This window comes from Calliphora vicina, chromosome 3 (assembly GCF_958450345.1).
Source record: "Calliphora vicina chromosome 3, idCalVici1.1, whole genome shotgun sequence".
NCBI classification, from domain to species: domain Eukaryota; kingdom Metazoa; phylum Arthropoda; class Insecta; order Diptera; family Calliphoridae; genus Calliphora; species Calliphora vicina.
This window is the reverse complement of record NC_088782.1, coordinates 8,505,903-8,577,991: the sequence shown is the minus strand read 5'-3', so window position 1 is coordinate 8,577,991 and position 72,089 is coordinate 8,505,903. Positions and strand designations below refer to the sequence as shown.

Below are 72,089 nucleotides of genomic sequence, written 5' to 3'. Positions count from 1 at the left end.
TGTTTTGCATCCATATGCTGGTTCAATTTATTTGCATGCAACCCATATGCCACTCGTCAGCACATGTAAATTTCCACCTGAACGCCTCTATACAAAGGATACATTCACAGACACATTCACATTTACATCCACAAATACAAACACATCCGGTTACATATACCTATATATCTACATATACGGAATATATACTCAATACTTGTTTGTAAGACTATAAACAAACAATTGTTAAGGGTTTCATAAGCATGCAGCGAAGCAAAAGAGAGAAAACACAAAATACTGCAAGAAAAAAATACTGTCGGCAAAAAAAAATTAAAAGAACAGAACAGAAACTAAGTAAATTGAAGTATTACAAAACGTAAAGTCTAGTAATAACGACAAATTCTTCTTAAAGCGATCTACTTAGACTTAAGATCATATTTTGCTTATGGATTAATCTTAGGTTAAACCAAGCAAGTTCTGCAATTAAGGCGATTAATAAAGGTTTGTTCTTGGATTAGTTAGAGTTCAATTCTAACAACTAATTGAATAATACTGCATAATGCAGGGTACAAATGTAAGACAAATACAAATAGTAAATGTATATGAACATGCAAATGTCTACACAGTTATGTTCATAGTTATATATAGTGAAATACACTTATATTTTGCAAAAGCCCAGCACACACTATACATTTAAGTCAAATTATACACAGTATATATTCACTAAAATGGATCTTTAAATTCTTAGCGCAAGGAATCAAAAATAGTCGACAAGGCATCGAACCATATCTGTGCCTAATTTGTTCCTCCTCATCCTCATTATGGCAACTTCTACAGAAGTCATTGTATGGAGTGTTCAGTCTCCTAGCATGCGCACCAATTAAGCAGTGCCCAGTAAGCACGGATATAAAAATTCGTAGCCGAGCCGATGATAATTCCGTGATGATGGTCAAAAACTGACCATGTGAGCCTCGATATCGAGCAATTTGTCAAACTAGACCATCTAAACTGTGCAGACTAAAACAAATTATGCTGTTTGAGTGTTTTAAAGCAAGATGTGGTAAACCTACCATAAGATCGATCTCGTTGGCTTGCAGACGTAAGTCTTTCTTGGCCAGTTCATCCGCAATAGCATTGCCGAGTACACCAGAGTGTCCCGGCACCCAGAATAACTCCAAGTTAGAATGTCTCTTCATCTCGTTAAGAGATACCCAGCATTCATGTACCAATCTGGATGTAAAATATACACCAGAGAGGGATTAGATAGCAGGCTTGTTAGTTCAAATTCGGATAGTCACACCAAATAACCTATAGTACTTCATCTAGTGTACCGCCCTTTTGTTGGCTGAAATCAGCTGGAATTACACTACATTGATCCTGTGAAAACGGGGAATAGAAGACAACACCCACCCCAACCGCAGAATTGTAGCCATCTGTATAGATGACAAATGTGTCCTTAAAAGGTAACTCTACCGCCATCGATACAGAGAAGCGTCTGTCAATAAAGGGTAAGGGAGTGGCGTAGTCAATGTTCACAGGGATACAAGATATACATCCCAGAATAGACGCATTGCCGGTGCAACCAGAGCTCCATGCTCCTTCATTGCTTAGCCTAACCGCTGAATTTAGGGCCATGAGATCAGCAGGTAGCCAGTGCAACATAACGAATAAAACACGAGACTGAGTGCTGCGCATGGCGACTTTACCACCAAGTGAAATCACCATTTCGCATTCCTAGGGCTTATTCCCCAGTTCTTTCAAATGGCCCTTCTACATGTATAAAAAACGATAGCCGCCTTGGACGCTCTCGCTTGGATATTCGGGCTCCAGGATAGCTTGGAGTCTAGAACGATATCTATGTACTCCGCACTGTCCGAGAGCTTAAGTTCCACTCTGTTAAGGCCCGGTAATGGAAAGGAGGGAATTTTGTACCTTCTTGAAAAGAGCAGAAGCTCTGTTTTCCCAGGATTCACACCAAGTTTACTATCAGCGCTCCAATTCAGATAATATACTGATCTACATCCAGTCCGCCTAAAGCCGAAAGTCTTTGGCGTCACATTGTTTATTATTTGTTCTCGTGTGACTTTTCTATAAATCCCACAAGTGTGTATAGATCCTCCCTTCATGTAGGTATGCTGAGACAAAGAAAGTCAGGTGCAAATAGATTATCCTTTAAATGGTCTTCAAAAGGAGGCACAATAGACTAATAGTCTATAGTTCTAATGTCCTGAGGTCTAGTATGAGAAGCCTTGACTCTCCATGGGATTAAGGCTATAGTACTTCTGGCCCAGGACTCCGAAATATATGACCAATCTAAGCAAACCGAATATATACGAGTCAACCAGTGTATAATTAGATGTACCATAGTTTCAATAAATTTTCCTAAAAGTCCTTTTATACTTATTATAATAAACGACATATCTGTCATTTATTCTCTTTTAGTTATTGAACATTATAGTGTAAACAACAAAGTTTTTTTTGCTTCGAAAATGTGAAATTTGGCCATGGAAAAAATATATACCATATATTAACAAATTCAGAAGAAACTTTTATGCTTCTAAATTCGTTAATATTTGGTATAAATGTTTTCCATGGCCATTTTTTTTTTTAGAAATTTTTTGATTTGTCCCAGCAAATCTGACATATCATTACGTATTAATATACTTTGTAATAACCACTACATACTGCCTGAATTACCTAGAGATAGTTTAGTAATTTTTATCGAGTCAAGTTTTTGTTAAGTCCCCATGGTTTTGGCACTCTCATTCGAAATTATGTTTGCTGGGTTATAACAACTTGCATAAGAAGATACAAAATGCCCAAGAGAATTTCTTAAGAAAATTGAACTTTAAACATACAATATGTTGTTGATTTTGTTATTCATTCTATACATTCGAGTATAACCAAACGTACATAGTACTTACTTTATTCCCTCATTTGTATGTATTTATTTATACACAATTGTATTAGTATTAGAGAAATTGTGTGTTAGTACGGAGGAATAATTTCTACCAGTACGGGTTAAATATAACTAAAATTTTGCTGTATTTGTAACATAGTTATTTTCTGTAAACATACGATATTGATAACACATTGTGTGTACACAAATTATACATTCGTTGATAATTAACCGTACGCGATTAAAGTTTAGCGTTTTATTTTTATATATTTTTAGTAGATTTACAGAAAGAAGCGAAATTTAAACGTATACGTAGACTGGCTCTACATAAATTAATTTAAAATAAAAAAAAGTTATAAGTTTTCAAATTTTTTAAGAACCATTCATTAACATACATATATGAAACTTTTAGAATTTTCATAAACTATTCATGAAATATCATAATTTTTTCAATACAATCTTATTTATTCATTGATGAATGACTTAAAATGCGGCATTTACAATTGCTGGCGAATCTTTTGAACTTGGTTTTTGTTTTGAATAACTTATATGTCATTTTGAAGGGTATATATCTGTCATTTATTCTAACGTAGTTATACCCTACACAACCATAGTGGTGAGGGTATATTGGGTTAGTGCTGATGTATGTAGCATACCCAAATATTGTCCCTTAAAGTATACCAATCTGGTCAGGATCACTTTCTGACTCGATTTAGACTCGTTCGTCTGTCCGTCCATGTAAAGCTTGTAATCAAACTACAGGTCGCAATTTTAAAGATAATTCAACAAAATTTGGTACAAGCTCTTATATTGTCCCAAGGAATTTGGTTAGAATCGGTCCATTATTTCTCCTAGCCACCATACGATTGCCCTATCTGAAAATAGTTAAGCTGTCCTAAATACCCTAGTTATATAGATATCCAAACTAAATTCTGCATAAATAAGTTTTATATAAGACAAACTCGCCTCACAAAATTTTGTGATGATCGTTCCATAATTAGTAATAACTACCACTTCCAAAATCATTTTAATGAGTGTAGATTTCTTAAAAATGTTGGTATTGAAATAAAATTCAATACAAATAGGTTTCATATATACAGAAGTTATGCCACCTAATTTTATTGCGATTGGTCCATAATTAGATTGGTGTAGGGTATCATATGGTCGGGCTTGAGCGACTATACTTTCTTACTTGTTTTTGAATATTATAGTGTAAACGACAAAGTTTTTTTTTAGCTTCAAAAATGTCGAATTATGTGTCAACCAATCGTCATATGCGGGATGTTTTGATTTACATTTTTAATTTGAAAATGTGTCGCTGAAACACACAGATTGCTCACCGAAGCTTATGGTGAATGTGTCCGATCGGTTTCAAAATCAATAGGAGCTACTCAAGCAGCAATTTCAAAGCATTTTGAAGAATGAAGTCAAATCTTATATATAAAAAGAAGTGTACATTTTGATGTCACCACTAACTGCGAAAACGGGTCGACCGATATCAACCAAAATTTCAGGGTACGTTGGGGATGGTCTATAGATGGTTTATGTGAAGTTTGCACGAAATCGGCATAGTGGCCGGAGATATGGCTGGACCGATTTTTATCAAATTTTCTGTGCGGAGGGGCGTGGTAAAATCAAATTTTTACACTATTATTTTTATTTTTTCATTCGAAAAATAAATGCTTTTTTCATTCCCAACGATCAAACAATGCTAATTTTAATTTCGTTGCTTAACATCATTCTAAAAATTGTTATTCACAGTAGTGTACTCTGAAGCGATTGATTTGGAGTAACATGTCCGGTACATACCAAATTTTCATATCGTTCGATAAAACAAGTAGGCCGCTGTTAACATTGTACTATAAAAGTGCTTTTATATTATCAACCGATGATAAACAAAATTTCCCAAAGTACAACTAATATAGTAAACAACGTCGACAAATCAAATTTCGTTCCAGCCGAACTTCTGCCAAATGCAAATGAATATTCAATCCGTTGTCGACAAGGTATTCACAAGTCTTACAACCAACTACAAAAATTCGGCTTGGCTGTGAGAACGTGCAATTTTGGTACCAAAAAATGATGATGTCAAGAAGCTCAATGAGCGAATTAATTGAAACTGACTGGCGAAACAATGAAATACAAATCGATTGACACAGTAATGAACGAAAAACAAGCCTCAATTATGCTACTGAAACATTGAAGGTTGGATCACAGATGTTTCTCCGCAACATAAACGCGCCAAAATTATGCAACGGAACACAATTGACCATCAAAAGATGTTCACCAAATTTAATTGAGGCAAAAATCATCGGTGGCAGATTAAAATGCGAAAACGTAATGATTTCACGCATACCAAAGATTTCCAACGACAAAGCATAAGGCCAATCGTTGACTATTGCTGGCTTACATTTGGAAAATTCATGTTTTGTATGTGGTTTGCTCCCGAGTAAATAAAAAAAAAAAACGTATATCCCCTGTCCTTAAGATGAATTCATAAATATAATATCCCATTTGCCTTAAATACATCCGTTTCTTTTTTTTAAGGGCATATCATGCCACTGTACTTATAGATATCTGCTACAACTTTGTCAAATGACCACCTCAGTGTTTCGGGTGCGATGTCAGGTCGGGCGAGTCCGTGCTTTTTTTGTCCGACACTGTATATTCAAATCGAGATGTAATATAAAACAGAATTATTGTAAGGGCCAGCAACGCGGACCGGTTTCAGCTAGTCATACTATATTTATGTTGAAACTTTTTTCTGTGTACGTATACTTAATATGTAAGAGTTTATTTATTACACATTACGTATACGTATTTTTAAATTTGAATGACGGAATCAAGAGACTTTTTGTGTTTTTGAAATTTGTAATTAAACAATTTCAGACTAATTTCTTAAAAACGTTACGAAATGGTTTTTATCAGGCTGTCGCACATAATTCCAATTTTTGATAAATTATTAGAATAATATAATTTTATAAAAAAACTGCAGAAAAAAACTGCAGAAAAAAACTGCAGAAAAAAACTATAACATATACATGGTATATTAATACAAAATTTACGTATTTGTACGTCGTTATTTGCACTTGCTCAAAAATAAATTTTATTTAACATTTTAATTTAAAAACAGATTTTGCTGACTTTGCTAAATAATGGCAAATAACACTGTCATGTGAGTGCATTAGACTGCAACAAGCTTAGAGGGAGAAACAAATTATGAGAAATATTTAAATTAAATGTCTCATATGGAAGAAACTATGTTATGTACATTTTGACCCGAAAATACATTAAATGCTTAATTTCAATCAATTCTATTTAAAATTTCTTAAAAAAATAAAAAATGCCAGCATAGAACGATAGAATATTCTGCATATATTAATTTATGATCTGAATAATATTCCAAAAAGGTTTTGTTAATAATGAGACACAGCTAAAAAGTATTGACCTAAAGGTAGTTGACAACCATATCTTAAATATTTGTATCTGACAATAACACTATGTGTAATTTTTTAAGTCATGGAAATATAACCATATGCGTTAAAAGACCAAAACAAAAAATTCCGTGTCTCCCAGTTTTGCCCAAAGTCATGCACTTTTTTATGGGTGATAATTTTCGCAGGCTCATATCTTGCAAACAGTACGGAATGCATGACTTTGGGCAAAACTGGGAGACACGGGTCTTGTTTTTCTTGGAATTTTATCACGTACTAAGACCGTATATGGTTATAAGTCCGTATATGGTTATAAGTCTGTATATGGTTATTTTTTTCGTGTAGCACTGTGTAAATTAACCAAATCCTAAATAGACATAAATTTACTATGGACTTAGTATTTATGGAACTTATAAAATTAAAAGGCCTTAAATTAGAAAACTATTTTATGCTTTGTTATGTAATTGTCCTTAAGCACAAATTATTAATGAACATTTTTAAATGGCTTAAATATCGAAAGAGTTTTTAAATTGTTTTTTTAGTAAGGTAATTTAGTATAGATTATGATTCCCACAATTATAATTCTTTGCAATCATATTAAGTAACAATATACAATACTCTTACTAGTTTATAAATACATATATTTTACCACAAGGTATAACTGCTAGCTTTTACCATTGTTATGGGTTTAAAACAGGAAATTTAAAAATTTTACTACACTCGTGTTTATAAAAGGAAGACTAAACTAAAATTGTAAGTACTTTCATATAAAATAAATTCGATTGTTTTAGGCAACAACTGAAAGAAATATAATTCTGCAGCCAAAGCAGACTATAAACGAAAAAACACATTTGCAAATTTTGCAAAAAAAAAAAAGAAAACGATAGAACAGACATGCATGAACTTGCATACACAAACTACTTTTATAGTATAGTATTTTTTAGTAGATACAAAAGTCAATGTAAGTATATTTTACTTAAAAACAAAAGAATCCACCACTTTAGCCATTTTATAAAATATTATAAATGTGCACAAAGCGACTACAAAACATCGACTCTAGAGCTTAATCTTACCAGACGATACACTTTTAACCATTATGCCCCAAAAAAATACAAGAGAACTACACCAAGTTTTGAAGCTAAAACAAAAGCAGGCAATATTTTACAATAACAGTAATAGTGGAATAAAAAAACCAAGAGAAATTTAAAGTCTTTATACAAAAATTACAACAGTTTTGAGAATATTTACAAATTTGGGACAAAAATAAAAAAAAGTACTTTTTAAATTTTAAATAAAAACAAGTTTGAAAAAGTACCTAAAAAAAGTACTTTCATGATAAGAAAATTTGCACAAAATTTAATAAATTTTATACAAAATTATAGAAATATTATTGAATTTAAAAAATATAGACTTAGTGGCAAAAGTCCCACAAAAGTACTTTTTAAATTTTAAATAAAAACAAAATTAATTGAAAAGGTACCAAAAAAGTACTTTCATGATAAAACAATTTTCAGAAAATTTAATAAATTTTATAAAAATCCCTCGAAACATAATTATATTTAAAACATATAGATGTGGAAAATGTCCCAAAAAAAGTACTTTTTGAAAAAAACATTAAATTTTTAAAAAATTGTAAGAAGCTTAACAAATCTAATAATTTCTTTAATTTAGTCCTAAATCCAATATTACTTTTTTGGTTAATAAAAACAAATTTGAGACAAAATTAAAAAGTATCCTAAAATTAACTGTTTTTCAGAAAAGTACTTTTTTGGGACTATTCCACTAAGGCCGGGTAACTTATCAAAATTTTAAACATAGTTAAGGAATAATCAATGTTTAAATATATTTTTTTCATAAAAAAAAAATATTTAAACATTGATTAAGCTTAACTATGTTTAAAATTTTGATAAGTTACCCGGCCTAAGTCTCTATTTTTAAATTTAATAATTTTTCTATAATTTTGTATAAAATTTATAAAATTTTGTGAAAATTGTTTTATCATGAAAACATATATGGTACTTTTATAATTAAACTAGTTTTTATTTAAATATTAATAAATTTTATAAAGAAAACTCAGAAACATTATTAATTTAAAAAAAAAAATCACAGTTTGTAATTTAAAGGCAAGTTGTAATAATGGCCCTTAGTGGTAAAAGTCCCAGAAAAGTATTTTTTTTAAAAACATTAAATTGATATAAAAATGTGTGAAAAGCTCCAATAATTTATCTAATTTAGGTCTAAATAAAATGGTGGATCTAAATAAAATAGTAAACAAAATTAAATTTTAATAAGAAATTGTCTGATTTTAGGCAAAATTAAAAAAGTACCTACCCTAAAAAGTCCTGTTTGAAATAAAACCATTGTCATGAAATTCAACAAATATTATAATAAAGCAAAGGAAAATTATTGAATTTTGAATAATATTGGCTTAATTGAAAAAGTACCAAAAAAGTGCTTTTTTAAAAAAGGGTAAAATTTTATAAAAATAATGAAAATGTAGAAAATAAACTAAATATTTTAACTAAATTAAAAACGAACCAACAAGTTATTTTTTTTTTACCAAATAGACAAATTTAAAGCAAAAATAAAAAGTACTTTTTAATAAAACATAATTTTTTTAAATTGTTAGTTTTTATTTTGAAACATTTGTACAATAAAAATTTATTCAAAGTATTGGCCATTGTTAGCTACAACCTTCTCCCAGCCTTATACCAATATATAAATTCCGATTCGGAATTTTCGAACCAAAAGAACTGCTCAACTGCTAGGCCAAGAACGAATCAAGCCAATATCGGATACTCAGTTCTAAAGTGAAGCGTATTCCAGAGTGATAGTCAGACATGTCATGGTCTGGTATTGCAACATGTGGTGTTGTCATGATGAAATATTACGGTTTCTTGTGTGGCTGCATATTCTGGGCGTTTTCGGCCAATTCTCGCTTCAAACGAATCAGTTGCGTTCGTTACAAGTTCCCTGTGATGGTCTGGCCAGATTTCAGCAGTTTATAATAGCAAGGATCCTTTTTTCTGGCATCAAATACAGTGCCATGGATATTTGGCTTTGGTGTGGATTCGGCTGTTTGGCCAAACTTCTCATACGATTTCTTACGCTTCAGGTTATTGTTATGTATCTATTTTTCATCTCAAGTAATTATTCGGTGCAACAATTATTTTCTTCTATAGAGTTCAATATATAAAAAAAACAAGGAAAATTATGACATTTTTATAATACTTACGAGCTTAATTGACAAAGTACCAAAGAAGTACTTTTTGTGAAAGCATTTTTATTAAAATCTACAAGAATTGTAACAAACCTAGCAAACATTTTTAAAAAACTTGATAGTTGGGCTAAATAAAGAAAGTATCAAAAAAGTACTTTTTCGACATATGTTTGTAAAAATTTCTAAAAATAATAATTTTTCACCAAATCAGTTCTAAATAAAAAAGTAATTTATGGAAAATATTAACATAAGGAAATATTTAATTTTAAATAAAAAAAAAATTTAATGTGGTCAAGAACGCGACATGCATAAGCCTTTAAAATTAAAAAGAAATCTTAAAAATTGCTGTCTTATTTCTAGTAACACTATGTTAAGTACAAAAGGTAGGTTTTATCGTTTTGTTGGGTATCAAGAACGTGACACAAAATATCACTCTTATTTGAAAACATCTAGAAAAATGCAAAAATATGCGAATTGAAACATGATTTTAATATAGAATAATGGTGTTTTGTCTTAATAGTTGTTGTGTTGAATTATTTTACAATCTTTAGAATGATTTAGCATGCGACTTTTATAACGCTATATATTTTCCCATCACAATCGCTCAACTTCTTTTAACTCCAACTTGAATTAACAACCAAAATCTTTCTATTTATTGTTTATTCGTTTGACATTATTTTTGAAGATAGATTTACCTACGATAGCGAACGTGATGTACTTTGAAAATCAAAATAGAATATTTATATGCAGTAACTTGTTTTTACTTAGAATTATCTCGAAGTACTTATAAATTTTAAGTTTCTTTTATGTCGATGAAGCAATATCGATTTTATAACGAAACATTTCACTTTACTTACATTAAAAGATTAACCCATTAAACCCTTCTTAACAAATTTTTATACCCTTCACCTTCGTGAGAAGGGTATATATAAGTTTGTCATTCCTTTTGTAATTTCCACAATATAATTTTCCGGCCCTATAAAGTATATATATTCTGGATCCTTATAGATAGCGGAGTCGATCAAGCCATGTCCGTCTGTTGAAATCAATTTTCTGAATCAATCTTCATATTTAAAATCAGCAAAATCGGTCCACAAATGGCTGAGATATGAGGAAAAACCAGGACAACCTCGATTTTTGACCTACATATATCTGGATTGTAAAGTCATTAATATAGACAATATGGATATCTAATGACAGATATTTCAAAGACCTTTGCAACGATGTATATAAGTTGGACCTACAATGGGTCAAAATCGGAAATAATAATTTTTTAACCGATTTTTTTTTCACCAAAAAAAAAATTAAAAAACAAAAAAAAAAATTTAAATTTAAAAAAAAAAATTAAGTTTAAAGAAAAAAATTAAATTTAAAAAAAATAACAATTGGAAAAAATGTTTTTCCAAAAAATTAAAAAAATTTGTTTACCTAAAATATTTAAAATTTGTATTTTGAAGTATAATTTGGTGAAGGGTATATAAGATTCGGCACAGCCGAATATAGCTCTCTTATTTGTTTATTTTACTAATGATTTACAAACCAAGTTTTGTATGGAATTTTTATGTTATTAACACCCGATAAAATAAAAATTTGATTATGATTAATATTTTATTTAAAAAAAATCAAATAGCGCTTATTAAATTCGTTACATTCCCATATATAACCAAATAACTCGTGCACATTCTTGTCTTGTTTTTCCTGTTCGCAACCAAATGAATGCATTTTTGTTTCTTTTTTGGAACAAAAATAAGTGTCGAGAATAAAATAAGGATGAACTCAATAAAACCTGGAGAAAATGGCCAACAGTTAAGTTCTTATTAACACTTGAATACCTATAAAATACTGCAAAATCAAATAACTTTTTTCTGATTGATTCCATTAAATAAGTTTTTATTATTTATTTTTAAGTTACGAATTATGTAGTCGTAAATAATTAATTTCTTAAATTCTGCGAAATCAAGTGTTATAAACATTCCCCGGCTAGGCAAGCAACAGTGATACAAAATGTAAATGGATGGTAGTGGAATATATTTTTGGTAAGAAGTAGAAATAATGCAACTACATGTTCTATCACAAATTTATAGACTCTGCTTAAATTATCGAATAGAGTTCAACCATGAAATGTTTTACACTGAGCGAAGAAATCAGCCAAATACTACTGAGTTAAATTTGAATTGTGTTAATATATGTTTGGAAAATAAAACAAACATAAAGGGGTTATTAAGCCCCGGGGGCATATACGCCACTCCCAGTATTTGTGACTTTAAAAAAATAAATATATCATCATTTCCTGTTCATTCTTCAAAATATATCTTTTAAATACCTTAATTTCCTTAAATTTTAAAATATTTTTTTAGGAAACTGAAATACTTTATGAAGGTGTAAAAGGTCAGTTAACACTCTTGCTTACAAACACATACATACATGGGAAGATAACATTTACCTTGCCACATGAAGCTCTCTATGAGCCATGTATAAATGGTGAAACAATTATTTTTCGAATGCCACAAATGCATGCTTTTTGATTTATGACTTAAAAGGTTTCTTTTAAGGTAAAATACTTTATTAGAAAATATTTTGTTAACGTAGTTTTTTTTTAAAAAGAAAAATTTTAAACCATTTATTTCCGTAACCAATAATATATTTGTAAGTATTGTATTTTGTAAACCTTGAGTTATTAATTACTGGTATCAGTTCAATGATTAATTGTTGCATTCTTTTAAGCAATTCTCAAATGAGCTTCCATAAATATTTTATATGAATATGTACATTACATAATGATATTGAAATCGGTATTTCTGAGTTATTTTAAAACCAGCATATTTTTTTTATTTTCTTAATTATTCTTCCATATAATAATGTGGTGGTAAATAAAGCGAAGAGCAAATATTATTGATTTTTTGTGTACTAAAATATTCCTATGAATTGATAGGTAGTATGTATTTACCTTCAACTTTCTGAAAATTTAGATCAGTAATTGTTTACGTTTAAAATCCAGTTTTTAACATTTACAAAATTTTACTTCTTCTGATAGTAATTTTTATTTTATCTAAATTTATAAATCTAGAAACATACCATATGGCTGAGCGAATCCGAAGAGTGAAAGAATATCCATGATAGAATATTTATTAATTTTTGTTCATAAATAACAAATTGTAACTTGTATTTGCGAACTTTAAAAATTCAGTTAAAAAACTTTAACCTTTAGAAAAAATAAGAAAAAAAATTACAAAAACATTAATTTTACACTAACATCCTAATATTAGAAAAAAATTAATTATTGTACGGATATCGCATATTTTGCAAAAAGATTTGTAAACTAAATGAAATGAAAATTTTGGAAAAAAACACTAATTTCACATAAAATCTTAAATTTCTTAAAAATCGTTCATTTGTCAAAAAAGATGCCAATTTAAAAAGAATCTTAAATTTGTAAAAAAAAAAATCACCAATCGATAATATAAAAAAATAATATCAAATTTTAAAAATTTAAAAAAAATCGCCAATAACACAAAAATTGCTTATTTTAAATTGTGCATTACACAAAAATCAACAATTTTACAAAAACATCACCAATTTCACTTATGGATAATATCACAAAATTCCAAAAAAAAATCGCCAATGACAAAAAACGCAAATCGCTTTTCGCACCAACATTTTAAAATTAAAAATCTGAAATCACAAAAAAAAAAATTGAAAAAAGTCACCAATTTCACAATTTTGGATAATATCAAAATTAAATTTTGCAAAAATCTGTAATTTTAAAAAAATTATCGGAAAATGACAAATTTTTCAAAAAGTTACCAATTTCCTTAATCTTTTGACAACCACTGGCAAATATATTTGAGCGGAGAGTTTTAATTGTATGTTTGGGATTTTAGATATATTTGTTCAGCGAAATGGGGGACAAAGCCCCAAACCTTGTCAAGGAGGAACATTTTTTTCTCACAACATCATGAAAATAAAGCACAAACTTAGGTATGGTCCTCAAAAGATTAAAAGAATACGTCAATTTAATATAATAGAGATTTGGCAAAAAAAAACACCAAATTAGAAAAAAAAAGTAAGAAAGTATGGTCGGTCAAGCCCGACCATATAATACCCTACACTAAGTAAAGGAGCAAAAACATTTTTCTTTTAAAATTTCAATAATTTATATTTTTGAGGGATTTTCGGACGTGGGCCTTATATGGGGGCTATGACAAATTATGGACCGATCACCATGAAATTAGGCCGTGTGATTTGTGTCTATATGAAAGTTTACTATGTTGAATTTTGTGAGTACACCAAAATTTTTAAGCGATTTATGCACGTTAAAGTGATTTTCGGAAGCGGGTCTATATGGGAGCTATGACTAATTATGGACCGATTGTAACAAAATTTGGTGACATGAATTTTGTATATATAAAACTTATTCGGAGCGCAATTTGTGAAGATACATTTATAAATTAAACATTTATGACCGATAAAGTCCAATTTCGGAAGGACATTTGTATGGGGGCTAGGTGAAATAATGGACCGATTTCAGCCAGTTTCAATAGGCTTGTTCCTTGAGTGAAAAAATAATATGTACCAAATTTTATCGAAATATCTTCAAAATTGCGACCTGTACTCAGCGCACAAGGTTTACATCTTTATAAAATACATTGTCAATTTTACATATCGCACTTGTTCAACAATACTGTATTAACTCAAATGTTTTAAAAATTTACTTTTTGCAAGAAATCAACTAACAACATCAATATCTATCTACTGTAAAAATTGCAACGTACTCCGATTACTCTTTCATCTCGAAAACCACATTTGAGACCATTTTCGTGATAATTAGTGACTACCTTGTATCAACAAAAAGGTATTATTTTGAGTTAGTACAAAAATTTAAATAGAAATACATCGTATATTTTCATAAAAAAATTTATTATTTTGAATTGAGCCTTTATTCAAGTTAAAAATAATCAAATTGTTTTATTTAAATTTGGTTGTATTTTGAGTTAATACTGTTTTGTTGATAAAATAATACAAAAAAAATATCGAGAAGTTCCAGCAAAATGGTAGTAACTCAAAAAATAGATTTATTTTGCAATAACTGCAAAAATTTTAAAGAAAAACAATGTAAATATATTTTCAAATGGAATTTGCTTACTATGATGTATTCGGATTTTCAAATTCTCTTAAAATGTAATCACTTTTTTTTTCTCACAACTTCTAATAGGCCATACATCATGAAAATAAAGCTCAAATTTAGATCGTTTCCACAAAAAAAAAGGTATAATCCTCAAAAGATTAAAAGAAGACGTCAATTTAATATAATAGAGATTTGGCAAAAAAACACCAAATTAAAAAAAAAAAAAACATTACACAGTGCACTGTGGTTCCGAATCAAAATCTAGGTGGACAAAATTATTTGGCGCTCTTATTATATTGAATTGGTGTCTCCGATACCAAAAAAAATGATTAAAAGATCAATATAAACTATTTTTCAAGTTACAGTAGGGTCTAGATATATAAAAATCATTAAATCATTAATAAAAAAAAATTAAAAAAAATACGTTTCATGTGTTTCTGAAACTAAATTTTTAAAAAGATCTGTATTTGATATATTTCAAGTTACAGTAGGGTCAAGATATATAAAAATCAATAATAAAAAAAAATATTTCTAAAAATTATATTCCATAAAAATTTAAAAAAAGTATTTCGGCGGGTGCAGGCTAAGACATTCCCCAGAAGTTTCTTTAAATGATGTATATGTATGTCATTGGATGGGCTTCGACGGTCTTTTTTTTTTTGGCAAGCTATATAATATTCTTAGAAAAAAAATATATCAGTATATTTGAGACCCAAGTTTAAAGGACTATAACAGGAAAATGGAAGGTCCCATAAATATAAGGTATACACTTAATAAAAGCCTTTGTCAATATTTATCTATGTTTTGAAGTATGAATTTCTATATGGTAAAACAATTGAGATATATGTAATTTAGTTAAGCAGTAAAATATTAAAAAAAAAATTATCGAAAATATGATTCAAAATTTTTTGAACTACTGGCGCTTCTGTCAAGAAAACGAAATGAAAAACCCATTTGTATCAGCTTCCGAAAAAACTTCGTTTTTCCAAATTCTGAAGATACCGATTTTAATAATTTTGTCCACCTAGATTTCGATTTGGAACCACAGTGCAGTGGTTTAGAAACTTTTTTTTAGAAATAATTCGGTAACTCGGGAAATATTGGAGATATTATTGCGAAATTTCACATGGTTGCAGCTGATGAATGGCATTATAATTTTTGACAATTTTAATTTTCGAATACCAAAATTGCTAAAACGGAGAAAATGTGTTCCAAAACTGTGTTTTTATTTAGAAAAGTGCTACTGTAACGTTATTCACCGTGTGATAAAATTTTTTTTTTTACAAAAGAAAAAATATTTTAGGAAGAAACTTTTTTTTTATTTAGAATTTTATCGCCAATATAGGTGGTGTTTGAAAAATTAATTTTGAACCTCCGTAGGCCCGCCATATCTAAAAAACTATAAAAATTAAAAAAAAAACATCAATGTAATAGTATTTTTTGTAGAAATTCTTAAGGACTACATATTTATATTTTAATTTCAGCTGATTCGGATCATAAATGGATTTTTGCCGATTTATTTTTTTTAAATAAGACCAGAGGTGACTAACTTTGAGGGGCAACGCACTAGCACACATTAGCACTGGTTATCTGAAAAAATGCAATTCAACTCGACACCTCAGCTCCAACCATGTGAAATTTCGTAATAATATATCCAATATTTCCAAAAAAAACGTTTCTAAACCACTGTGCATTATTAAAACACAATTTTATAGTATTTCTCACAGGAATAGTAAAGTTAGAAAAATCGCCATTATCAAAAAAATTTTAAAAAAAAATATCTAATTTAATTATCAGTTTTACAATATATAAAATCGCTTTTCTTCTCATATTAACAAAATAAATCGCTAGTTATACGAAAGATTTTCTCACAGATATTTTAAAATTCCAAAAAAAAAACGCCAAAAAGTAAATTTTAAAAACCAAATCACCAATACAGATTTATTTCTTTCGAACCCTTGGTTAAAACCAGGGCAAGTTTTGCCAGCTTTTTTGTTGTCAAATAAGTTTTTGCATATTTTACCAACTTTTAGAAAGAAAATTCATTATGCATTTCCACTATAATTTCTTTAAAGATTTTTTTTTCGATAACACTACACAGGGAATATTGGTTGTAGACCCCATTAATATATTTTGGGTGCTTATGAAAATTAGGCATGTTCTAGCTATATTCGTCAGGTTGTCTGTCTGTGAAAAGAAACATTTTGTAAGTCACAAAAATTTGGTTTACAAAATATACTTATTTAACAAATTGAGAAAACTTAATTTCGAATACTGGAAAATCACTTCACTGTACTTTCTAGCTATATCTATTATTACAATTAAATTAATATAAACTTGTAATTTAGATTTTTCCAAAGTGTATCACTGTGGTTCCAAATCAAAATCTAGGTGGACAAAATTATGAAAATCGGTATCTTTAGAATTTGGAAAAAGTAAGTTTTTTCGGAAGCTGACAATCTGCTCTCCTACAATACAAATGGGTTTTTTAATTGGACATTTCGTTTTCTCGACAGAAGCGCCAGAAGTTAAACAAATTTTGAATCATATTTTCGTTAATTTTATTTAATATATTACTGCTTTACTAAATTCGATATATCTCAATGGTTTTACCATATAGAAATTCATACTTCAAAACATAGATAAACATTGATATAGGCTTTTATTAAATGTATATCTTATATTTATGGGCCTCTCCATTTTCCTGTTATAGTCCTTTAAACTTGGTTCTCAAATATACTGATATTTTTTCTAAGAATGTTATATAGCTTGCCAAAAAAAAGACCGTCGAAGCCCGTCCAATGACTATATACATCAAATTAAAAAAACTTCTGGGGAATGTCTTTGTAAAAAAATTGTAGCCGCCAGCACCCGCCGAAATATTTTTTTTTAATTTTTACGGAATGGAATTTTTAGAAATATTTCTTTATTTATTATTGATTTTTATATATCTAGACCCTACTGTAACTTGAAATATAGTAAATACAAATCTTTTTAAAAATTTAGTTTCAGAAAGACATGAAAACGTATATTTTTTAATTTTTTATTAATGTTTTTTATATGTATATGTAGACCCTACTGTAACTTGAAAAAAAGTTTATATTGATCTTTTAAAATTTTTTTTTGGAATCGGAGATACCAATTCTATATAAAAAGATCGACAAATAATTTTGTCCACCTAGATTTTGATTTGGAACCACAGTGTGTATCCATGATTTTTTCCTGATGTTTTCAACATTTTTTATTTTTTGGGTCCTCATAAGATCAGGCGCGGATCCAGAGGGGGTGAAATAGGAAATTTACCCTCCCCCCCAAAACTGAAAAGTTTTCATATAAAAAAAGGAATAAAAAGAAAAATGTTGAACAAATTTTAATTTGCAATTTTGAGGCACTAGATGCAGTTTTTCCGTGTTGGTTTGGTTTACACTTTTTTCTCCTAGTCTATAGCTACCATTGTGCCGAAGACAAGAAAACGAAATTGCAATTGGTTTTCGAGATATAGCAGTGAGAAAAGTTGCATGTTCTTTAGAAAAATCAAATTTTAGCCAAAATATACATGAAGCCATAAAATCCGAAAAGAAGCTAAACTAGCAAAACCCAAATGGGCGTTTGTTAGTTTCGACAAGTGTATAACAGTTATTCAGAGTGATTTGTTTTTATAGCAACAATTAAGTGGTAATTTGAATATATGGGCGAGTTATATTCGGTTTATTGATAAGACCCATATATTCTGCAGTAACACAATAAATAATTCTTTGAAATAAGCCATAGAAACAGTAAAGCTCTTCAATATAAAATTGAGCAATTATGCATTGATCTTAATAATCATTTAAATATTTCCATAAATTCTTATTAACAAATTCCACAGAAAGTAATTATAAAATTTCTCAATAATCAAATAACTAAATCTAAAATACAACCTATAATTTTAAACCTTCATAACTTACCATCATTATTAATCACAGGAACAAAAAAAAAAAGAAAGCAAAACTACAATATATTCACAATCATATGGATACGAATAATGTAAGTAATTAAAAATGCCAGCGAGCCATGTGCCAATCATAACGATTTCACAGCTCAGAATCTACTTAAAAGTACAATTGTAAATAACTAATCACAAGTTAGATGCGCCGTGTTGTTGAGTTTATTTCCCTGTCGTTATTTTTTCTAACCAACCAATGAGATTTATGCTTATTCTTCTGGCATAATATTTCACTTATTTTGTGTTAAGTCGTGTGTAACATATTCATTGTTGTAGGCCAGCAATTTCCTTCTTGTTTTTTTTTTTCTGTATTCCTTCTTCGTCATTCTTTTTTTCTCCATTCAGCCTGTTTTTTGTGCTTTGCTTTGTTTTGTTATTTTATATTTTCTAACATTTTTCTTGGGACATTAGCGCCCGAATGTCTCCTTAACTTGTTAGAATTACAGTGAGCCCAACAGCTTAACGGTGGTTATTCGGTGAAATAGTAGTTAGTGTGGCAGGCACATGTTGTAACATTTTCCATAAAAGATTCAACATGAAAATAAATAAACAAAAAAATTCATACATTCCTACACATCAGTAATAAATACACACAATTAAAGGACGAAAACTCACTCACTCACATGCGCACAGTTAAAGAAACTTTCAATTGAAATGAGTAAAATTTTACAGTTTAATGGCAACGAAGTTGGCATTTACTGCTTCAATTACATACATTTTCATTGTCGTTTTCATTATTCAAATAATGATTATTTCTATATATAGAAATGCTTGCTGGTTTCTTAATTGCAATCGATTCGTTTGCATATAATGAATGCACTCTAATCATTATAATTATTGCATGGCATTTTATGCAACAATTATTATTTTATTTGTATCCATCCGACTCTCAATTTTCACATTAAGGTAGGTCATTTGCAGCTGTAAATCAAATATGTACTCAGACAGCTGTTTTATGTAAAATGAGAGTAACTAACAACTTAACGAAAGGATATCACGACAAACAGTGCTAGAGAATTAGTGAGAGAGAGAGGGAGTGTTAAGGAACTGTTAATTTAAATGTACAAATACTTGTAGTATTTGCAACAAAATAAATTAATATTTCAGTCTGATAAAAACTATCGCCTGAATAATATCTGCGGATTGTATGCTAAAATTTTATTGAACAATCAAAGATCTACACACGTTTCTAATATTTTGTTTGCAGTATCTGTTGATAAATAATCGTTACTCTGTTGAATGGATAACATTTCATTGTTATTCGTTATTTACCAGATGCATTTCTTTCGTTTTTTTTTCTGATAAAGGATTAAGAGGCGCACAATCAGTTAAGGACTCTCAAAAGTATTTATGTACTTATAATTTCTGCACAGCAAATGTTGCAGAAGCAGCAAACCAGAATAGTTGTTACTTTTAATGCATTAATGAAGATTAATGTTAAGAGATATTATACTTGTAATACTGTATTCAAATTTCTAAGAACGAAATTATAAATATTAATGATTTTTTATTCAAATAAAGATTTAAAATCACAAGTTAGTTCTTAAACGAACCAAAAATATTTTAACATCTTTGAGGAGTTTGTAATCGAAGTCAAAAAAAATAAGTAGAATTTGCATTTTAAATGTATTTAGATTCCTAAACCCATTGCACTCTAGATATTATGACAAAATAATTTTGATGCCGTTAAATAAAAGTAATTATGATTTCCTAGGACTTAAAGCAGCCCAAAACAATTGCAGAAGATTCATACAACAAAAAAGATTTAACACAAATAGATCAATAACAAGTTCATTATTCAAATTATTCCACAACCTCAGAGCTGTCACAGAATTCTATTCCAATCGAATATGAAATTATTAGATTTCACAAAGAGTAAAACAAATATTTTTGAAATAAAAATTGAATTTTGAATTAACATCTTTGCCAATTAAAAAAAACAAGTAAGAGAGCTATATTCGGCTGTGCCGAATCTTATATACCCTTCACTAAATTATATTTTTTTAAAAAAAAGTTTTTTCCAAATTTTTTTTAAAAATTTTTTTTTGGGAAAAAAATGTATGACAAACAAAATTTTTTGATAAAAAAAAAATTCGGGTTAAAAAATATTTTTCCCGATTTTGACCCATTGTATGTCCAACTTACTATAGCCTTATCTACACCCTTGCAATGGACATTGAAATATCTATCATTAGATATCCATATTGTCTATATTAATGACTTAGTAATCCAGATATAGATCAAAAATTGAGGTTGTCCCGGTTTTTTGCTCATATCTCCGTTATTTATGGACCGATTTTGCTGATTTTAAATAGCAAACTTCTCGAAAGCATGTCTGACAGAATTATTGAAGATTTGGATCCCGAAGATATCTGGGGTCTTCAGAAAATTGATTTCAACAGACAGATAGACAGACAGACGGACATGGCTTAATCGACTCCGCTATCTATAAGGATCCAGAATATATATACTTTATAGGGTATAACAAGTAAGAGAGCTATATTCGTGTGTGCCGAATCTTTACCAAATTATACTTCAAAATAAAAATTTTAAATATTTTTAGGTAAACAAAATTTAATTTTTTTTTCCAGTTGTTTTTTTAAATTTTTGGAAAATTTTTTTTTTCGAATTGTTAAAAAATATTTTTACCGATTTTGACCCATTGTAGGTCCAACTTATATACGTCGTTGCAAAGGTCTTTGAAATATCTATCATTATATATCCATATTGTCTATATTAATGCCTTAGTAATCCAGATATTGGTCAAAAATCGAGGTTGTCCTGATTTTTTCCTCATATCTCAGCCATTTGTGACCCATTTTGCTTTATAGGGTCGGAAAATTATATTGTGGAAATTACAAACGGAATGACAAACTTATATATACCCTTCTCACGAAGGTAAAGGGTATAAAAATATTTATTTTTTACGAATTAACAGAATTAATTGGAATCTAACGAAGGTAGAACAAAATCTAATGGAAATTGTAGCCATTCCGATACAAATGACAAATATATTAATGCATTTATTCATTATGACAAATGGTGACAGGTTATTTATAACCAAAATTAGAAATCGAGTCAGTTTGTCTCTTTATATTAAATTTTTATTGGATTTTTGTATTTGTATTCAATTACATTTTAAAACCAGACATTTTTTTTTAATTTTTAACAAAGTCTACATTCTTAAGGCCGTATTCATAAACAATTTTTAAATTTAAACAAAGTTTTAAAATAAAATTTTGTAAAACATTGCTTAAATTTATAATTTGTTTATGAATATGGTGAGGTTAAAATCGAATAATTTATTCTAGGTGAGAATTCCCGGAATGAAATGAAAAAGTGCTGGAAAAGAAAAACTCTAGGTGTATGACTTAAAAATGCTGATTTTTTCAAATTTTTATCTTTTATTTTGAAACATTTTTACAAAATTAATTTATTCAAAGTATTGGCCATTGTTAGCTATGACCTCTTCCCATCTTTCTGGCAACATATGGATTTCGAGCCAAAAGAACTGCTCATATTATAAGGCCATGAACGAATCAAGCCAATATCGGATACTCTGTTTCAAAGTGAAGCGTATTCCAGAGAGAGCATTATGCATCGGTCGAGACAAATAGTAGTCAGACTGGGCAAGGTCTGGATTATAAAGCGGCTGAGGCAAAATTTCCCAACCACTTCATTTTAAATACTTTTTAACAGCGTTGTCATGATGGAATATTACGATTTCTTGTCTTCCCGCATTTTTCTGCCAATGTCCGCTTCAAACGAATCAGTTGCGTTCGAAACAGGTTCCCCGTCTGGTCAGACTTTAGCAGCTCATAATATATAGGACCCTTTTGCTTCCACAAAATACAGAGCATTACCTTAGCACAATGGATATTTGGCTTTGGTGTCGATTCGACTGGTTGGCCGGTCTTCACTTACGATATCTTACGCTTGGGGTTATCGTAATAGATATATTTTTCATCGCAGGTAATGGGTGTTGAATTCATATGGGCAATTCCACGAGAATCGCTACCTCGACTGAAAACACAAAAACCCTTGAAACTTTTTTTCAAGATGATTTGAAAAGAAGAAAATAATAAAATGTTACAATGTGAAAGTATTTAGATAAAAATAATAGTTTAGAATGATTATGTTTAAGTTTTTAATGTTTTAGGCTAAAATTGCGGCGAAAACTAGGCTCCCAATTAGCTTGTAGTATGAAATGAATTTGACTCTGATTGTTTTTTTTTTCTATTCACTTTTTTAGTTTTTGTATACATACATATATTTATAGAATATATATTGTTTTATTATAAGAGAAAAATCTGTCACGTATGGTATGTCACGTACGATATTAAATTTTATTTATTATAAAGTCATCCATTGTTTTTATTTAGTATAAAAGTATATCGTTTAAAACTTGAATATTTTGCATAGAATTTTATTTTAAGGTTTGTCTTTTCGTTTTATAAAATGAGGCCCTAAATGGCCGACCAGTTAAATAACATTCCAATAGATTATGTGTGTTTTTGTGTAAATTTTGAATCAATTTTATTAGACCATCATGCCATACTTTATCAAACACATAAGAAAAAGAGAGAGAGCAGAAGAATATTTTTCTCTCGAATCTCAAAACTGTTACAATATAATTTCTAATAACTAAGTGAGAATAAATGACAGATATGTACTCTTCAAAATGACATCAAAAACAAAAACCGCATTCAAAAGATACGCAATCTATTGTAAATCGCATTTTTAAATCATACACCCAATATCACGTCTTATAAATTCGGATCCACAATGGGCCAATTTCGGGAAAAAAATTCACCAATTTATTTTTCCAGCTAAATTTATTTTAACAAAAACATAATTCTAAATCTTTATTTTAAATTATACTTTGGTGAAGGGTATATAAGATTCGGCACAGCCGAATTTAGCACTCTTATGGGTTTTTTCTTAGTTTGCACATTAATTTAAAAATCATATGTTTCTAATTGATTCAATTTATTTACAAAATATTTTTTAACTTTAATTAAGCTTTAACTAAAACACATACATAAAAAATTGCACACAATTAATCTTATACACAGAAAAAACTATTTCTAAAACCGTTTCAATTCAAATATTTGTCACATATAGAACTGGTTTCAATTATTTCATAATTAAATAAAGTATTCATTTGCTCAAAAACAAAATTTCTTGATATTTTCTATTGAATTTTGAGTTTTGAATTTGATTATTTTGACAATTGAATATACAATTTTCGTTATTGGTTGAATTTCAAATACAAAAATTATTGAATAGATAAATTTCGTAATTGAAACACAAAAAATAACAAAAATGTGTTTTCAATTACGAAAATTATCTATTCAATAATTTTTTTATTTGAAATTCAACCAATAACGAAAATTGTATATTCAATTGGCAAAATAATCAAATTCAAAACTCAAAATTCAATAGAAAATATCAAGAAATTTTGTTTTTGAGCAAATGAATACTTTATTTAATTATGAAATAATTGAAACCAGTTCTATATGTGACAAATATTTGAATTGAAATATAATTTTTTCTGTGTACTTATAAAAGTTGGAATTTTTAGGTCCATGTACAGCAGAGCCCATATAAAAATCTACTAATGCCCCCAAATGTCTGCAATTCAAAATCATACTGAAATTTCAATTACACTTTAGTGCTGCAACATTTCTCTAATAGGCACCACTACATGATTATGGCCTTTTCAAGTTTCACCAAAAGTAAAAGAAACTTTTAAAAGTATTTAAATTGCAATAATTTTATTCACTTTTACCAGCAATTTATTAACAATTTGTCTGTGCCATGCCACTGTGTCTACAAAATATGAATAAATTAATTTGCTTCTAAGTTGAGTTGATTTATTGTTGTTGCTGTTGTCATCAGGTAAAACTATTATTCATGGCTTTATGTTAAAATATACTTATGTATGAATGAATGTGGTCTATACTTATTTACTTTTTTACAGTATTTGTTTTGAAAACATATAATTTCAGCAGTCGACATTCCCATTAACATGCACTCACTCACATTTACACACAAACACACTCGTGTTTATATATAAATAATACACACACACATCATCAAACAAATAAAAAGGACATTGACTAGGACTACTTTAGGGGAAAAAAACTAAAAACAAGTAGTTGTAGTAAATTAAGTGAAATGAAATCAAAACAAAACAAATCAAATGTTCTGGAGAATAAACAACATGTAATTAAGACATCTCAACAAATAACCAAAAATTACAGGTTCAGAAACCCACAATTTTTAGTTAATAAAAGCAACAACAGCAACAATATTAGCTGTTGTTGTGACCTTCTTGAGATGTTAAAAAAATGTAATTTGGAGACAATTATTAAATTTGGTCTTGTTTATCAACAAAAAAATAAATAATAATGATGGGTTTCTTTATTTTTCTACAAACGAAAATAAACAGCAATAGTAATAGAAAAAAAAGCAAAATAGATTAGAAACAAAATCAAAGTTCAAATGAACAACCTCATTAAACATGTACGAGTGAGTTCAAAGTATGAGAAGCCATACAAAATATGACCGTCAAATCTGATACAATAACAAAATAAACATTTCTGATAATGTTAACTAAAACAGCAACAACAACAACATCATCAACGTCATCATCATCATCATTGACGACAAATTTATTGTTTGTGCTGCTTTTTTCATTTACTTCCTCTGGCTTTCAAACCAAAATAAATAGACAATTTTTGTTTCCTTATTGACCATGTACTCAAACACACACAGAGCCACATTAGGGTGACCCTTATTTGGATTTTCGATGCTTTCAAGGTCCAACATTTTCCAGCCAGCAAAGTTAGGCCTCTACACTAAAAATTATTAAAAATATAAAATTTATGAAATTTGTTTGTTAAAAGGGAGGAAACGGAAATGTTTGACAAGATGTCGCGACATGTCGGTCCTTACCTGTTCAAATTTGTTAAATATTGATATGCAGATATTTTATAATCATACAAAATTTTAACTTAAAATTTTGTATAAGGGAACAAAATTAATTTTTTATTTGTGTTGCATGGAAATACTTTCATGGAGTACTGCCTCCAATTCTTGGTTTTCAAAATCACCACATCTGAACCGCACTTTGAAAACTATGGAACACATTCTCCATAATCTTTGGTGAGAAATCGGTGTACTTCAGCACCAATTTTTTCAAATTAAAGAAGTAAAGCAAAACTTCCCGCATATGACGCTCTGTTGGTACAAAATTCGACATTTTCAAAGCAAAAAAAAACTTTGTTGTTTCCACTATAATGTTCAATAACTAAGTGAGAATAAATGACAGACTGTACCCTTCAAAATGACATATAGTTATTCAAAACAAAAATCAAAAGATACGCCATCTGTAAATCATACAACCAATATTATTATACCCTTCACCAGTGGCAAGAATATATATAAGTCATTCCGTTAGTGATTTCTATATTTTTCATTTCAGACCACAAAGAATATATATATTCTGGATCGTTATAGATAGCGAAGTCGATATAGCCATATCCGTCTGTTGAATCAACATGATTGATACATAAATATATTTAAATACATATATTTAAAATCGAGAAAATCTGCCGATAAATGCCATAGATATAAGGAAGAAACCGGACAACCTCGATGTTTGGCCTATTTATACCCTACACCACCATAGTGGGGAGGGTATTATGCGTTTGTGCAGACGTTTGTAACGCCCAAAAATATTAGTCTAACACCCACCTTAAAGTATACCGATCGACTTTGAATCACTTTCTGAGTCGATTAAGCGATGTCCGTCCGTCCGTCTGGTCTGCTGGCTGGCTGTCCATGTAAACCTTGTTTGCAGAGTACAGGTCGCAATTTTGAAGATATTTCGATGAAATTCGATACATATTATTTTTTCGGCTCAAGGACCAAGCCTATTGAAACTGGCTGAAATCGGTCCACTATTTCACCTAGCCCCCATACAAATGTCCTCCCGAAATTGGACTTTATCGGTCATAAATGTTTAATTTATATATGTATCTCCACAAATTCCGCTCCAAATAAGTTATATATACACAAAATTCATGTCACCAAATTTTGTTACGATCGGTCCGTAATTAGTCATAGCTCCCATATAGCCCCGCTTCCGAAAATCACTTTAACGTGCATAAATCGCTTAAAAATGTTGGTAAACACACAAAATTCAACATAGTTAACTTTACTATAGACATAAATCACACGACCTAATTTCATGGTGATCGGTCCATAATTGGTCATAGCCCCCATATAAGGCCCACTTCCAAAAATCACTCAAAAATATAAATTATTGAAATTTAAAAAAAAAAAAATTTTTTTTGCTCTTTTACTTAGTGTAGGGAATTATATGGTCGGGCTTGACCGACCATACTTTCTTACTTGTTTTTCTCTATATCTGGATTACTAAGTCATTAATATAGACAATATTGATATCTTATGATAGATATTTCAAAGTTCATTGCAACGATGTATATTATATAAGACTATAGTAATTTGGACCTACAATGGGTCAAAATCGGGAAAAATATTTTTTAAACTCAATTTTTTTTTACCAAAAAGAATTTTTTTTTTTGCCAAAATTTTCAAAACCAATTTTGAAAAAAAATGTTTAAATTTTGTTTACCTAAAAATAATTATAATTTTATTTTAAAGTATAATTTAGTGAAGGGAACATAAGATTCGGCACAGCCGAATACAGCTCTCTTACTTGTTTTTGGTGTCAAGTTGTTATAGGTTAACCATGTCGATCAATTTGCAGCTAAGTTTTGTTTTCTATTGAAAATGCTCAATATCGATCCATGATACAAATGTAGGTAATAAAACCTTAAGCTTGAAAAGCGAACAAGTGAGGACATACAAATACAAAAAACAGTTACGAAAGGGCGCAGAATTAAACTTTCATAAAATGTATGCATAAAATTAATTTTAAAGCATAATCAGTTTTTTCTGAACCCATTAAACAATTAAAATCGGACAAAAACTGACTGAGTTAATTCGTTTTGTTGACGAATCACTGAAAACGTCTTTTTCCAATAACTTCTGAATTAGAGTGTGTTTTTCAACAAGACCACGCTAGGTCGTTTTCCAAGTTTTATTTTTTCACTGTCTCACAGTGTACTACATATATGTACATTTTGCTTACAATAGTTAAAAATATATTTGAAAAAAAAATATTTACACAAAACCATGATACAATAATTGTAGAAGGTAGAATCACTAGGAAGAGTTTTCTTTGATTTTTTCATATTTTTTTATATTTTCTTTTGTTTGGCATAACAAGAATTGTATAACTGAGAATTTATTTTCTACTGAGTGTACCTTATATTGTTGTGTCATGCACAAAACTAAAATTAACATTTTCCAGCTTTTTAAAGGCAAATGTCCAGCTATTTGCGAATCTGAATCTGGCATCCCTCCTCCGATTACTGTTTGAGCTGTGATAATTATGTTGATTATGACGCAATTCTGATAAAATGATGTACAAATTAGTTCTAAGTACCATACAAGTACCATAATTGTCAGAAAAATATTGAACACTCTTACTTATTATGTTTTACATTTAAGCATTTATGAATAATAAAATCCAAAATTATTTTTTAATGGAATTGTTTTTCAGAATTAAAATTTTAAAATTTGACTCCAAAACTTGTAACCATAGAGAAATACAAATAGAGCGAAAACTAGGAAAAAATCAAAGAAACAAATTACTCAAGATAATCACATAGTTTTTTAACTAATACATTCTCACCACTTACATAGGTTTTTGACAACTGAGTTAGGTCTTTTACACTAGAGTCTCCGATCTATGTGTATTTATCTATGCTCGTAACTGCAAATAAAATGTTTAAGTTTGCAAAAAAATAAACAGCAAGCATTGTTGTCTGATTGCATATGAGTTCGAAGTAACATTAACCAATTTTACTTATATTTTCTGCATTTGATTTCTGCATGACGGAGAATAATTTTAGACCTTGGGAAAAAAGAGTAATATAAGAGCCACCCTAATACACATACACACATATTGTTTTCTTATTTGCTCGTTTTTTCACAACTGATAAGGCAAAATGACAATTGACCAAGAATTTTGGTGGCTAAAAGCCACCACACATTATCAACATCAGCAATAGCAATAGCAACAACTGAACTTTGAACCACATTTCTTCTTATCCATTTTGCAAGTGTAATATACATTCGTTTGTCAGACTCAAAGTCAGTGAAAAGGAAACGAAAACAAGAGCAACAAACAGTAAAAACATCAGCAAAAAAAAACGAAACGAAATAAACTAAATATAAAAATAATAAGAAATAAGCTTTCAAGAAAAATGTGTCTACAAACTTTAAAGGACAAACTGTAAAAAGCATCAGTCGCTCTGGCAGTGGCAGTGGCAGGCAATAGAAGAATAATATCTAGATGTTGCTTGCTGCTCTTGTTGCTGTTGCTCAACTAAGAGTGTTGGTATTAGTGTTAATGTTGTCTGTGTGTGTGTGTGCGGCTGTGTGTATCTGTGTGTTTTGTATCTGTAAGCAAACAAAACCAAGAGTACATAGAAAACAAGAGCACTTAACTGAAACAAATTGTATAACAAGCAACCAATTGCCACTTGGCATCATGCCTTTAATATGTTTATAACGACAACGAAATCTTTATTTCTTTTGCTTCTCATCTTGTGTGGGTAATTGAATGTATGTAGGGTATGTGTTTGTATTTATATACATACATATCTATGGATATTAGGCTGGGCCAGTTTCAGAAGGAATCAAGGACTAAAATTAATGTTTAATTCAATTTAAAATAGGTTCTTTCAGAGATTTTTCTCATATTTGTTCCAAAGGATGCAAATTCTATTATATCACAAGAAAGGTCTTGAATAATAGAAAAACCTGTGAAAGAACTATTTTGTCCTTTGATCCTGCTTAAAATTTCTAGCAATTTTAACTTAAAATGAAGTAGACTTTCTTTTAAGGTTTGTTTTTGAAACCAATTTAAATTGTAAGACATCAATAACTATTCTTATCTCTTAATAAATCTACACCGCCCTAATGTATATAGTAAGTACGTTTGTATTTATTATGATGATACTCCTGTTGTCATTGTTGTGATACGATAAATATGAAAGCATTACAAAAAAGTTCATACTGTTTCAAATTCTTACTTATTAATCATTACGATCACACAAATAATAATGATTATCATTACAAAAAACAAAAATAATAATAATAATAACAACAGCATAAATAGCTACATTTATTTTGATTCTACAAACAAATTTATTTTATGAAGATTAAAGTTACATTACAGCTGCAGACTATTGCATTAAACACATTCAAGACAGCAGGCTACCAACTTCAATCTGTCAAAAATAAAATGCACACGTTTATATGGAGAAGATTATTTTAACGACAGCACAGCTACACGGCCACACGACTACTCATGCCGATGTAGCCGAATTAGGCTAATTTCTATTTTTGTCAACTACAAAACAGAAATAGTGTTGCTAATATAATAAAAAAATGTAAATCAAATTAGTGCTTAAAAAAATATATTTTTTACTTAATTAAGAGAAGTTTCTGATAACCATATTGAAATAAATTAATAACAGGTACATAATTATTTATAACCATATATATATTTTTACTCAAAATAATTGTTTCAATCTTAATTACTTTGGAATTTTGTACGGTTATTTTTTATTAAAGTGGCACCACTGAATTATAAATCAGCTGTTTTCTTTGTAGCTGTCGTCTTTAAAATAATTCAGTAGCTGCCACACGACTACAACTGTAACCAGCAGAATTTGTGTTCGTGTAGTCGTGTAGCCTGCTGTCTTGAATGTGTTTAATGCATATATATCAGCTAATTTGGAATGTAGAAATTTTGCACAGGAATGCTGGAGAGAGAATTGAAAATTAACAATCATTGCGACATCTTTAAGAATGAGTTAAACGACCTTGGTTCTTTCTTTCTTTTTTATTTTTTTATCGTGAATATATACTGACAGTTTTCATATAAAAATAAAAATAAGTAAAAGTATAATACCCTACACTAAGTAAAAGAGCAAAAACATTTTTCTTGTAAAATTTCAATAATTTATATTCGTGAGTGATTTCCGAAAGTGGGCCTTGTATGGGAGATATGACCAATTATGGACCGATCACCATGAAATTGGGGCGTGTGATGTATGTCTACATGAAAGTTAACTATCTTGATTTTTGTATGTATACCAACATTTTTAAGAGATTTATGGACGTTAAAGTGATTTTCGGAAGCGGGCATTATATGGGAACTATGACTAATTATGGACCGATCGTAACAAAATTTGGTGACATGAATTTCGTATATATAAAATTATTTGGAGCGAAATTTGTATAGATACCTATATAAATTAAACATTTATGACAGATAAAGTCCAATTTCGGAAGGACATTTGTATGGGGGCTAGGTGAAATAATGGCCCTATTTCAGCCAGTTTCAATAGGCTTGGTCCTTGGGCCCAATTTCATCGAAATATCTTCAAAATTGCGACCTGTAATTTGCGCACAAGGTTTAGATGGACAGCCAGCCGTCCTGCCAGCCAGACGGACGGACATCGTTTAATCGACTCAGAAAGTGATTCTAAGTCGATCGGTATACTTTAAGGTGGTGTTAGATTAATATTTTTGGGCATTACAAACATCTGCACAAACGCATTATACCCTCCCCACTATGGTGGTTTAGGGTATAATTATATTCATTGGAAGTATATCGCTAAGAAACACGATAACCAGAGATTGAGAAAATGGTCGTTCGTATCTATAACAGTGGCCGGCACAAATAGAATTAAGCTTAAAAATTACGTTTTTTAGCGCCAATCTATAATTTGTTTTCCTTTTGATATATAATTTAACTAGAATCGTTCATATTACGGTAGTTTAGATCTACATAGTCGATCGCGTTCGGCCCTTGGTAGCTATTAGTGCCGACCACTGATCTACATATGTATATATAATCTCTATCCTAAGAGACTTCTTTTCAAGTTTGGAACAAATTAAGAATGTTGAATCAATACGCTTTTCATGCTTTGCAGGACATCAACATAACACCCTTAACATTTTTCTAACTTCTCAACATGATAAGTATGAAGAGGATGGTTGTGTACCTATTAGTAATGCGGATCACTGTACAGTTTCGCTCGCATTTTTAATCTTCGTAACTTTTCACGGACAGCTACTAACGACCTTTTTTAACTTCACTTCCTCATAAGTATTAAGTTGATAGTTTTTTAACTGTTTGGATTATTCAAACGGTCTGCTATTGGGTCATATTGTCACTGTGGTTTCAAATTCAAATCTAGCTGGATAAAATATTTTGGTGGCAGATTTATATTGACTTGGGATCACATTTTCCTTTTCCCATCTTTCTGGCAACATGTGGATTCCGAGCCAAATAACTGCTCATCTTTGGAGATCAAGAACGAATCAACCAAATATCGAATACCCTATTCCAAAGTTGAAGCGTACCCCAGAGAGTGCGTTATGCTTCGATCAAAGCAAAAAGTAGTCGAACGGGTCAAGGTCTGAAGTATAAAGCGGGTGAGGCAACCATTTCATTCTAAATAGTTTTTAACAGGTATTGCAACATGTGTTGTCATGATGAAATATTACAGTTTCATGTCTGGCCGCATATTCTGCACGTTTTTCGGCCAATGCTCGCCTCAAACGATTCAGTTCGGTTGGTTGGCAGAATCTACACGCTTCGGGTTATCGTAATGATCTATTTTTCATCGCAAGTAATGATTCGGACATGCAAAATTGTCTTTCAAGGTCTCTCGGTTTCAATAGATTTCGTGTGGTACCCAATTTCCATGCTTTAGAGATCATTGTCTTCCGTGGCAAAATCACCACTTTTGAAACCATCTCTCACATGTTGAAACTAACATTCACCATAAGCTTTGGTGAGCTTCATCGGCACTTTTTTTTAAAAATTTAAGAAGTAAAGCAAAACTTCCCGCATAGGAAGCTTTGTTGGCACAAAATTCGAGATTTTCTAAGCAAAAAAAAATTTGTTTACACTATAATGTTTAATAATAAATCCCGCATTTTTATGTCATAAAAAAAACATCACCATGATAAAGTGAGAGGTTCTTTAAATACAAAGAGTTAGAACTAGAACAATTCCCTATGACTTTGAATAGTTTTATGTTAGTTGCATTCTCCCTAAGATCGTAACCAAGGTCAAAGAACGTAAGGCATATAATCATGTCCAAGTAGTGATATAACCAAATAGTGCACGGTATAATAAAATTGAAAGTGTTCTTTAAATTTTTAATCTTAATCAGTCGGTGTAATGTTTACTTCAATTCAAACAAAGTTACATATGTAAAGTTTGTATTTTTTATAAATATTTAAGCTGAAGTATTTAGTAATATTATATCTAAAGGGTATTTCATTAAGCGCTTTCTATCTTTAAATTTAAATAAAACAAAAAAAGTCCCCGCGGCTCTCTAATTTTCCAAAACTATGGCTCATAAATCAGTTTGAATTTGACCGATGGCATGAGTTGTGTTGACTTTGAGGGGCGCTGTGGCTTATTAGAATATACTTGCGACTTGCGAAAACCCGAAAAGAGAAACTCTAACGGAATCAAATCACACGATCTGGCTGGATAATTCACATCACCTCCACGTGAGATGGCATGAGCTGTATGCAAAATCCTGTTGAAACTACATGTTGTTTGAGTAAAATATCATCCAATTCAAGACAAAAGAAGATGGTAATCATCGACCTATAGCGCTCGCACTTGTCGGTGATGGCCTGGCCAACGTTGTTCTCAATGAAGTATGGACCAGCCCAAAAGCTTTTGGATCTCCTGAAGATTGGTAACATCCCAATTTTGTTTTTTGAAGTGCAAATTCATTCAGAAATGGCCTCACAATAAAATGGGCGAAGCGCGCGGAATGATGCCCATTTGGATAAAACTATATTATCATTTGCACTTGTTGTTGTTGAACGCTATATCCGTCCAAGGAGATTTTGCAGAACAAACTGAATAAATGATAGCCAATTTGACAATTGCAGCTTCAACAGTATGGCCGCTATCAACTCTCAAAGTTCAGAAGTCCCTATTGGAAGACCCTTTATATATATTTATATACAAAAACATATAGATAAACCTTAATATATATTTGTTATATTTGTTACTTACTAGCTATAAACACAACGGTCGTTTCCTTTAATGGTTTTTTATTAAAATTTTCATAAATTCCACATTTTGTTCCCTTCTCCCTGGCGTAACATTATTTAAAAAGTTTGCTCGTTTATACATTTGTTAGTATTATAGTAAGTATTAGTGTTGTTCTTGTTGTTATTTTAGTTTTTCTTCTCCTGCTACTGCTGTTGGATTTTTCTATATTTTTTATTTTTATTTTCTGTGCATTATTTATTCTTTTATTCATAAAGATATGGATGGCTTCGCCGCTTGCGAAGGCAACAGAAAACAGCAAGAAACCTCTAACAGCAGTTAGTTGTATTTATATTTAGTTTTTGCATTGCAAGTACAAATTTGTGGGAATAAACAAGAATATTTGTATTTTTGTTTGTTCTTGGCTGCTATATTTGGTTAAGAGCCATTGAGAGTCCTTTTTTCATAAATATTTAACAATGCGCTAATATATTGAATGGTTCTTAGCATTGAATAAATGTATTAAATAAAAAAATACGCAAACAAAAACAAAGAGAATAATATTATCAAGAAATAAAATATTAAAAAACCTAAGCAAAGATAAAATTGTAAAAAAAACAAAAGTAAAGGAAAAACCTGTAAAGAACTATTAACATATTAAAGAAACAAATTGCCTTGATGCATACAAACATCTAACAAAAATAACTCATAAATATGTAAAACGTTTCGTCAGATGTATCAAATTAATTTTAAGTGTATGATTTGCTAAGTTGTGGCAGTAGAAATTCAAAAGTCAATACTCTTTTTTATCATCATCAAAAGAGGACATTTCAAGGACTTTAGGGATTAATGTGTGAGTTTTTTAACTTTTAATATAGAAATTAAATGTTAACGTACTACGAGTATAAATTACGGGCTCCCATATTCTCATAAATGAGTTTTTTTTAACAATTTTGAACCCAAGTACAATAAATTTCTAACTTTTTTAATTTTGAACTCGGTTTTTGTTTTTAGTAACTTTTAGGATATTTTGAAGGGTACATATCTGTCATTTATTCTCACTTAGTTATTGAATATTATAGTGTAAACAATATAGTAATTTTTGCTTCCAAAATGTTGAATTAAAATAGTTAGAAAAAAATGCCGCTGAAGCACACCGATTGCTCACCAAAACTTATTGTGAATGTGTTCAATCGGTTTCAATGTATAATAGATGGTATGTGAGGTTCAGTAGAAGTGATTTTGACACGCCCAGGCCAACTAAAAATGTTTGTGGACCAAGAATTGGAGTCACTACTCCATCAAGATTGTTGTAAAACTCGACAAAATCATTGGGAGCTACTCAAGCAGCAATTTTAAAACGTAGCAGGATTCATCTAAAAGCAGGGAAAATGGGTACCATACGAATTGAAGCCGAGAGTCTTTGAAAGACGATTTTTCATGGTCGAAATGGTGATTGAACATTATAAAAGGAAATCATTTTTGCATCGAATCATTAATTGCGCTGAAAAATGGATCCATTACGATAACCCGATACGTGAAGACTGGCCAAACAGCAGAATCAACACCAAACCCAAATATCCATCCTGTATTCTGATCAGACAATAACAGGAAACCTGCACCGAACGCACCTGATTCGTTTGAAGCGAGCATTGGCCGAAAAATGCACAGAATATGCGGCCAGACATGAAACCGTAATATTCCGATCATGACAACGTTCGACCACATGCTTTAATGCCTTCTAAAAGGTATTTAGATTGAAGTGGTTTGGAAGTCTTGCCTCACCCGTTTTATATTCCAGATCATGCCCCATTTGACTACTATTTGTTTCGATCGATGCAGAACGCTCTCTCTGGTATACACTTCACTTTGGAATAATGTATTCGATATTGGATTGTGCCAAAAAATAGGAAAATATCATAGCTAACAATCGCCAATAAATTTGTCATCTGTTTATTACAAATACGTTTTGTGCATCGTTTTGATCGACTCTTTTACACAGCCACATCTTTTGGATATTCAATAAACAAATTCAGTCAATTGCTTAATATTGTTGCTTCGTCTTCTAGATCCACAATAAAATGACTTCGTTTAATACAGTCTTTAATATACCAACTGTTCCATACATCGCCATCGATCGAATGTTCAACTGTTCATTTGATATATTCAGCCAATTCAGATGACTTTTTAATTCTTACTTAATACATCAACACACACGCAGAGAAAAAATATAATTGGGCATGGTTACTGTAACCATTTAAATAGTGTTAAACGATTTTTAACAATATTATAGTCACAGTAACTATTTACATGATTGTGGTAACCATAATATGGTTAATTTATGATTAACATGATTGTATCAACCATTTATATGGTTACAGTAAACAAATATATGTTTGTGGCAACCATATTTATGATGAATAATTTTATCATAATATGTCGTTCTCAGATTATGATAAGCCTTAAGCCGAGAGCAACATAATATGATAAGTCCTTCACCATATGAATGGTTGTCACAAACATATATTTGTTTACTGTAACCATATAAATGGTTGATACAATCATGTTAATCATAAATTAACCATATTACCACAATCATGTAAATAGTTACTGTGACTATAATATTGTTAAAAAAATTTTAACAATATTGAAATGGTTACAGTAACCATGCCCAACTATATTTTTTCTCTGCGTGCAGATTGATCAATATAACTTTAAATTGATAAACTATGGATTAGACTAAACCATACAATAAAGTGACTTCTACTGGCTGTTCTTCGACTTAGACTAATTGATCAGTGCAGGGATTTCGGCTAACTGATTAATACAACGACAGCGCACAGTGGTATGAGGAAAAAAAGATGGAAATAAATCTGAAACTTCTAAACCCTTGGACCGATTTGAATGAAATTTGACATGCGCAAAGAAGAAGAGTTGTCGAGTTTAGGTTTTGAATTTTGACCGCATGTGCAACCGCATTTGGCCATTGTTCCCCAAAGTAGGACACCTCGGGTATGTTAAATTAGCTATCAATTATCTCTTATAACTTAGGAGATATACGCATTTGAAACTCCAGTTATACATTTATTGGACTAACAACAAATGTATATGTCAAACAGAAAAAGAGTTGTTTAAAAATCGTGACTGGCTCAAAAGTTATATGCATTTGAATTTAAAAAAGCTAGTTTTTGGGGAAAAAAAATATTTTTTTTCTTTTTAAGTTATCTAAAATATGTCTAAATAGATGTATTAGGAATTTATAATTTTTGAAAAGTTAACTTTACATTAAATATTTTAAATGAAAACAAATTTGAAAATTGTTGATACCGAGGGGCTAGGTCCATCCAAAAAACGCCTATTTTTTTAACTAAAATTCAACTTTAGGGCAAAAATTCTCAAATCGCATAATCGATATCAAAATGTAGTAACCCAGTTTAGATGGCGAAGTATGTTTTTAATTGTTTTGTAAAGGATTTCGATAACCCCGCCCTTGGTATGGATATTATAGCCTAAAAACAAAAAAAGCCCATTTTTGGGATTTTTCAAAATTTGTTTGGGAATTGCGGGATTCCAGATTAGAAATTTCAAAATTTGCTTTTAGTTTTCTATTTTCAATGGCAAAATATATATAACTGTAAAATTTTATTAAAAACTATTCATAAATAAAATTTTTTGTCATATTTTTCAAAAAAGTATTCCATGAATTTTTTTATTGTCAAAAGTTATATATATTTTTGAAAAATAGACAAAATCCCCTATCCATTGATATATAACATGTCTACTTTATGTTTTTTTCGTGGCAAATTAATTAGGGAAAACTTAGCAACTCGCAGAGAATTTACCTCTTTTTTTCTCATACCACTGTGCAGCGTCTATTTAATGTATCATTTGTTCTGAGCATCGATTTCGGTCAATTTTTCAATACTGCTGATTGCAGCTTCTACTGCGGATTTTTCAATCAATTTCAACTGTTCTCTGATAAAATTTCAGGCAACAGTTTTGTATATCGTCCTCAGTCAACTATTTAACACAACCCATTTCTTTGACTGTTGAACTAAACAATTTTATACGATTTTTTAATACAGTAGCTTTGGTAAACTGATCCATACAAAGACCTGATCAAATTTTCCATATGGTGGCTTCCCGGTCTCCTCAATGTAATGCCTGCGGTTAATTGACCAATACAGCGATTTAGGACTACAACTCTGAGCTGGGACTTTAGCTGAGTGTTGAACACAACGTCTTTGAGCGTCTTTTTATAAGTGCGATTTTGTATGGCATAAGGAATTCGATAAACTCTGTCCCTTCGGTATGAAATATTTACTTAATACCAACTCTATATCTCAAGCCAGCCACCCTCCGCCAATAACCCAAGTTTACAAAATTTCATTAAATTATGAATCCACACAGAGAAAACTGATTCGTGTAGCAACCGAATTTGTTGTCAATCGAATGATTCTACCTTAGTGACCGAATTTTACAGTTGTGGCTATAAAATTTTAGAAGGGGTAACAAAAGTTTGGTTGCTTCAATCGAAATTCTTCTTTACCAACTGACTTTCTGTTGATAGAACTGAAAAATTCTATGTATGCAACCGAATCGTTCGATGGGCCACAAATTCGAATCTGTTTTCTCTAAGCAAGAAGACAAAACAGTTTTCACACCTTAAATCCATTGCTCGTTTCTCACCATCGGCTCATAAGGTTGATAGCGTCAATATCGCGTTTGTTTTGTTCGTTTTTTATAATTTTAAATCAGTGGTCGTCACTAAAAGCTAACTGGAGCCGAACGCGTTCGACTATTCCGAATGTAAGCAAAACTCTTTAAAATTATCAAAAATATAATCAAAAACGAAAAATTGGTTCCTTGTATTTTTGTGGTGGGTATATCATTAATAAACCAATTGACGAAAAGTTAATATATCCATTACTTCGGATTCAAAGTCACAATAATTCCATATAACAAACAAATGGTCTTCCCAAATTATTGCAATAAATGGGTACTTCATCAAACTTAGGAACTTGGGAACAGTTTTGTTATATTAGTAGCTTGGAGATACTTATATTACAAAACTGTTCCCACACAGAGAAAACAGATTCGTAATAACAACCGAACTTGTTGTCAATCGAATGATTCGGTTGCACACATAGAAGTTTACGGTTCTACCTATAGATAATCAGTGGATAAAGAAGAATTTCGGTTGAAGCTACCAAACTTTTGTTACCACTTCTAAAATTGTGTAGCCCCAACTGTGAAATTCGGTTACTAAGGCAGAATCATTCAATTGGCAACAAATTCGGTTGCTATTACGAATATGTTTTCTCTGTGCATGTTTCCAAATATGATCAATTACCCATTTATTGCAATAATTTGGGAAGATTCCAAAATTTCTTATATCAAAATGAAAGAGTGTTTGTAATAGAACGAGTAACAACTAAAAGAGAATTGTTGCAATAAATATCGGAGAATTATGTTCAAATGGTTATTCGAGTGTCGTTGAAAAAGTATTTCCTTCATTTTCATCTAGATTTTTCCCTAATAATGTAAGTGAAACAAATACTCCAAGATTTACCATGAATCAAGACTAATTACAAGGTTTACCCGATCCCATGACAATTTGATATTCGCTCCGCAACGATCTCTCAACGAGTCTCACTCGGCCAAAGAATATTAACACAGAGAGTCACTTTAGAAAACAGCAAATACGTTAAAAAAACAACAATATTAATGGGATGATCAATTGTTGTTGCGGGAAATGAGCCCAAATAACCTACAAAGTAACCGGTTCTACTGTATACCATTTCTGATTTACGATATTTGCCAACTAAGAGGAAGATTTTTGCTTAAATTTCGAATCAGTCTCATTATTTAATTAATCCTGTTTTTAGTGGATTCAAATTTCTCCCCAATAAAACTCAGTTACAAAACTCAGTTAACAACATTTTATTATTGAAATGTCAGTATCTATGAATGTGCATTATAACTCAAGACTTTATGTGTATCTAATAACATTTAATATTAAGCTTAAACATGCAAATTACTGTCAAAAACATACGTTATGAGCACAAGATTGTTGTTTGGCTCTTAATAATGAAGCCAACCAGCCACCACCATTGCCACTGCCACTTCCACTACCGGCGATGATGATGATGTGACACATCCTTGTTATTTATGTTGTCGTATATCGTTTCCACAGTTTAAAGTGCACAATCTCTAAACTTAAAATCAACAGACTGACTGCATAACCAAAGATAAGAACCAACAGAGCTGATGAAAATGTTTGCATATCAACCTGAAATATATGTACGTAAACGAAATGCTCTTATTGTCTGTCATTATTATGTATGTATGAATGAATGTTGGTTGAATGAAGTTGAGAAAATGTGCAACGTGTTGTGTTGCAACTTAAATGAAATGCCATTGGAATGAGAGTATGGGGCTTGAGTATGACAATGACTATGAGTTTGGAAAATGTGTGTCACAGTGCCATAATACAGGAGGCATGCAAGCTAAGCAGTCAGCCAGCCAGCCAAACAGTACGAGTATTATGACAAAAACACATTAAACCAATAATTGTATTAATGGTAGAATGTAATGTAATGTGTGATCTACTCTACTCACCCTTAAATCATCGGTGTGCAATTGTTTAACACAACGTGGTTTGGGCGAATGCCAAACTTTACGTTGATAATCTGTTAGACCCACCTCAGTGACACGTCGCAATCTAAATGTATAGAAATGTAAAATCAGAAGTTTAAGGACAAGCATTTCATTAGCTGATGCAGAAAAACTTAAAATGCTTTCAGAACTTTTCACCAACTGCGTTTTCAATTAATCAAATGTTTAAAAACTTTTCAATTCATTTGTACAGGGAACTGTTTCTGAATAAGCTGTTCTCACTATGAGGAAAATTTTTATTTTATTAATACCTACCCGTATGTTATAACTTTCCTCAAGGGTGAGCCCTTCTGAACAATGCTGACCATTTTCTGAGGGGGAAATAATTGTATTTCGGTTAAATCACAAATCTCCTTCTCGCTAAAGGTGTCGGCGATGATTTTGTATGCCGTTGCCACATCCACATGAAAAGCAAAACCTTGAAAAATACATTTATTTCCTTAAAAGCTTTATCTTTTATTATTAATTTTACACCCTTCACCATAAGAGGAAATATTAAACCGTTTTTATAACCTATACCACCATATTGGGGGGAGGGATATTATACACTGATGTTTCTAACGACCATAGCTTTGTTTCATGTTTTTATGTTCATTGGTGAAGAGAATGCACTATTCGAATAAAGAAAATGTAGCAAAAGTCTCCCTCATGAATTCTCACTTATTTAGGACTATACAAGCTTAATTTAATTTTTCTAGGTCTATTACTATTGAAAATTCAGAAAGTATCATTGGAATAAAGAAAAAGTACTATAAAGCCCCCACAGGACTTCCCCTCGATCGGGTCCATTTATTCTTTATTTCATTTTTCTGGGTTCATTGGTGAATAAAATTCAAAAAGTACCATTAGAATAAAGAAAAACAAGTAAGAAAGTATAGTTGGTCAACCCAACCATATGATATCCTACACCAATCTAATTATGGACCAATCACAATAAAATTACGTGGCATGATTTCTGTATATATGAAACCTATTTCTGTTGAATTTTATTAGAATACCAACATTTTTAAGAAATCTACATTCATTAAAATGATTTTCGGAAGTGGGCATTATATGGGAGCTATGACTAATTATGGACCGATCGTTATAAAATTTAGTGACATGACTTTTGTATATATATAAATTGTTTTTGTTGAGTTTTATAAAAATACCAATATTTTTAGGAGATTTATGCTAGTTAAAGTGATTTTCGGAAGTGGGCCTATATGGTAGCCATGACTAATTGTGGACCTATCATCACAAAATTTGGTGAGGCGAGTTCGACTTATATAAAAATTATTTTTGAAGAATTTGGTTTGGATATCTACATAACTAAGGTATTTATGAGAGCTTAACTATTTTCAGATAGGGCAATCGTATGGGGGCTAGGAGAAATAATGGACCGAAGAAGAGCTTGTATCAAATTTTGTCAAATTATCATTCAAATTGCGACCTGTAGTTTGATTACAAGGTTTACTTGGACGGACAGACGGACGGACGGACATCGCTAAATCGACTCAGAAAGTGATCCAGAACAGATTGGTATACTTTAAGGTGGGTGTTGGGACAATATTTAGGCATGTTACAAACATCAGCACTAACCCAATATACCCTCCCCACTATGGTGATGTAGGGTATAAATACCATAAAGTCCCTCTTTGAATTCTCAATCAGTTAGAAATTTATATTGCTTAATTTTATGTTTATAGTTCCATTATGATAGAATATTCAAAAAAGTACCATTAGAATAAAGAAAAGGTACACTTGAATTTTCACTCACTTAGAACTAGAGTTTCGTGTTCGGTTTTAACCGAAACCAAGGGTTTTCAAGGCCTTAAACCGATAATTATTCTTCGCTTTTCACTTTTAATTTATTTTCAGTAGAAAAATTCAAAATTTAGAAATGAAAAATAAACTTTTTCATTCAATGATTCATCTAATTTCTCTAAAAATAACTCAGTTAAAATATCTTAAGATTTCTTTAAATTGTATTACAATAATTGCTTCAGATGATGTAGCAGGCTAGGCAAGGAAACCTGTTAATAAAGAATAACACAAAGTCATTTCAAAATATTGTTACGAAATTGTACTTGAATTCAAATATAACGATTTTAAGGGCTGATTTAAAAGTAGCATAATGCTTTCAAATAACAGTGCTGTAATAGCAAACTGTAACATATCTGTGGGCATTATTAAATAAAAGCTTTCAGTTGACCATTGATCGTAAGTTGGCAACGCTGTTTGAATTCGAATATTCAGTTAAAGAACATTGTAGAAAGTACACCACAGATGGCGTATGATCTAGAATATTCGAATTTTGACAGTTAAAGAACAATCTAGAGTACAGATGGCAGTGTTATAAATAGTGGCAGAGGTTGCAGTCATTAGTGAGTTTATCAAAGACGCTTTTCGAATAAACATCAACTGAGTGCCTTGAAGAGTGTTGTGTTTTTCAAGTAAATTCGTGTACATTATAAATTGTGTCTGTATTTCTGAGAATTTACAAACGTGTATAAAAAAAACATTGAGTGACTATTTAATTCTGTTGTTGTACATTTGAATAAATAAATAGTTGTTACCATTTTTAAACTACTAAACGGCTTTTATTTGCAATCAAAAGTATCCGGTTTATTTAAAGGAAATAAACTAATCGTTTTGAAAAGGTTAAAACGTAACAATATTGATCATACGAGTATTTCCTGACAATTAAACTTCAAATGACTGTTTATTTATTTAATTTAAAAACAATAATGCAAAACTTTTGTAAGAAAGACTTAGTTATTTCCAAATATCCGATAAAAGTATGGAGGACTCGCTGGCCCGGTGTACTTCGCCACCCCAATTGGAAAAAAGAAATAGTACTATTTAAGTCTCCCTTTGTGAATTAATACTAATTCAGGATAACATGTTTCTAGTTCCATGTTAATTGATTCATTGTAAAGTGGATTATATCTCATTTGAAACGTATTATGTAGTTGGAGAAAAGTACCTGTGAGTCCTATTTTTAGATTATAACTCGGTCAGGATCATATGTGTTTAATTTTCTGCCTATAGGTTCATTATTATTAAAATTTCAAAAAATTCGAAGAAATACTAATAGTTTTTCTTACCTCAATGTCATTAAGCCATCTATCTTTCATTCTTTCTTTACTCAGAAGCATATCAGCCAACCATTATGTATACATACAAGTAAAATAATTTAATATAATAAAAAGTACCATTAGAAGAAAAAGTACCAATTTTACTTGAATTCCGCCAAGTTTGGAATCCAAGTAATTTCCAGATTCTATTTTGAATATTATAGAACATTCAAAAAGTATAATTTTAAGAACGAAAGGTACTCCTTAGTTTGGTTTAGTTCTCCTTTTTTGGTATCATAATATCATAATAATAGCCCCCAATTCTTGATTATTTCTTTACTGTGAAGCATATTAGTCAACGTTAATGTATATAAGCTAACGAATTTAATATACATATTAGAAAAGTACCATTAAAGGAAATACTAAGTACCAATTATCCATATTATTAAATGATTTTGTTTCTATAACATTAATATTTAACAAATTATCACAAAACCGAAATAAAACCGAAACCGATCGGTTTTCAATTTTTAAAAACCGCGGTTTTGAAATTCTTCGGTTTTTTGGAAACTCAACTTAGAACCATATATGTACGTTTTATTGTCCATTGTTAGAGAATATTCAAAAACTACTATTAGAATATAGAAAAAGTATCAAAATGCAGCCTCTTGTGGATTCTTACTCACTTTATTTCATGCTTGTAGTTTATTTGGTGAAGAAATTACAAAAAGTACCATTCGAATGAAGAAAAAGTACCATAAAGTCTCCCTCTAGAATTTTCACTCACTAAGGACCATATATGCTTAATGTCATAAAAAATTTAAAAAGTACCATTAAAATAAAGAAAATGTACCATAAAGTACCCTCCTTGAATGAGTTAGTATGACTATTATTAAAGGAAATTCTAAAATTACTATTAAAAAAACGAAAAAGTACCTATAGTTCAGTTTAAGTCGATAAGTTTAATAATTTAAAATATTAAAAAAGTACCATTAGGAGGAAAGTACCTATTTCCCCTTTCCTTCTTGAGTTTGAAAGTTTGAAATTTAAAAAATACAATTTGCCAACAAATTTTGTGCTACAGTTAATATTCTCAAAAAAAATATGTTTTAAAAAAGTACCAGACTGTTTACTCGGATTTGGCCCAATATATACCTTAACACTAGAGTTAAAATTAACAATCTGTTACTTAATTTTGTATGAATCCAGGAATCATCAATATTAAAAATTATTATCAAAATTGGCTTCAGAATATTAAATAAAATGTATTTCCCCGTTATTGGTACCTTTTATATCCCCATTGCGGTGGTCAAACTTTGTTCAAATAAATTTCTGTATCGTGGTGGAAGCCCATAATAAAATATTATGTCAATTTAACTATAGAAAAATATATTTTATGAAAAAAGTTCAAAAAATAAATAAAATTTTTATCCTTTAAGGGAGCGAATTTCCATAAAGTACAAAACCCATATTTGTTATTTTTTGATAAGTAAAGAATACGATTTAAAATTTATTTCTATGTTTATTGGTTTAAAAGATACATAGGGAGATAAAAAAAGTACAAAACCCGTTTTTACCCGTTTTCTCCCCTAAAAGGTTCAAATTGTGAAAAAGTACCAAACATCTGTCAACTTTTTTTAAGTGGAGTAACATGTAATTTTAAAGTTTTTCGTATCTTTATTAGTTTTGAAAAAATACAAAAACTATGGTTATGCTTTTACCCCCTTTTAACCTTTTTTACCCCCTAAACGTTCGAATTTCCTTCCACAGTTAAAATTTCATGCTTTGTTCTTCTAAAGAGAGTCAACTAATAATTTTTAAATTTTAAATTTTTGCAAGAAATTGATGTACAGTGTTCATATCTACCAATCCTAAAATGTTTACATCATTTTCTCTACTCTTTCGCCAAAATAAAACAGTTGTATCCGTCTTCAACTCTCATTGTAATGTATTAAGTAAACAAACAAAACAGTTTTTTATCTCTACTGAAAATGTTTAAATTTTGAATTGACACTCAAAGTTTTGTACAAAACCAATCCATCCTATTCTGTACATAGACAATATGTATATCAAATAAAAATTATATCGAAAGCCTTTCCTGAATGTTTTTTTTCCAATTTACCGGAGAAATTTTTTGGTGAAGGATATATACGATTTTACTCTGCCAAATATTACAAAACCAGTTACGTTTTATTTATAACTTACGTCCCTTCTTTATTTTGCCCACCCCAAAATCGGGATCATACCAGTTGGAGGCCTCATTGGTTTTAGCATGGGCACCCGTCTCATGACTGTGCAGTATATCACGATAAGCTTTTGCCTTTTGGGCATCAGTCATCTCAACCATTTGTGTGGGCAAGGCAACGTTATCGGGTGGTGCATCCACAAAACCCGTATCTCCTGTGGTTGGAACACTTGTTACTTTTTTAGCATACAATTCCTGGGCATCAGGATCTTTGGTGCGCTTTAAATAAAACACATTTATGTTGGTTACAAAAGCTCTACATTAAAATATTCACAAAGTCACATCATCTTGTAACTGATCATTTTATTTCAGCATAAAATAATGAAGTCGAAACGATTTCTATGTTTGTCATCATTATTTTATAAGGGACCATATTAATTACCAAAAAATAATCCCGATTATAAACGATATCCTCAACGCCAATCTCCAAATTGCTGTGTATTAAATCTCTTAAAGTGCGTATAGTTTTGGGTTTTTCCATTAGCAAAGTGCCCACAATACTGGCCGAATAAAATTGATAAATGGAAAAGGAAAACATCAAAGATGTAATAACAATGCAGCGGCCCGAAAAGAAAAATGTCGAAAAAGACAAGCCTACCAATATAAATAAAAAAAATATATATAAATTTCCTCCATAAATACAATTGAACTAAACTCTTTTACCCTGTTGACATATTGACCCAATATAAAACAGCAGAGACTCAAAAAACAAACCAACGCGATGCCTGGACTTATCGTCACCCATATTCTGACCACAAAATAGGCCACCCCAGCGCACAAACCATCTTTGAAAACCGCCACCTTTAACCGCAACCACTTCATGTTCCTCTTGATTGTGCCCCGAAACAGCACTCATAAGCCTTTGAAATGCTTTCATATCAGTACCAGTGTTTGCATCAAAATCCTCGGGATCAAATTTACGCTCCAAACTTGTTAAAACCCACAACAGAACTATAGTTATGAAACCACATACGGCCAGAAAAACCCAAACATCATTAGTAAATGGCTGCAGAAAAACAATACGATCCTTTTTCGTGCTTCGAGGATGTCGAAATATGAAGCAAGGTCTAAATTAAAGAGTAAAATATTTTCAAATAGTAAACTTAATGTTTAAATAACTAAATAGTTTTGTATTTATTTTAGTTTTTTTTTGTGTACTTTATGCTCATACCTGGCCACCCATGTTCTCGATGTGTAATCAATCACTTTGGCACGTTCGATACGAAAGAAAATCGGTGATCCCCCAATATCCGCCTGCTTTCTCGTCAAAGCACCAATCATGCCATCAAATTTGCCATTCTTCAAATAACCCCAGGTGGCGGTCTTCGACAAAATGAAACTGCAGAAAATAATTCCATATCAATAATACAAAAAACCAGCAGCAAAAATGTAAAAAAATAAAATACAAAACACCCAACAAGTAGCAACAAAACAGTGACAACATTAAAATATATGTACTGACAGACTAATATACACACACAAAGACTATACACCTCTCTTAGGTTAGGGTTCTCCGATAATTTAAATTTGGGGGCAAATTATAATGACGCAGAACCACAAGTAATTCTGATATACTAACTTTGCAATTGCATATAGGTTAGCTTAGTATGCGAACGTATTTTTGAAATCTGACAATGCAGAGGTATTACTTATTTGATATAATTTATAATGATAAATAATCAAGGTTAAGACGAAATTTTATGGTGATTTTTAAGTGCTTTTTGTGACTTATCACATTTTTATAACATTCGCCATGAGTGGCAAGGGTATATATAAATTTGTCATTACGTTTGTAATTTCTACATTTTTCATTCGCGAATTCCCAAAGTACACATATATATTGTTTTAACCTTTTAAAAACGCTGGTTTATTTCCTTTTAAATAAACCGGATACTTTTGATTGCAAATAAAAGCCGTTTAGTAGTTTGAAAATGGTAACAACTCTATATTTATTCAAATGTACAACAACAACAGAATTAAATAGTCACTCAATGTTTTTATTTACACGTTTGTAAATTCGCAGAAATATAGACACAATTTATAATGTACACGAATTTACTTGAAAACCACAACACACTTTAAGGCACTCAGTTGATGTTTATTCGAAAAGCGTCTCTGATAAACTCTCTCACGACTGCAACCTCTGCCACTATTTGTAACACTGCCATCTGCACTCTAGATTGTTCTGTAACTGTCAAAATTCGAATATTCTACATCTTACTAATACATACGCCATCTGTGGTGAACTTTCTACAATGTTCTTTAACTGAATATTCGAATTCGAATACAGCGTTGCCAACTTACGATCAATGGTCAACTGAAAGCTTTTATTTAACAAGGCCCCCAGATATGTTACAGTTTGCTATTACTGCACTGTTACTTTTAAATCAGCCCTTAAAATCGTTATATTTGAATTCAAGTACAATTTCGTAACAATATTCTGTATCGTTATAGATAGCTGAGTCGATATAGCCATGTTCGTATCTCCGTTGGTATGTTGAAATCATCATTCCGTAGCCCCCAAATAACTTACAAAAATGGTTGACACATCAATATATCGGAAATTTCCCGCATTAAAAATCGAGAAATTTGGGCCAAAAATAAGGAAAAAACCGGGATAACCTCGATTTTTGGACTATTTTGTTATCTATATCTGGATTACTAAGTCATTAATATAGACAATATGGATATCCAATGATAGATATTTCAAAGTCCATTTGCAACGATATATAGGGCTATAGTAAGTTACCTACAATAGGTCAAAATCGGGAATAATATTTTTTAAACCCGAATTTTTCTTCCCCCAAAAAAAAAATTTTGTCATAATTTTTTTTTCAATAAATTTAAAAATTAAAAATTTTTTTCGAAAATTAAAAAAAAAATTTAAATTTTGTTTACTTAAAAATATTATTTTAAAGTATAATTTGGTGAAGGGGATATAAGATTTGGCACAGCCTATAGCTCTCTTGCTGGTTCAAATTAAAGAAGTAAAGCATATCGCACTCAACAATACTGTATTAACTCAAAATTATAAAAAACAACATCTATCTACTGTAAAAATTTCAACGTATTCCGATTACTCTTTCATCTCGAAAACCACATTTGAGACCATTTTCGTGATAATTAGTGACTACCTTGTATCAACAAAAAGGTATTATTTTGAGTTAATACAAACATTTAAATAGAAATACATCGTATATTTTCATAAAAAAATTTATTATTTTGAATTGAGCCTTTATTCAAGTTAAAAATAATCAAATTGTTTTATTTATGAGTTTTATTTTGAGTTGATACTGTTTTGTTGATAAAATAATACAAAAAAATATCGAGAAAATTCAGAAAAATGGTATTAACTCAAAAAATAGATTTATTTTGCAATAAATGCAAAAAATTTAAAGAAAAACAATGTAAATATATTTTCAAATGGAATTTGCTTAATATGATGTATTCGGATTTTCAAATTCTCTTAAAATGTAATCACAAACAGTTTTTGCCCTCTACTGAACATTTTAAAATTTTGAATTAATACAGTATTGTTGAACGAGTGCGATATGAGCTTTGTTGGCACAAAATTCGACAATTTCGAAGCACTATAATGTTCAATAAAAAAGTGAGAATAAATGACAGATATGTACCCTTCAAAATTACATATGTATAAGTTATTAAAAACAAAAACCGCATTCAAAAGATACGCCATCTGTTGTGAATCCCGCATTTCATTTAGATAAAATGATTAATATAAACATATGATTGCCATAAACATGTATTTATTTACTACAATCATGTGAATCTTAACTTTACCATATTATGGTTACCACAATAATATAAATAATTACTGTGTCTATAAAATTGTTAAAAAACTTTTTAAATGCTCTCAAAAAAAAGTTGCAACGTTTTTGAAATCAGGAGTCAAGGTGAAAATAAATTTCACAATGATCCAATATTTCCTCAAAAAAATTTTGAATTTACTTTTTTAAGTTGAAATTTAACGAATAAACCAATAATTAAAAAAAGTTTGACGCTATTATATATTTAAAAACGAAGTTATTCTTCAATTTCATTTGACTGAGATAATACTTTTTACAAAACAAATTGGACTTAATACATTTGCATACCACAAAATGGACTTATCACATTATTTCTGTTATATACAGATTAACAAGAAATAACTTAAAAAATGTAAATTTTGTTTACACAAACAGTGTATTTTTACTTGAGTTGTTTATTTCAAAAACCAATCAAGCAACAAATTATTGATTTTAATTAAATCAAAGAAAACTTTCTAGCAACAAAAAATTACTTTTACAAAATTTATATTTTTTTCTATGAAAGTTATCTGTTTGATAAAGTTACTGTTTGATAAACATACAATTTTTATTAACATTTATTTAAAAAATAATATAAAGTTTGCACTTGACTGGTTTCTGAAACAAACAACCATCACTATTGTAAATTTCATACGAAATTTTCTAATTTTATTAGGAACTTCAAAAGTAAAATGACAAATGAACTTTTTAAAAAAGTTTAACATCATATTCATATATGTACTATACATATTTGTTCTGAAATAACTATTCGTCATCATACACTCGTTCTACAGTGCATTCTGCTTCCGTTGTAGGCCATTGAAAAATAGTCCCACAAAAACTCTTCACATACAACCAAGAAGGGTTTTAGAGCTTGTAAATCTTTCACATTCACAAAAAAAATAGATTAGGGTCTAGTATTACGTAGTATAAATCCAAGCGCTGCCACTTGCCTTCATTCTGCACTAAACACGGATTTCTCGACTTTGCTTCACCATAATAGTGTGGCAGTATTTAATTTATTTTTTTTTGCATTAAACGATGCATTTACCTCCACAAAACAGTAATCGCCCAATAACTCAATTTTGGATTTTTTGTTGCTTGACTGGTTTTTGAAATAAACGATTCACTTATGTTCGTAATTTCAACAAATGAACATCTACGGTTTAAATATCCAGCAGATAAATTTACCTAAAAGGTAACTTGACATTAATTTCTAATCAATATCTACGGATACAAATTACCAAATATTTTTACTCCATAGGTAACTAACTAAGCACTGATAGATATCTATTTGTTGAAATTAAGGGCATTATTCATCTAGTATTCTTTATTAAAATCACAATTTTTATAAAACCTTAACCTGTTTGCATAAAATCCTTAATAAAAAGTTCCGTAATTAAAACTGTTAAGATTTAAAATAGAATACGCTTTAAGCCTTTAAATATTTTAGATTCATTTAGATACCTTGTGTATCAGGTTAATTCCAATTAAAATTTTAAACTTCGGGAAAATCCGGAATATTCAACAAATTTTTCCTCAGCAGTGAAAGGTTTAATGGATTTAATAGTAGCAAAACTGAGAAAGTTGGTAAAAAAAAAATTTCAAAATTAGTTTTTTCTCCTAAATCAGCGATTTAGCGAATTATTTTTTTTTGGAATACCCTAGTGTACTTACAAAAAATTTAAACATTATAATAAATGAATTGAGTATTTTTGAAGAAACAGCATTCACCAGACTACAACGAAAACTTTACGCACTACTTATCACTCTTTAAAACATTACATCCTAAACTACTTCCAGCAAAAACGTTCACTACCAAGTAGTGAGTTTAAATGCCAATATTCTGACACTTTTTATTAACCAACACAAACTACGAAGCATTATACAGTGTCAGGCGGGAATTGAACCAGCAACCCTCAGATTTATAGCTTATAAATAAGTCATTATTCGACTACTTCCATGTAATGCCGAGGGTATGTAATGGTCATTGAAAAGTTTGATATTCAGTGATTACAAGTCACTAACAAGTTTTTATATCTATTTTAATTTGAATTAAAACCATTACAAATCCACATTAATCACACATTCCCAGACTGTAGAGTGTTCAAGCGCAGCATTGTACGTATTTGTATAAACATTAAATTTTTTATTTTTCATTGTAAATATGTAGTACTTTTTCTTCATACTTGTTGTATACATGTCTGAAGATTGAATTAAAATTGTTATAAAAACGAAATATAATTGATGACTCTTAAATTGATTCTTTTTTTTTCCATTATTTCTATTTGTTTTCACAAATTGCAAATGGAACAAAGTTAAGAAGAAAACTACAGTAAATTTATACAATTAAATTTTGGAATTTTTATAAAAATTAAATCATATATTCAGTAACTAACTCAAAATTATGAAATACTAGAAGTTACCATTTCTAAATTTGTTTATATGACTAGAAGCTTATAAGGTCCTATTTTAGGTTTTTAATATTTCTACATTTGCTGAAAAGGAACTTTGTGAAATTTTTCGGGCATTGCGACAACTTTTTCTAAAAATAAAATGCTAAAATCATTTTATTTATAGAAAATTTATTACGAAACGGGCACACGAATTTACTTATGACAGCTAATATTGAAAAATAAAGGTAGACATAGAAAACATACTTAAAACATTACACAGGGAAACTAAATCGAACAAAATTTAGAGGCTTTTTAAACCAGTACACAATTTTGATGTATTGTGGTTCCAGTAGTATAAATATGGTCCAAATTTTAAATTCTATGGAGAGGTTTTTTTTTAATTTTTTAAGTAAAATTGTGTTTTTTAGACGTTTCTCCACATAATTAATGATTACTCAAAAACGATTAGTCCGATCTTATTAAGGTAAACTTAAAAAAATTTACATATATACATATATACATATTTACATATCCTTTAATCCGTTTATATATTGCATTTTAATACGCTCAGTAGTTTCGGAGTTATAATAACGAATTAAAGCAAAACATATATTTTTATGTGAAAATAGCAAATTTTTTTGGATTAAAAAAATCAAGAAAAATCGAAAACGGCTAAAATTTATCAGATTTATCCTTTTATCGTAAAGCCTACTGTAATAGACACAAAACGAGATATCGATCATAAAAATCGACTGATTCTTTTCGAATTTATTCACAATTAAGTGAATTCGATCATTTTCACAAAATTTTACGTTTTTGTTTGATATACATAAAATTGGAGAGTTAATATTCTTATTTTGAATGATTGAATTTTGAAAACATGTTCCACGTGATATGTACAAATTTTCATATATATATTGCGTTTCAATTGGCTGAGTAGTTTCGGAGTTATAATAACATATTGAAGCACAAAATATATTTCTTGCGTGAAAATAGCAAATTTTTTTTGTTTTAAAAAATCATGAAAAATCGAAAACTGGAGAAATTGTTCAGATTTATTGCTCTATCGTAAAGCATCATGTAATAAAGACAAAACGAGATATCGATCATAAAAATCGATTGATTCTTTTCGAATTTATTCACAATTAAGTGAATTCGCTCATTTTCACAAAATATTACATTTTTGTTTGATATACATAAAATTGGAGAGTTAATATTCTTCTTTCGATTGATTGAATTTTGAAAACATTTTCCCCATGTTATATACAAATTTTCATATATATATTGCGTTTCAATCGGCTCAGTAGTTTCGGAGTTATAATAACACTAGCAGACCCGGTGCGCTTCGCCACCCCAATTAGAAGAAAGAAATAGTACTATTAAGTCTCCGTTTGTGAATCTAATTGAAAATGTCTAATTTTATATTTCTGGGTCCATTATTATAGAAAATGCAAAATGTGTTCCTAATTTAAAATTTTTATGTTTATTATTATAAAATATTCAAAAAGTACCATTGCAATAAGGAAATAGTACCATTGATTATCACTTTTAAATTCGCATTCACTAAACCATAACCCGTCAAGTTTGAATTTTAGATTTGTATATCATTTCCTATATTATCAACTAATTTTGTTTCTATAATACTTAAGATTTAATAAATTATCACAAAACCGAAACCGATCGGTTTTTAATTTTTTAAAACCGAAACCGCGGTTTTGAAATTCTTCGATTTTTTGGAAACTCTAGGTCCATTATTATAGGAAATTCAAAAAAGTACCATTAGAATATATAAAAAGTACCAAAAATCCCCCACTTGTGGTTTCCCACTCACTCCGGTCCATATAAGCTTAATTTCATGTTTTTAGGTTCATTGGTGAAGAAATTACAAAAAGTACCATTCGAATAAAGAAAAAGTACCAAAAAGTCTCCCCTAGAATTCTAACTCACTTAGGACCATGTATGCTTAATTTCATGTTTTAAGTCCATTGCTATAGAAAATTAAAAAAAAGTACCATTAGAATAAACAAAAGGTACCATGAGGTATCCGCTTGAATTTTCAATTACTTAGGACCATATACGCTCAATTTCATATTTCTAGGTCCATTATGTTATAGAAAATTCAAAAAGTAACATTAGAATATAGAAAAAGTACCAAAAAGCACCCACTTGTAGTTGCTCACCCACTCGGGTCCGTATAACCTTTATTTAATGTTTCTAGGTTCATTGGTGAAGAAATTACAAAAAGTACCAATCGAATAAAGAAAAAGTACCACAAAGTCTCCCCATAGAATTCTCACTTACTTAGGACCATATATGCTTAATTTCATGTTTCTAAGTTCATTGTTATAGAAAATTCAAAAAAGTACTATTAGAATAAACAAAAAGTACCAAAAGTACTCCCCCTAGAATTCTCACTCACTTAGGACCATATATGCTTAACTTCATATTTCTATGTCCATTATTACAGAAAATTCAAAAAGTACCATTCGAATATAGAAAAAGTACCAAAAAGCAGTCACTTGCAGATTCCCACTCACTCCGGTCTTAATTTCATGTTTTTAGGTTCATTGGTGAAGAAATTACAAAAAGTACCATTCGAATAAAGAAAAAGTACCAAAAAGTCTCCCCCTAGAATTCTCACTCACTTAGGACCATATATGCTTAATTTCATGTCTCTAAGTCCATTGTTAAAGAAAATTCAAAAAAGTACCATTAGAATATAGAAAAAGGACCAAAAAGCCCACACTTGTGGTTTCCCACTCACTCGGTTCCATATAAGCTTTATTTCATGTTTCTAGGTTCATTGGTGAAGAAATTACAAAAAGTACCAATCGAATAAAGAAAAAGTACCAAAAAGTCTCCCCCTAGAATTATAACTTACTTAGACCATATATGCTTAATTTCATGTTTCTCAGTCCATAGTTATAGAAAATTCAAAAAAGTACCATTAGAATATAGAAAAAGTACCAAAAAACCCACACTTGTGGTTTCCCACTCACTCGGTTTATATATAAGCTTTATTTCATGTTTCTAGGTTCATTGGTGAAGAAATTACAAAAAGTACCATTCCAATAAAGAAAAAGTACCAAAAAGTCTCCCCCTAGAATTCTCACTCACTTAGGACCATATATGTTTAATTTCATGTTTCTAAGTCCATTATTATAGAAATTTCAAAAAGTACCATTAGATGAACAAAAAAGTACCTATAGTACAGTTCACACATTTTGGTACCTAAATATTATCCCCTATTCCTAACACTAACTTCACTCAAATACATATCAGCTAACTTTAATGTCGATAACTGAAATAATTTAAATTTTAAAAAAGTACCATTAGGAGAAAAGTACCAATTTCCCTTTTCTTGCTTGAACACCCCTCAAGTTTGAAATTTAAAAATATTCCATTTTGCCAAAATTGTTTATGCTACAGGCATGTATCAAAATATTAAAATCTGTGTTAATGTGCCCAAGAATAAATATGTTTTAAAAAAAGTACCAAACTGTTTACCCGGATTTGGCCCAATATACACCTTGGTACTCGAGTTCCAAATAACACCCTGTTAGTTAATTCTTGTATGAATCCAGGAACCAACGTTAAAAAAAATTATCAAAATTGGCTTAATAATTTCAAATATAATGTATTTTCCCGATTTTATCACCTTTTTGGTACCTTTTTCATCCCCATTGAGGTGGTACAATTTCATTGAAATAAATTTCTGTAACGTGGTGGGAGCTCATAATAAAATATTCGTATGTCTATGTCAAATTATAGAAAAACATATTTTATGAAAAAGTACCAAAAATTAACACAATTTTTATCCCTTAAAGGTTCGAATTTCCAAAAAGTACCAAACTTATATTTTTTATTTTTTGTTAATTAAAGAATACGATTTAAAATTTGTTTCTATGTTTATTGGTTTAAAAGATACATAGGGTGCAAAAAAAGTACCAAAATACAGTTTTTACCCGTTTTCTCCCCTAAAAGTTTCGAATTTCCAAAAAGTACGAAACACCTGTCAGCTTATTTTTTAAATGGAGTAACATGCTATTTTAAGTTTTTTTATATCTTTATTAGTTTTGAAGATATAAGGTTACCGAATTTACCCGTTTTTACCCTTTTTTACCCCCTAAACGTTCGAATTTCCAAAAATCCCTTCTTATCGGATCGTTTTGGGGAGGGAGGAACCCACAGTTAAAATTTCGTGATTCTAGCTTCAGCCGTTTGGGCTGTGCGATGATGAATCAGTCAGTCAGTCAGTCAGTCAGTCAGTAACGTTACTCTTTTATACAGTGGTGGTCAAAACATATGCAACCAGCAACAGAATTTTACAAAAGTGGTTTAAACTACTTTAAGATGTAAACAAAAATATTCATTTGCTTATAATATTTTTTAATTTATGCTTTAAAAATAAGAATATGAAATTTAATTCAGAATTTTTTGCATTGAAAAGAAAAAAAATTTAAAAAACTACGTATGGGTTGATATTTCATTGGCCAAAACATATGCAACTAATTGCTTTTAAAACATTTCTGTCTATAAAACTTAATATTTCGTGGCAAATCCTATATTTTCAATGACGGCCTTACATCGGCAAGGCTGTGAAGCTATCAAATTGGCAATAAAATTTGCAGGAATAGCGTTCCAAGCATCTACCAATCCTTGAAACATAATATTATTAATAATATTGAATTAGTGCAATTTTCGGTGTCGATTCTTTGATTAACGATTTCCCAAATGTTCTCAATGGGATTTAGATCTGGTAATTGTGGTGGCCATTCCATTACCGAAACTGTTTCTTGTGCTAACCACGATTTAACAACATGTGAAGAGTGCTTGGGGTCGTTATCGTGCTGAATAACTCATCGAAGAGGCTTATTATCCTCAGAATTTGGAAACATTACTCTTTCCAAGATGTCTGTATAGATAAATCCATCCATTATTTCATTAATTTAGAGCGATGGGCCAACTCCAGCAGCAGAAAAACAACCCCCATACCACTACGTTGCATCCTGCAAGCTTCACCGACGATTTCCCTACGCGCAAAAACCGCTTATATTAAAAGAAACGTTTGAAGTTTGCTATGGAGTATTTAAATTGGCCAGAAAATAAATGGACGACTGTCCTATTTAGCGACGAATCCGAATTTAATATCATCGGAAGTGATATCATGTGTTACGTAAGACGACCACTTAACACGCGGCTTCAAGCACATAATGCAAAAAGACACTGAAACATGGAGGATGCAACGTAATGGTATGGGGGCAGTTTTTCTGCTGCTGGAGTTGGCCAATCGCTCTAAATTAATGAAATAATGGATGGATTTATCTATAGAGACATCTTGGAAAGAGTAATGCTTCCAAATTCTGAGGATAATAAGCCTCTTGGATGAGTTATTCAGCACTATAACGACCCCAAGCACTCTTCACATGTTGTTAAATCGTTGTTAGCACTAGAAAGAGTTTCGGTAATGGAATGGCCACCACAATTACCAGATCTAAATCCCATTGAGAACATTTGGGCAATCGTTAATCAAAGAATCGACACCGAAAATTGCACTAATTCAGATATTATGTTTCAAGGAATGGTAGATGCTTGGAACGCTATTCCTGCAAATTTTATTGCCAATTTGATAGCTTCACAGCCTTGCCGATGTAAGGCCGTCATTGGAAATATAGGATTTGCCACGAAATATTAAGTTTTATAGACAGAAATGTTTTAAAAGCAATTAGTTGCATATGTTTTGGCCAATGAAATATCAACCCATACGTAGTTTTTTAAATTTTTTTTCTTTTCAATGCAAAAAATTCTGAATTAAATTTCATATTCTTATTTTTAAAGCATAAATTAAAAAATATTATAAGCAAATGAATATTTTTGTTTACATCTTAAAGTAGTTTAAACCACTTTTGTAAAATTCTGTTGCTGGTTGCATATGTTTTGACCACCACTGTATATATAGATATTGAAGCACAAAATATATTTTTTGCGTGAAAATAGCAAATTTTTTTTGTTTTAAAAAATCATGAAAAATCGAAAACTGGAGAAATTGTTCAGATTTATTGCTCTATCGTAAAGCATCATGTAATAAAGACAAAACGAGATATCGATCATAAAAATCGATTGATTCTTTTCGAATTTATTCACAATTAAGTGAATTCGCTCATTTTCACAAAATATTACATTTTTGTTTGATATACATAAAATTGGAGAGTTAATATTCTTCTTTCGATTGATTGAATTTTGAAAACATTTTCCCCATGTTATATACAAATTTTCATATATATATTGCGTTTCAATCGGCTCAGTAGTTTCGGAGTTATAATAACATATTGAAGCACAAAATATATTTTTTGCGTGAAAATAGCAAATTTTTTTGGATTAAAAAAATCATGAAAAATCCAAAACGGCTGAAATTGTTGAGATTTATTGCTCTATCGTAAAGCCTCATATAATAGGGACGAAATGAGATATTGATCATAAAAATCTATGGATTTTCATCGAATTTATTCACAATTAAGTGAATTCGCTCAATTAAAAAATTTTTGTTTTTTGTTACCAATTCACACCTAGGATCTAATACTAGGAATAACACCATACAAGGCCTCATATCCAAGTATTTTTCTATTAAATATACCCAAATTTAAGTAAATATTTATTAACAATTCTTAAAAAATTAAACACAAAAATTGAGTAAGAATTATTTTTAAATGAAAACGGATGAAGAAAATATAAAATAACGAACCTGAAATTAAATAAATCTCTGACTTGCGTTAATAGAGCAAAATTGAAACGATTCATGGAATCCAAATGTGTATCATAGTGTGTCGTCAAGTATTCCTCCAAAGTACCAGTGTGATTTTTATTGGTAATCTAAGTAAGAATGTAAAATAAATAATGACATTTTGCATTTGACCGTTAGAGGGTTAAGGCTACATTTTCTTACCACTACTAAACATCGCACTTTAGCCAAATCCATATTGAGGCGTCTCAATGTCGTCGAAGTAGTTCGGTACCAGTCGGCCACTTCAAAGCCCCCCTTACGTGTGAAATAACCAATTTCGGTCATATTCAATTCGCCGCCATACTGCAGACCTGGATTCCTATAAAAACACATCACATAAATGTAAAGTTTTACTGTAATCCTTTTAACAATAAATCCCTTCATTTAATACTTAGCAAAAGCAAATTTAATAATTTTTATTTTCTTTGTTTTAGATGTTTGAATAGAATTTAAAATGAATGTCATTAACTGGATTGAGTTTCATTCAAGTAAATAAAAAAATATTTAATATTGACTTGATTTAACTTTTCCATTGATCATCTGCTGGCAAAAAAAAAACAACATCCATACACAGGAAAGAAAGTGGAAAAAAACTGTATTAAAAAAATTAAAAAAAAAAATAAATAAAAAACGGCAACAAACATGCCTTTTGCAACTATTTAAACATTCAGTGCAACAATGATGTCTAATAAAAACTTTCTTGTTTTTTCCTCTCTTTTGCTCTCACTCTTTCTCTGTCTAGTGTATAAACATAAGGGTTGCGCTTATTTTGCATTTTCGATGCCCCCAAGGTCTAAAATGGTTCTGCGTCATCTAAAAATCAAATGCAGAACATTTTAGCAAAATCGGATAATGTTTATAGGTTGCACATTTTTTTTTTTTAAGTTTTGCACTTCCCTGACTACTGAAGCTAGCTAGAATCTTTAAATTTTAACTGTGGGTCCCTCCCTCTCTAAAACGATCCACTAAGAAGGGATTTACGAAAGTTTAGGGGTAAAAAGGGGGTAAAAACGGATCTTTATATCTTCAAAACTAATAAAGTTACAAAAAACTTAAAATTGCGTGTTACTCCATTTAAAAAATAAGCTGATAGGTGTTTGGTACTTTTTCGCAAATCGAAACTTTTATGGGTGAAAACGGGCATAAACTGTATTTTGGTACTTTGTTGGCACCCTATGATCTTTTAAACCAATAAACAATAAACAAATTTCAAATCTTTACTTATCAAAAAATAACAAATATAAATTTGGTGCTTTTTGGAAATTCGAAGCCTTAAGGGATAAAAATTGTGTTTATTTTTGGTACTTTTTCATAAACTATGTTTTTCTATATTTTATTATGAGCTCCTTCCACGATACAGAAATTTATTCGAATAAAATTTTACCACCGCAACGGGGATAAAAAAAGGTACCAAAGAGAGGATACAAACGGGAAACTACATCTTATTTGAAATTATTAAGCCAATTTTGATACAATTTTTAACATTGGTTCCTGGATTCATACAAAAATTAACTAACAGACTTTTGAAACATATATTTCTTGAGCACATTAACATAGATTTAAATCGTTGGAGACATGTCTGTAGCATAAACAATTTTGGCAAAATGGAGTATTTTTAAATTTCAAATTTAAAAACTCAAGAAGGAAAAGGGAAATTGGTACATTTCTCCTAATGGTACTTTTTTTAATATTTTAAATTATTTGACTTATCGACATTAAGTTAAAGTCACTTAAAAGGTATCTGAGTGAAGTTTGAGTTAGGAATAGGGGATAAAATTTAGGTACCAAAATGTGAGAACTGAGTACTTTTTGCTTCTTCTAATGATACTTTTATATTTTCTTTAATAACGGACCTAGAAATATGAAATTAGCATATAAGGAGCCGCAGAACAAAAGGTACTTTTTCGATTTTTTTTACAAATTGATTTTATGGTATTTTTATAATATTTGGGTTGATTTAAATTTTTTAGAAAAAACCAATTTCCCAAAATTTTTAAATTTTCAAAAAAGTGCCTTTGTTCTGCGGCTCCTCATATATGGTTCTGAGTTAATAAGAATCCAAGGGGGTGATTTTATGGTACTTTTTTATTTTAATGGTACTTTTTTAATACATTTATAATAACGAACATGGAATCATGAAATTAGACACATATGATCCTGAATGAATAAGAATATGAAAAGGGTGTATTTATTGGTACTTTTTTCCTTCTAATGGTACTTTTAAGATTTTCTATAATAATGGACCTAGAAACATAAAATTAAACATATATGGTTTTAAGTAAGTGAGAATTCAAAGCGCGACTTTATGGTACTTTTTCTTTATTTGAATGGTACTTTTTGAATTTTCTATAATAATGGAACTAGAAATAAGAAATTGAGTGAGAATATAAGGTACTTTATTCTACTGGTACTTTTTAGAAGTGATTGAGAATTCATAAGTGATTGAGAATTCAAGGGCGAAACTTTTGCTAACTTTTCTTTATTCGCATGGTACTTTTTGTAATCCATTCAACAATGAACATAAAAACATGAAATAAAGTTTATGTGGATCTGAGCTTTTGCGAATTCATGGGAGTTTATGGTACTTTTTCTCTATTTTAATGGTACTATTTGAATTATTTATAATAATGGATATAGACAAATTAAATTAAATAGTAATCAGATGGAAGAGGAAGATAAAATATTTTGAAAATTATGTACAAACGTTATTTGCTAATCAAATGATTTGGTAAGTTAAGATGTTTCATGCTAATAACACATTTTTATACCCTTCAACATGAGTGGCAAGGCTATATATGTATATAGATTTGTCATTCCGTTTCAAATTTCTTCATATTCTGGATCGTTTTAGATAACAAAGTCGATGTAGCCATGTCCGTCTGTATGTTGAAATCAACTTTACGTAGCCCCAAATAACTTACAAACATGATTGATATATCAATATATCGGGAATTCTTTCGGGTAGGATGCCGAGAAAATCGGCCCACAAATCGCTGATGTATAAGGAAAAAACCGGCACAACTTCGATTTTTGCCTATTTTTTATCTATATCTGGTTTACTATAGTAAGTTGGACTTACAATGGGTCATAATCTGGAAAACATTTTTTAACACGAATTTTTTCACCAAAAGATTTTGTTTGTCAAAATTTTTTTTTCAATAAATTTAAAAAAAAAATTTTTAAAATTAAGAAAAAATTTGGAAAAAACTTTTTTAAAATAAATTAAAAAACAATTACGAAAAAATACAAAAAAAATATTGAGTTGTTGAAACATAAAGTTTTGCAATATTTTTGAAAATATAAAATATGCAGATTCTAGGCGTTATTGGATTTTTCTAAAATTTTCAGCAATAGTTTTTCAGATGACTGAGAACAATTTTGGATCTTAGGAGCATCGAAAATCCAGAAAGTGTCAAACAAAATCCAGCCTAATAAACTACATATGTATGGATGTTTGTTTATCAGCATGTATTTAGATCATTGTTATTGTTGTCACTAATAAATTTAAAAAAAATTGTTTAAAATTTTGAAAAAATTTGAAATTTTTTTTTAAATTTTCAAAAACTATTTTGAAAAAATTTTTTTTCAATTATTTTTAAGTAATTGTAGAAGGTAGAAACAATAGTAGTTTTCAATATTTAGCCCTATAATGTCAAACTTTTATTTTGATTTTTTTCATATCTTTTTATATTTTCTTTTGTTTGACTTTAAAAGAATTGTATAATTGAGAATTCATTTTCTACTGAGTCTACCTTATATTGTTGTGTCATGTAAGTACCTAAAAATATTTAAAATTTTGTATTTTAAAATATAATTTGGTGAAGAGTATATAAGATTCGGCACAGCCGAATATAGCTCTCTTACTTGTTTAATTGTACATTGATTTACATTTATTTTAATATCAAAAGCATCTATGGATAAAAAACTATTTTATTTTGAGTTTTTTTGAAACATTAAATTTTTGAAATATTTTTGAAAATATTAACTCAAAACACGAAACTTCATATAAAATATGCAGACTCTAAGCGTTATTGGATTTTGCTCAAATTTTCAGCAATTGGTTTTAAGATGACGGAGAACAATTTTGAATCTTGGGAGTAACGAAAATCCAGAAAGTGCCAAACAAAGGCCAGCCTAATAAACATACATATGTATGGATGTTTGTTTATCAGCATGTATTTAGATAGATGAATCCAAATTTACGTACGTTTGTACATAGAAATATATATATTTTTAAAATATATAGGAGTAGGAAAAGTAGTAGTAGAATGAACGAACGAACGAACATTGTTGGAACATACCAAACATCGTATAACAAGTAGTAATCCATCTTTTGAAGTGTATTATAATCATCCGACTCTGTTGATGTAAAGTTTGTTAGTGATGCTGAGGGGAAGATAGGTGGCGTAGTGGCACGCATACGTCGTTTTGCCAATATTAACTCTGTATTTATATTGATGTTGAGTTTTTCAAGGAACTTTTCAATAATCTCTATGTCATCCTCATCTGTTACCCCAGCACGACTGGCATTTGTAGAAGAAGAAGCAGTAGTCAACTTTTCGTCTACGATACGCTGTTGCTGTTGCTGGCGATTACCTGCCAAAGACGACTTTGATGTGGATGCGGATGAGGATGAGGCTAAAGTGGTTGGTGTGACTTTGTTTTGTATGCCAGAACCGGATGTGGAGGCGCCAACAACATCCGATGGGTATGTGGATAATTTTTTAACTTGTAGCATCATTGTAGCATTGTAGCTGCCGTTGACAATTTCCTCCTTGGAGCTTTTACCAGTGTAACTGTTCATCTTGCTTTCTATATCATCCGCATCATCGATTTCAGTTTGTCGATTAAATACATAATCCTTCAACAACAACCAATGATACATGGAGTTAAAAAAAGCCTTATTTGAGGCCTGTTGATGTTCAAGTTGTAGATGAAAATGAAAATGAGTAGTAGTTGGAAGTAAGTAAAAACGTTCGTTGAATGAATGAATGAATGACATAAGCAGACATGGACAAATGTATCGATTCACTCATCCAGACACGTAGATGTGGAAGATGACGACGACATAGGCAAACAACATCACAGTTAAAGTGTATTAGTAGCAGTAGAACAGTTAAACATCATTATTGTGTGACACACCATGCAAACATAAATGTTTAATATCCGTTTCCGTTTTTTTTTATTTTATTTTTATTTTTTTTCCCAAAGTAAACAAGTAAAGTAGTGCAGCATTTATATTGTATAGATAGATTGATTTTTATGTCATAGATTCCATCATATTTGTTGATAAACACAAGGAAGCATTTAATAAAGAAACAATGGCACAAATAAGAAATAGAATAAATAATTTAATGTTAAGTAATCAAAATGTGTGTGTGTGTGTGTAGCAGTTTAACTTGATGATTATTTCCAAAATGATGTCTGAAATTTAGTTTAGACGATTAAAAATAATTGATGTGATTTAGGAAAAGAAAATACAAGAATTTGTTTCTTAATAGAGGAATATTTACATATGTTTTTTGATATGTCATTGAAGGGAGGAAACAAAAATTGTTTCAAAGTTTACTTCTTCAAAACATAGTTAAAACTAGGTAATCAGATTCTTTAGGGTCATACTAAATTTAAACTTGCTCAGAAATTTTAAATTTGCTTTAAATTTTACATAATCATGGTGTAAAACCGTTTAATTGCTTATCCAATTGTCTGATAAATTTTCCTAAAAAACATTTTCTTTTGAACACAGGTTATTAAACCAATAAATTGTCCTTGAACTAATGATATCTCCATTTTCTACAGAATTTCCTTAGTTGTAAGCCATTGTAAGGTTAACAGAAAGAGACCATGAGGGGTTTTCGAGATAAGAAACATTTAGTAAAAATATCCTAATATTTCCAAAAATATTAGGTGTATGATGGCTTATCTTTTGAACACGGTTTTTGTTTTTACTAACTTATATGTAATTTTCAAGGAACATATCTGTCATTTTTTTTTTCTTCGAAAATGTCGAATTTTTTTGCAACAAGGCGCCATCTACGGGAAGTTTTGCTTCAATTCTTCAATTTGAAAAAGGAGCCGCTGAAGCACACCGATTGCTCAACAAAGCTTATGAAGAATGTGTTCCATCGGTTTCAAGTTCAGAAATGGTGATTTTGAAACGGAAGACAAAGAAAGGCCAGCCAAAAAAGTTTGAAGTCCTAGAATTGGAGGCATTACTTCATGAAGATTGTTGTCAAATTCAACAAGAGCTTACAAAATTATTGGGAGCTACTCCAGCAGCAATTTCAAAACTTTTGCGAGTAGCATGATTCATCCAAAATAGGGTTTTTATCCCGGGAATCCCGGGAATTCGGAACTGACGAAAATACATAGAAAACAACTCTATTTTTTTTTTACCAAAAAACAATGAAAAGTTTTTTACAGTTTTTTACCGCTTATTATTATTATTTATTTGTGGTTTTTCGTATGAAAATTTAAAAAGTGAATTCATCATTTATAGAACTTATTTCTTATTGAATCATTCTAATTTCTTTAAATTTCTTCTTCAAATCCATAACAAAATAGTTTCAAAAATTTATTAATTGATTAAATTGTTCTTCAATTCAGATCTATTACAAAAAGGCGTAAGACAATTTGTTCGATTAATTTTGTAAATGATTTGATTTAACAAAAATTTAATCATTAAAAGTTTGAATAAATTCTGTTATTAATTATCTTTAAAATTAATTCAGTTTAAACAAAGGTTTTGGAATGAATCTAAAAAATTAAATATTAGGAATGGATTTATGGAATGAAAGGCTGATATTCTTTAATTAAGATTTTACTGAATTAAACACAAATTTTATTAATTCATTCGCTCTGATATTTAATAATTATAACACTAAGTTTTTATATGAAATTTGGCTATAATGTTCCTAATTTACAGTATCATTATATATTTCGGGAATAGCCGGGTACCCGGGAATTAAGAAAAAAATTTCCCGATTCCCGGGAGTCAAAAAAGGTAGGGAAATTAAAAACCCTAATCCAAAAGCAGGTAAATTGGGTATCATACGGATTGAAGCCGTGAGAACTGGGAAGACTGGACTGGAAATTTATCATATCCAAAATGATGTTAGAACGCTATTAAAGAAAAATAATTTTTGCACCAAATCATTATGTGCGATGAAAAATGGATCCATTACGATAACCTTAAGCGCAAGAGATCGTATGTGAAGCCCGGCCAACCAGCCGAATCCAAACCAAAGCCAAATATCCTTGACGCTAAGGAAATGCTCAGTATTTTGTGGCAACAAAAGGGTCCTATCTATTATGAGCTGCTGAAATCATCACAGGAAACCTGTACCAAATACAACTGATTCGTTTGAAGCGAGCAGATATGAAACCGTATTATTCCATCATGATAATGCCACATGTTGCAATAGCTGTTAAAAACTATTTAGAATGAAGTGGTTTGGAAGTTTTGCCTCACCCGCTTTATAGTCCAGACATTGCCCGTCCGACTACTATTTGTTTGGATCGATGTTATATCACTAAAGCTTAAAATTTCACTTTAACTTAAAATTAAAGAAAATGTTTCCATATTTTTCTTTTTATGGAGACACATCCTCAAAAGTGAGTAAACACCCGCGAATTTTTTGATTTTTTTAAGATCACGAAACTTATTATAGTCCGACTTAAATTTTTGTTTTCACAACCGAATCTATTATTCAACTCAATCTCCAACAAACCGAAACATTAAAATTTTAATCGATGAATAAATTTTAGGATTTTCATTATCAAATATTTTTTGGTGTATACTCACTTTTGAGGCTCTCTGTATATAGAATTGCTCATGTTTTGAGGTCATGAACGAATGAAGCCAATATCGGATACTCTGTTCCAAAGAGAATGGTAAACTCTCTCCTTCCGTTCTATGCGTTTATTCTATGGGTTATAAAATAATATTTGCTTTTAACATTTTTTTTATAAACTTCTAATAAATTTAAAAAGTGTTTTTGTACTTATATCTAATTTTCTTTCAAACAAACGCAAACTATCAGGATTCGAACCCGCAGCCCTCAGATTGATAGCCAGACACACTATAACGTCCAGTCTATCGGTCACCCTATTCGATACTCCATAAATCAGACATTTTATTGCAGCTGGCAGAAGACACCAAAAATGTCGTTTTGATGAATAAAATTTAAAATCCAAATCTTCCTTCAGAAAAGGAGAGTAGGGGACATAAAGCCAAATATATCAAATATATCTGCAGAGAAAAAGCATTAACATTCTGATCACACAAAAAGAATGTTCAAATCAGAAAATAGGTGACTTTAAAGTTGAAAATTAACCACAAACAACTTGCACGCGTATAAAATTTATGAATGTCTGACGTGTCTTACTTTAAGAACCCACTCCTGGGTGTCTAGCCCGTCAAAACTTTAACTCGATTACTCCTCAGCTACGTCTATGTGTAATTTCATGTTAATTGGATACGCCTGTTAAAAATGTCTGATGTATTTCCAAAATAAATTTTTATATTTTTAAATTAGATATTTGGTCGATTCACAAGGTATCCTATCATGTCGTATTGTCACAATGTTCTAATATTTCACGACTCGGCGGTTCGGCTTAACTGACTCTTAGGCGTTCGGCGCAGGTCTCTGCTGAATACTACTCATAGAGTAGTATTATTTTAGGACATTTTTCAAACCGTTGTAAAATATTATAACATTATGACAATATGACATGATAGGATACCTTTGTGAATCGACCAATTGTAACTATGAATGTAATTTCATGAAACTTATGTTTCTATTCTAAATCAGATAGAGGATTTTAATATAAAAAAAAATATCTTCATTTTAGAGTTGTAAATGCGAGGGTATGAGGGAGGAGTAATGCTATGATTTTCCCAAAAATTATTAAAATTCTCACCATATCCAGCAGACGACGACTAGCTCCTCCGCAAGCTAAATCCAAAACCACAATTTGACGAAATGGTTCCGGCTTTAAGATCTGCTCTAACCAATTAGCATTGGTGAATGTATTACGTGTAGCTGGACCACTAGCAGCAGCCGCACCAAAAGGACTAGGCCTACCAAATCCTACACGTGTTGGGGTATTGCTTGAACTCGCACTTTTCTTATTTAGTAAATGATCAATTAAAACAACCTTCATCATAAGACTTGGAGAATTGGGCACTTCACTTTCGGCTTCCGGAGTAAACATGCGTCGTACAAATTCCACCATGTCCATATTCATGTCTGTATGTCTATTGTAGTTATTTTTAGTAGTTTTAGCATCTGATTGTTCGGAAGTTGTTTCAGCTGGTTCCTTGCAGGTGAAAAATGTCACTCGTGGTATTTGTTTGAATTTCAAGGCAAATTCCGTTATAAACATTTGTTGGGCATGGGCTGCTGAATCGAATGTATTAAAGTTGTCTGAGTTTTCATTATTGATTTCAGGGTCATCTTCATTTGTATCTTTCTCCTCAGCACCATCAACCGCGCTTGTTTCATTCTGGTATGAATCAGTTGTTTTGTCATTTATATTGTTTTTTAAAACTTTGCTACTGTTTCCACCAGCTATGTTGTTACTCGTATCATTATCTTTTAACGTTGACATTTTCGATTCTATGCTCTCTTCCGGTTTGTTGTTGTTGATGTTTTTGTTGTCCTTCTCATTGCTCTTTGGGATTTCAGACTCTGTTATTTTATTTAATTGATCTTTTGGCATCGCCAATGACTCTGTTGGTGGCATTGTTGTTGCCGCTGCAGACATTGTTGATATTGATGATGATGATGATGGCAATAGGGCTGCTGCTGATGCTGCTGTTGGCATTTTCATGTTCCTATACATCATATTTGACTGTTGTTGGTCTCTTTTTGCTGCTACATTTTGTGGCAATTTATTGGAATTATTATCGTTTTCATTAATATGGCCATAAATCGTGTTGGTATTGTTATTCTTGTCTTTATTCTCAGTGGCTGTTGTATTTGTTGTTGTTGCCATTGCTTTCTTTGCATCGTTTGTCGTTGGTATTTTTACAATATTTTCTTGTATCGTGTCCCTGATGCCATTAGTATCATCATAAACAGCATCATCCGCCGCAACATCAGCAATAGTAGTACGGGCAGCATCAGCAGCAGCAGTCACAATACCAATATCATACGTTGATGATTTACCATAAACATGTTGCCCCATTAATGACCACATTAATATTAAAAGCAGCAACATCATTTTTATTTTCTTATTAAAATATTTATACTTTGTTTGAGCCATCATAAATTTGTCCGCTGTATGTATGTATTACAGTATAATATGACTTTCACAACAAGCTCACGTTTTGTTGTACTATTTTATTTTCCGATATGTTTTTTTCTTCCGCTTTTTTTGATGTTGTCGATTCTTTTGTCACGGTTTTTATGTGCAACTGAATCACTTCCATTTTCCTTTTATGCAGCCAGTTTTAAGAAACCAACAAAGTAACCCGTCTATAACATTGACCACTTTGCCACTTGCCATGAGCTATAGCCCCCCTTTACGAACGACTGGTAATCATTTTGCAGAATTTAAAACACAAGTGTATGTATGTGAAAAAGTACTTATATTTATTATACATATTAATGTAGATATTAGACTTCTCCAAAAAACAATTGGCTTTTATTTTTAAGAATAATCGCAAATATTCTATAATTTAAACTTTGAACTGTTGTTTGATTTTGTTAAAATTCTCATTATACCCTACACCACCATAGTGGGGAGGGTATAATGCGTTTGTGCAGATGTTTGTAACGCCCAAAAATATTAGTCTAACACCCATCTTAAAGTATACCGATCGACTTAGAATCACTTTCTGAGTCGATTAAACGATGTCCGTCCGTCTTGCTGGCTGGTCGGCTGACTGTCCATGTAAACCTCAAATTTGGTATATATTATTTTTTCGGCCCAAGGACGAAGCCTATTGAAACTGGCTGAAATCGGTCCATTATTTCACCTATCCCCCATACAAATGTCCTTTCAAAATTGGACGTTATCGGTCATAAATGTTTAATTTATATAGGTATCTCCACAAATTCCGCTCCAAATAAGTTTTATATACACAAAATTCATGTCACCAAATTTTGTTACGATCGGTCCATAATTATTCATAGCTCCCATATAGACCCGCTTCCGAAAATCACTTTAACGTGCATAAATTGCTTAAAAATGTTGGTATACACACAAAATTCAACATAGACATAAATCACATGACCTAATTTCATGGTGATCGGTCCATAATTGGTCATAGCTCCCATATAAGGCCCACTTCCGAAAATCACTCAAAAATATAAATTATTGAAATTTTAAAAGAAAAATGTTTTTGCTCTTTTACTTAGTATAGCGTATTATATGGTCGGGCTTGACCCACCATAGTTTCTTACTTGTTTTTATTATCAATTTCATAGTATTATTAGAATTTTTACCCAACTCAAGTAGAATTGTTTCATTTATTTTGTTTTGGTATTATTGAAAACCTTAGGACTAAAAGAATAAAATTTTGAAGACGAAAATGTATCCAATCAATCTTTAAAATAACCCTCACCATAAAAACCTAAAATTTTATGATTTAGTGAATTTTCGTAGCCCTCAAATAACTTACATACTTGATTCATACATCAATATATCGGGAATTCTTCCGGCTCGGCAAAATCGACAGCCGGCGGCTGAGATATAAAAAAAGACCCGAGATAACCTTGATTTTTGGCCTATTTTTGATCTACATATATCTGGATTACTAAGTCATTAATATAGACAATATGGATATCCAATGATAGATATTTGTATATGAGACTATAGTAAGTTGGACCTACAATAGGTCAAAATCGGGAAAAATATGTTTTATCCCGAATTTTTTTTCACCAAAACTATTTTTTGTCATACATTTTTTCGATAAATTCATTGAAAAAATATTTTAAAAATTACAAAAAAAAATGAAAAAAACTTTTTTAAATTATCTAAATTAGAGTGTCCAAAAAACCAGCAAATTTGAAAAATCGGTTTCCGGTTTCACCGAAAAATTGTGTTTTTGAAAAAACCGGTTTTGATAAGTGTTTTGGTTTTAATCTTCAAAAAACCGCTTAACCGGTTTATATTACTTTTTTATACCCTACACCACCATAGTGGGGAGGGTATTATGCGTTTGTGCAGATGTTTGTAACGCCCAAAAATATTAGTCTAACACCCACCTTAAAGTATACCGATCGACTTAGAATCACTTTCTGAGTCGATTAAGCGATGTCCGTCCGTCCGTCCGTCCGTCTGGTTGGCTGGCTGGCTGGCTGGCTGGCTGGCTGGCTGTCCATGTAAACCTTGTGCGCAGAGTACAGGTCGCAATTTTGAAGATATTTCGATCAAATTTGGTACATATTATTTTTTCGACTCAAGGACCAAGCCTATTGAAACTGGCTGAAATCGGTCCACTATTTCACCTAGCCCCCATACGAATGTCCTCCCGAAATTGGACTTTATCGGTCATAAATGTTTAATTTATATATATATCTCCACAAATTCCGCTCCAAATAAGTTTTATATACACAAAATTCGTGTCACCAAATTTTGTTACGATCGGTCCATAATTAGTCATAGCTCCCATATAGACCCGCTTCCGAAAATCACTTTAACGTGCTTAAATCGCTTAAAAATGTTGGTAAACACACAAAATTCAACATAGTTAACTTTAATATAGACATAAATCACATGACCTAATTTCATGGTGATCGGTCCATAATTGGTCATAGCCCCCATATAACCCCACTTCCGAAAATCACTCAAAAATATAAATTATTGAAATTTTAAAAGAAAAATTTTTTTGCTCTTTTACTTAGTGTAGGGTATTATATGGTCGGGCTTGACCGACCATACTTTCTTACTTGTTTTAATATGAAAAAGGTCTCCTTAAATTTATTTTTATTTGTCGATGCTAATAGATTTCCTATTAGTGTTAAAAATTGTGTACTAAATCTTCGGAAATTTTGCATTTTCGAATTCTTAAGTCTCTTTCTTTATGCAATTATTTTATATCTTTTACGAAATATTGTCAAATGTTATAATTTTGTATAAAATAAAACAATATTTTTAAAAATAGTATCAAAGTTTTTCATAAATATGAACAAAAACAAATTAATTTTCTTTATTGGAAGATGAAAAAATAATAGATTTTGTCAAAAATAATGAAATTCTATTTAATGTGCGACATAAAAAATTAAAAAATAATTTCGTTTCTGTTTTATGCCGCAACTAGAGATGCCAAACGG

At 30.4% G+C, this 72,089-nt stretch overlaps 1 protein-coding gene across 1 annotated transcript; it reads right to left on the bottom strand.

The window, feature by feature from the left end:
• Positions 1-40,010: 40,010 nt before the first annotated feature.
• On the bottom strand, positions 40,011-69,081 carry Ir64a (Ionotropic receptor 64a). Its single transcript, XM_065504226.1, has 11 exons — positions 67,729-69,081; positions 63,108-63,718; positions 58,969-59,125; positions 58,768-58,895; positions 46,995-47,162; positions 46,487-46,890; positions 46,206-46,417; positions 45,784-46,042; positions 40,775-40,937; positions 40,463-40,565; positions 40,011-40,133 (listed from the first exon to the last, which is right to left on the bottom strand). Exons 1-11 carry the CDS (start codon positions 69,076-69,078, stop codon positions 40,011-40,013), a joined length of 3,678 nt encoding a protein of 1,225 aa, XP_065360298.1. The 5' UTR covers positions 69,079-69,081.
• Between the last annotated feature and the right edge of the window lie 3,008 nt (positions 69,082-72,089).

What these genes read in the sequence shown, in the direction of transcription:
- Ir64a (XM_065504226.1), bottom strand. Translation starts at nt 69,078, where the DNA reads ATGATGGCTCAAACAAAGTATAAATATTTTAATAAGAAAATAAAAATG. An exon ending in ATAATCGGGATTATTTTTTG is followed by an intron (nt 46,043 to 46,205) that starts GTAATTAATATG and finishes TTTTATTTAAAG; the next exon opens with CGCACCAAAGATCCTGATGC. An exon ending in AGGAAAGTTATAACATACGG is followed by an intron (nt 40,566 to 40,774) that starts GTAGGTATTAAT and finishes CTATACATTTAG; the next exon opens with ATTGCGACGTGTCACTGAGG.